Raw genomic sequence first — 72,089 nt, 5'->3', positions numbered from 1 at the left:
ACTACGCTCCGCACCGGATAGCGGAGTTATCGGCAGCTACGCGAACTCCGCGGAACGCGGAGTTGCCAAAACTCCGCAAACTCCGCAAACGGAGCGTAGTGCTTCGCCCAGGGTTAATAAATAACGGGAATATTTATGCCTTTAAAGAAATATGGTCCACCTTTTCCCAGTGGACGATTATGGAACAGACCACCTGGGCTGAATACATATGTACCCTGGTCATGCAAAGATTTGAGAATGTGCTTATGCAGATACCCACCAGATTAATGGACCTTAGGTCGCAAATAAAAAGAGGCGATGTTCAGGGAGAGGGGATGTTTGGCGCTATGTCTGCTTTAATGGCTTACCGTGATATGGCCGTTTTTCCCAACACCCCTAGAGAAACAGCTATGCCAATGAGAGAGGCGGCCCCTGTCTTTGTTAACGCACTTACAGATGCCCAATATAATGGTCCAGGGGCTGTTGAGGCACACTGGCGCAGACTTTGGGTTCATGTTCCTTGGAAAAGGTCAGAAGAAATGCAGTTAAAAGGACAATTACCAGATCCCCGGAGGAATCCAGCTGCCTTTTACAGAGAATTAGGTCAGATTATATCTGCTGGTACTCTTGTTCTTGAGGATATAGATTTACTTTTTGGTACAGTTGTCCCCACTGAGATTTGGGACAAAATTCGACATACTGACCATGAAGTGGCATTGGGAGGTAATGGGCTGACCAAGAGGCTATGGAAGAAGCAAGGGTAGGGAGGACTAGACCAGAAGCTGCCATCCTGACTTTGCCCGGTAAAATAATGACGTTTATGAAAACACTTTTACCGGAAACTGTCATTAACTGGGATAAAATAAATGCCTGTAGGCAGCGAAAAGATGAGAATGTGGCTGACTTCTTTACCCGTTTTGAGACAGAATACAAGGGACACAGTGGTTTGGATCCCCGGACCCCAGGTTCTGGCCCAGTATTTGTCGATAAGTTTGTCAGCAACTTGCTTCCTGAGATCTCCGCCAGGCTTAAGAAAGTTGAAAGTACGTGGTCTGCCCAAACTATGACTGGTATCTTGGCTATGGCACAATATCACGAGAATAGGGAGAATGAGGATAGAAACAAAGAAAATAGGAAGGTTAGGGATCTTAAGACTAAGGCACTTCTGCAGCAGGCTTACCCTCCCAGAGGTCCCGATGCCCGGGGGAATTTCAGACCTCAACCCCAACCCCCTCCAAGGGCTCGCCAGTCTACCCCCTCCAGCCCTCAACGTACGGGAGCACTCCAAACGGATCAGTGTGCTTATTGTAAGGGGTACTGCCATTGGATACATGAATGTCCTGTGTTAGCTGAAAACATCCGAACAGGGAAGACTCGGCCTCGAGCTCCCTGGGAGGGGAGGCCGGCTATGGACCATGGCCCGCCCCATCCACAGGATAAAGAGCGCAGACCCAGGGATGACGCTCCCATCTGGCAGCGCCCGGCCAATAAGTATGATGGGTACGAAGCAACACGCACTTATTACAATGATGATTATGATGAAGTTGATGAGACAGGGTCCTACCAAGCATAGGACAGCCAGGAAAGGGGTATTACCAGAGTGCAAATTCCAGTGGATCAAAGGGGCCCGTATGTTCAAATGTCAGTTATGGGGAACGATCAGAATCTTCTTTTGGATACTGGGGCCACCAGGTCTTCTATTGCCAGTCTCGGAGGCACCCCTTTCTGGAAATATGAATGTCTCCATGGGTTTTGCAGGAACACCTCTGACCAGCCCTGTCTCTGAACCCCTCTCTCTCGATATTGGCCCTGCACATGTTGACGCTCCCTTGGTCCTTACTACAAGTTGCAGTGAAAACATGTTAGGCATGGATTTACTGAAAGCTCTGTATGCGGCCATATCATGTAGTCCCCAAGGTGTATCCCTAACTATTTCCCCCCCCCCGCAGCTTCCTATATGTATCTGTCTGGTCCCCTCCCACCAGAATTGCAGTATTTACCTTCCTCCCTCTGGGCATCATCAGACACTGATTTTGGGTGTCTCAACATATCCCCTCATGTGGTACGCATCCAGCCAGGTGCACTTCTCCCCCGCCTCCGGCAGTATCGAATTCCCGCGGAAGGAGAAATGGCCCTTTTAACAATAATATCTGAATTAATGGACAAGGGCGTGGTGGAGGAGACACGTGGCAATATCTGTAAAAGTCCCATTATTCCCGTTCTTAAAAAGACCAATGGAGATGCTCTCTCCCCTAAAATATACAGATTTGCAATTGACCATAGAGCCCTTAACAAAATAACAATCTCCCAATATCCTGTTGTCCCAGACATTACAGCCCTCTTAACGATAATCCCTTCTGACGCCAGGCACTTTTCTGTGATAGACCTGAAGAATGCTTTTTTCAGCATTCCTATACATCCTGACAGCAGACTTTTTTTGGTTTCTCTCTTGGTGGGCGGAGCTTTAGATTCTGCCGCGACCCTTAAGGTTTCACCGAGAGCCCCAGTATCTATAGTCAAGCCCTAAAAAGTCAACTAGATTCCTTGGAATTCCCTGATAATGCCACACTATTACAATATGTAGATGACCTCCTCATTGCTGCAATTTCTGCCCCAGCATGTAAAGAAGCTACTCTCTGTTGCTACTCCACCTTGCCCTCCATAATCACAAAGTCTCTTTGAAAAAGCTTCAGTTTTGTCAAGAGAAGGTGACCTATTAAGGTCATCTCCTCTCGAAGGAGGGAAGGCAGCTCACCGCTGATCGTGTAGCCATTATCAATGCTATGACGGCCCCACAAACACAAAAGCAGGTGCGAGCCTTCATAGGCCTAACCTCATACTGTAGACAGTGGATTTCCAATTTTTCGGCCACGTCTTCTTGCCCTCACCACTAAAGACATATCAGACAGTTCCTTTCCTTGGACTAGAGAGCATGCGCAGACCGGCCAAGATTTAAAAAAAGGCTCGGTGTACTGCTCCAGTCCTCTGTACTCCTGATTATAACAAACATTTTTTTCTTTTTGTACATGAGACAGACGGCTGTGCATGCGCTGTCTTGACCCAGATGTTTGGAGGTCACCATCAGTCATGTGCCTATTTTTCAACCACCTTAGATCCTGTTGCAAGAGCTCTTCCAGGATGCCTACGGGCGACAGCTGCGGCCGCCCTCATGGTCCGTCAGAGCACGGGGATCGTCATGAACTCCCCCTTGACTCTGATGGTCCCCCATTCTGTAGATATCCTACTTAATAACACCAAGGCACAGTACCTCACTAGAACACGACTCACAGGATATGAGCTGACACTCTTTGCCAGCCACATTAACATCAAAAGATGCACTGTACTAAACCACGCCACATTACTCCCACTGGATACTTAGGATGCCCGCTTAGACCCACATGACTGCACATTAAGGACAGAGGAGACGAAGGGACGGGTTGACTTACAGGACACCCCGATAGCAGAACTAGAAGGTACACTGTATGCAGACCAATCATGTCTCAGAGGGCCAGATGGTAACACCTCAGCTGCCTACGCTCTCAAGCCATTAGGGCGAGTAGTAGAAACAGCTCAGATTCCACAGTGCTCTACTCAAGCAGCAGAATTAGTGACCCTCAATAGAGCTTGTGAGTTAAGCAAAGTGATGACGGTAAATATTTATACTGACAGCCAATATTCCTTTGGGGTGGCCCACAACTTCGGGAGGTTGTGGAAAGAAAGGAATTTCCTTACTTCCCATGGGACCAAAATTCAACATGGCCCCCTAACTCACCGACAGTTAGACTCCCTGACACTCCCCAGAAAGGTGGCCATTATAAAATGTAAGGCCCATATGAAAGTGACAGATGATGTTGGGAAAGGCAATGCCCTGGCTGACCAGACGGCCAGACAAACAGCTCTTAGAAAAAGGGAGGGAACGTATGTAGGAGGTCCTGCTAGGTGTTTGGCAGACGGGGGCATGGTTGAAAACACAGTACAGAGTGTGATTGATATTCAGTCCCATACTACTAATAGGTTTGTACAGCATTGGGTATAAAAACTGATTATCTGTACAGTCTAACTAATACCTTTCGTACTCTTTACAGAAGCAGTCCCAACGTTTGTCCCATTCAGCGATGCCAGACTGCATTCTACATCTACGGAAGCAGAGAGTGACAGCATACTGAAAGGAAGGGTGGAACCCTCCCTTAACTCTGCTCAACACCAAGAACAATTGTTTTGCGCCACCGAGAGAAGGCTTGCCCTTGACTACGCCAAGTACCTACAGGCTGTAAGGCTGTGATCTTCCCCGGCTGAGAGTAGCGCTGGTGTGTCAGACTGAGGTAAGCCATAAGGGCCCTTGGCACCAGCACCCAGTGAAGCAACCACCAATCACAGACAGCCGCTAGCGGTCCCTGGCTTAGCACAATGGCCCCCGTCTAAAACACCCGAATCTAGAAACAAGATGTCAGCCTTCGACATAGGAAATGCTTCATGGTCACCGTGGTGTTGCTGTTTGTCTCCCTCATCCTGTATATCCTTGGTTGGCTGTTACTAATCTACCATCCTGTTACCTCACCAACTCCTACCCCAACTCCTGCAGAACACCAGTATTACATGTTACCAGCCCACGAATGACCCAGTCGTGCAGAATTCTTCAACAACACCTTCATCCAAATGTTGCATCATCACCAGCTGATCATGAACACTTCCAACTGCTGGGTGTGTGGACTGATGCCGCATTCCATGATACACCCTGTCCCATTCTTTCTCTACCCCTTTTCCATCTCTGGGTCTTGTCTTGCATGGTGGATGTTGATGCAGGAGGCCTACACTGTCAATGGTACTGCCAATTCTACCCTTGGAATATTTTGGGATGAATTCTGGCGGAACAGATCTGGCCATGCCAATGCTCCTTTTTGCCCGACCAGCTCATCCACAGCGCTACTACCACCAGATGAACTCGGTGAGATGGTAGTATTCAACTCAACTAATCGACGAACATTTTCCAGATTCCGCACAAGAAGGATACTCCTGATGAACGAGACACTGTGAATGTCATAAATGTGCAAGGCCGTGTCTGGATCCATGGCCTAGGGACTAAGAAATTTGGTACCAGTACGTGTGATATCACAAAAACTTTAAACTCTACATCTCCTCCGAAGCTGGTGGCATCCCACAACACCTATTTCATCTGTGGCACTGCCGCCTACACTTGGCTCCCCATAACTGGTCTGGTACCTACTGGTAGACAGTCAAAATATCGAGTTGGAAATATCGACCTACCATAATATCGAGTCTGAAATATCGAAGGAGCATAATATCGAAGGCAAGAATATCGTAGGACAGAATATCGACCCAAGGTAAGTAATATCGAAATACTTAATATCGATGTAAGTAATATCGAAGTTAGTAATATCGATAGCATATATATCGATGTTAATAATTTCGATGACACTAATATCGATATTTGTATTATTTTATAGTTTTTTATTGTGTATGTGTTATATGTTTAATTTAAGTATTTAAAATAATTACTATTATATGTGTATACATTTTCTATAATAATATAGAAATTTATAAGGAAATTTGATGTTTTAGTACCGGAGCGGGTTGTGGGTTTATAGGGGAATAGGGTGGGAAGTAATTTAATTATGGTAAGTTGATTAATAATTAGTAGGATTAATTAATTAATTATAATTATTTGCTAATTAATATTGATTAATTGGGAAATAATTAATTGATTAATTGATATATATTTTCTGTAGCGGGATGTGGGTTTATAGGGGAATAGGGTGGGGAGTAATTTAATAATAATTAATTAATTAATATATGTTTTTAAATATTTATAACTAATTAATTGGCAAATAATTAATATTAATTAGTTAATTAGTTAATTAATTAATATAATTTGGTACATATTTTAAATTAGTAATTAATTGGTAATTAAATAATATTAGTTAGTTAATTACATTATTAGAGTAATTTATTTATATATAACAATTTTAGTTAATGTTAATTAATTAATTGGGGAAAATGATATTAATTATTAAATTATATTAGTTACAGCTTATGTGCTAATATATTTACTTTATTGTTATTGTTAATTAATTATTAATTGCTAATTAAATAATATTATTTAACTTTGGGTTAAGGAGTATTTTTAGGGTTCAGGGTCATTTTTGGGTTTTTGGGTAAAGGGGTATTTTGAGTGTTTAGGGGCAGTTTTCAGTTTTTGGGTAAAGGGGTATTTTTAGGGTTCAGGGTCAGTTTTCAGTTCATGGGGAAAGGGGTATTTTTAGGGTTCAGGGTCAGTTTTCAGTTCATGGGGAAAGGGGTATTTTTAGGGTTCAGGGTCAGTTTTCAGTTCATGGGTAAAGGGGTATTTTTAGGGTTCAGGGTCAGTTTTCAGTTCATGGGTAAAGGGGTATTTTTAGGGTTCAGGGTCAGTTTTCAGTTCATGGGTAAAGGGGTATTTTTAGGGTTCAGGGTCAGTTTTCAGTTCATGGGGAAAGGGGTATTTTTAGGGTTCAGGGTCAGTTTTCAGTTCATGGGTAAAGGGGTATTTTTAGGGTTCAGGGTCAGTTTTCAGTTTTTGGGTAAAGGGGTATTTTTAGGGTTCAGGGTCAGTTTTCAGTTCTTGGGTAAAGGGGTATTTTTAGGGTTCAGGGTCAGTTTTCAGTTTTTGGGTAAAGGGGTATTTTGAGGGTTCAGGGTCAGTTTTCAGTTCTTGGGTAAAGGGGTATTTTTAGGGTTCAGGGTCAATGTTCAGTTTTTGGGTAAAGGGGTATTTTTAGGGTTCAGGGTCAGTTTTCAGTTCGTGGGTAAAGGGGTGGTTTTTGGGTTCAGGGTCAGTTTTCTCGACTGTTGCACTCTCTGGAGTGGGAATAGTAATTTTATCCCTATGCTATCAAACGCTTTATATAATTAATTGTTAAAATATCACATGTTTATTTTATTTTTTATATTACTTACATTTTATGTATGTTATTGTTTTATGTTTGTACATGTATTAGTAAATTAGAATATATTTCATTAATTTAGAAATTAGTAAATTAATTATTAATACTTATTGTTCAGTACATATATATTATATCTTTACTGTATATATTTAATTAATGTATTATTAATATATATGTTTTATTTATTAATTTTAAACATTATTAGATACTTTTAAATATGTATATTTTATTTATTAGTGTTATATACTTACTTTTACATTTATATATATTTAAAAAAAAATCGATATTTTTAACATCGATATTTTTTACAACGATATTATTTTTTCGATATTTTTGTACTTACCATGTTGTAGATAGGATGTCGATATTTTTGCCCTCGATATTGTTGACTCGATATTCTTGTAGGTCGATATTTTTGTAGTCGATATTCTGTCATAGATCCGGTACCTGCTATCTAGCCTTCCTCCTTCCACCAACGTATTCTACCCATGGAGGTTACCACCTGTCAATGAAGGGCGCTCTGCGCCGCTCACGTAGGGGCGTCATATCAGCCGAGGATACCGCAGGCCAGGAAACCGGGGACTTCTTTAAAGGTTTCCTTCCTTTCTGGGGCACCATGGCCAACAGTCGGGCTGTACGAGGACTGACCAGGGTCCTTGAAGCCACCATCACAGTAACAGCTGGTGCCCTCTCCAATATCACAACACACAAGATGATGGACGGGATGTTGCACAATGGCAAAACATTCACTCCCAGTCACAGATCTGGGTTTAATCCATCGTTTTCTGCTCACCAAGCCACCCCAGTTCAGACATGTCCATATGCAAATCAGTCTTGACCCTGTGCCTCATGAGAACAGTCCAGCCCGAACTGCCAAGCCATGTCTTCCCTGGATCAGAATCAAGCATCCTAGGACCGGTTTCTGGCTATCAGCCATCTTCAGCCAGGATAGCTTGACTCCAGTGGCTTAGTGAGCACGGGACCCAGGTCTGGGCATACTCTTCCCACATAGGGTGAACAGCAAAACACACAAGATGATGGACGGAATGTTGCACAATAGCAAAACATTCACCCCCAGTCACAGATCTGGGTTTAATCCATCATTTTCTGCTCACCAAGCCACCCCAGTTCAGAAATGGCCATATGCAAATCAGTCTTGACCCTGTGCCTCATGGGAACAGTCCAGCCCGAACTGCCAAGCCATGTCTTCCCTGGATCAGAATCAAGCATCCTAGGACCGGTTTCTGGCTATCAGCCGTCTTCAGCCAGGATAGCTTGACTCCAGTGGCTTAGTGAGCACGGGACCCACGTCTGGGCATACCCTTCCCACATAGGGTGAACAGCAAAACACACAAGATGATGGACGGAATGTTGCACAATGGCAAAACATTCACCCCCAGTCATAGATCCCAGGATGCTTGTTTCCAGTCCAGGAAAGACATGGCTTGGCAGTTTGGGCTGGACTGTTCCCATGAGGCACAGGGTCAGACTGATTTGCATATGGCCATGTCTAAACTGGGGTGGCAGAGTGAGCTAAAGAATGGTGATGGATTAAACCCAGATCAGTTGACTGGGGGGGGAGTGTTTGATTTGCTCAGACGCTCCGTCCATCATCCCCTTTTGTATCGCTTTGTTCGCCATAAGTTGGGAGGGTATGCTCAGATGTGAGTGTAGGAGAGTAGCGTCTGATTCCTATGGTCACCCCCACTTTTTGCTATGATGATCTGGTTTTTCTACTTTATTGTGGCTGTGGGCCTGCTAATCAGACCCACAGCCCAGCTGTTCCCTTTCTCTAAATTGATACCATGTACTTTAGGTACATACCTAATTGGGAATTGGGTCATCTTTCTGAGCCCCTGTATAGCTTACCATAGGTACCCAGGGCACAGGTGCATCCAAGGCCTACCAGGGGCTGCAGCATGTATTATGCCACCCCTGGCTGGACATCCAAACTGACACCACAGGCTGATCAGTCAGCTTGGGCAAAGTGGTGTAATCACCCATTGCTTAGATATAATATACCTATATCTACCCTTATATATAGACACATATATACCTATAAGTCACTCCTAAGCAGGCCTTAACAATCCTGGAGGCAGAGTGATTGGTTTAATATGAGAGGGTGCTCTAGCATGAGCTGAGCCCTTCTGCAGTTTTCGGAACCATGTCCTTATAGCTGTTCAATAATATAGCCATACGATATACTCTTAAGTGCATTATGAACCTCGCGGTTAATGCTAACTTTGGTTTGGCTTTATCAAAACATGTTGTGTAAGGTGTCAAACACTTTGGAATACTACCCCCCCCACCCCCACCAGTCCTGGCAGCGGGGGTAGCATTCCACCCTTCTAGAGGGAGAAGACACATAGTTACTGCTTTACCCGGTTAAAAGCTAAACAGAGCCTCAGCATCACAAAATGGATGCTGCTGCCACAGACACGAGTCTGACCTCCTGCAGCTGGACGAAACTCCGGCAATGGAGGCCTGGACAATAGGTTTCCTGTTGAGGGAGGTGCTAGCACCTCCCCAGACAGCCTGTAGTGTATTGGGGCAGGGTGGGTTGAATGGAAAGATGCTTTTCAAGAAACTGCCTGGGCACACAAGGTGCTCCATGCATAGCCTGGTTCAAACCAGTTGCTGGGGCCCTCCAGCCCGCTCTAGCGCAAAACTGGACAAAGGGTAGGGGGTGTTACCACCCCCTTCTCAGGGTCCACCCATAGGAGGGACCTAGCAGGTAATCCAGCCCCTTAGTTTAGTATAAAGATAGGAGCTGTGTCTAGAGACATTAGATTATCCTGGACTGAAACTCTGAAATGAAACTCTTGGACCTTCGACGTTCTATTCTGACTAGAAGACTGAAGGCATCTCCCTTGTGGTCAAGGAGTGACCACCCTGGGCAAACAGGCACCAACAGTAACTTTCCGGGTTTTCTTTGTCGACGCTCATGCCGGAACCTGAAGACTCAGCGACTCAGGAACTGGACTTCCAGACTTCTCCGACTCCGATCCACATCCACAGCAGAGCTGAGACCCGTGGCGGACACAAGAGACGTGGGACCGGACATCCTGGACTACCTGCACTTTGCTAACTGTGCAATGACCGAGGCACCTTCCAAGTTGTGCATTGGGGATTGAGAAGCCCCAGACCCGAGCGCCATTTGCACCGAAACTCAGCCTTTTACACTCCACGAGTGCGGCGTGGGGCCTGCTCTTGCATTTCAGCTCGACCCGTCTTCCCGTTGCTAGCCCGTTGGCTAGTTAGCTCTCTGAAGACTTTTCTTTGAAACTAAAATGCTTGCCTGGTTGCTCCAGGCTTGCTCGGACCCGTATGCTGCTTTCGGCCTCTGCCACTCTGCTTATTGTTCCATAATTCAAGAAGGCATGAGTTGTCTCTCTCACTTTTTGATGCAGGCCGCGTCCACCACCACCACATCCACCACCACCACATCCAATACCACCACATCCACCACCACCACGTTCACCACCACCACCACGGCCACCACCACGTCCACCACGAGGCCACCTCACTCTATCGCCCTCACTATCTATCTGTCACCCTCACTATCTATCTGTCGCCCTCACTCTTATCTATCTGTCACCCTCAATCTATCTGTCGCCCTCACTCTATCTATCTATCGCCCTCACTCTGTCTATCTATCACCCTCACTCTGTCTATCTATCGCCCTCACTCTGTCTATCTATCGCCCTCACTCTGTCTATCTATCGCCCTCACTCTATCTATCTATCGCCCTCACTCTATCTATCTATCGCCCTCACTCTTATCTATCTATCGCCCTTACTCTTATCTATCTATTGCCCTCACTCTTATCTATCTATTGCCCTCACTCCTATCTATCTATCACCCTCACTCTTATCTATCTATCGCCCTCACTCTATCTATCGCCCTCTCTCTATCACCCTCACTCTATCTATCGCCCTCACTCTATCTATCTGTCGCCCTCACTCTATCACCCTATCTATCTATCGCCCTCACGCTATCTATCTGTTGCCCTCACTCTATCGCCCTCACGCTATCAATCTATTGCCCTCACTCTATCTATATATCGCCCTACCTCTATTTATCGCCCTCCCTCTATCTATATATCGCATGACCACTGCATCACTCAGCACCACCACAGCATCACTCAGGGGCACCACAACATCACTATGCGCTACCACAGCATCACTGAACACCACAGCATCACTCGTCGCCACCACATCACTCAGCGCCACCACAGCATCAATCTGTGCAACCATTCAACAACAACTGGTTCAAATATGTTCTCTGAATGTTTCAAGCTTTATTACAAATGTCACAAAAAGATGTTAATATTTCACTTCTGTACTTGGATTTTCGTCACATTATAATACACTGAACATAATCTTCACAAAAGTTATTTACAATTATAAATTACAATAGCTTTTATTTAAGTATTAATTATTTTAAAAAAATAAAAGCCATTGTTATTTGTGACATCAATACATCTTAGTTATGCAAATAAAACACATATTGCATTACAAATGCTATAGGTGTCACATTTGCGAAAGTTAAAACTATTGGCATTGTAAATGACAAAGCTATTAATTTCGCTATTTTCAAAACCAACACATAAATAAAAAAATTGTCATTTACAATACCAATAGCTCAAACTTTTCTAATGCGAGACCTATTGCATTGCAAATGCTTGTTCTTTTGGCAACCCTACTTTATATTCATTTTCATTTAATGCATTCTCACTCTACAGCAGTAATTGTAAAATTCAAATGTAAGGAACAGGCAGAGTGGGGGCACAGGGGGTACTGGACCCAGGAAAAAAACGAAGCCTCTGTAACCAGTTTACAAAGGCATGTAAATATGCAAATGGTCTTTAAAGACCTGTGAAAAACTTGGGCGGCTGGAGATGACTCTAGACACTGCCCAGCCGAGCCCACAGCTCGAGTTATACTGCAGCAGCAGCCAGGCTGAAAGACACACGAGGGAGGAGTGGGGCTGAAGCCCTTGGGCCTGGGCAGAAGTATTACTGTCAAGTCAAGTCAAGTCATAAAATTTGTATAGCGCACTACATACCCAGAGGGTTTCAAGGCGCTAAGGAGGGGAAGGAGGATTACTTGTCAAATATCCACGTTTTAAGTTGTTTTCTGAATGCTAGGTGGTTCTGGGTAAGGCGAAGGTAAGCGGGGAGTGAGTTCCATGTTTTAGCAGCCAGGTATGAAAAGGATCTGCCTCCCATGGTGGTCTTGTTGATGCGAGGTACAGTGGCGAGGGCTTGGCTGGAAGAACGTAGTTGGCGGGAGGGGGTGTAGAAGGATAGTCGTGAGTTGAGGCAATCTGGTCCGATGTTGTAGAGTGATTTGTGTGCGTGGGTGAGCAGTCGGAAAGTGATCCTCTTGTTGACGGGTAGCCAGTGGAGGTCTTTAAGGTGAGCAGAGATGTGTTCGTTGCGTGGGATGTCTAATATGATCCTGGCTGAGGCGTTTTGGATTCGTTGGAGTTTCTTCTGGAGTTTTGCGGTAGTACCTGCGTAGAGGGTGTTTCCGTAGTCCAGTCGGCTCGTGACCAGAGCGTGGGTGACTGTTTTCCTTGTTTCGGCGGGGATCCATCGAAATGTTTTTCTGAGCATGCAAAGAATGTTGAAGCAGGAAGAGGATACGGCGCTGACTTGTCTGTTCATTGAGAGTGAAGAATCCAGGATGATGCCTAGGTTCCGTGCGTGGTCTGTCGGGATGGGTGCTTTTCCGAGGGCTTCTGGCCACCAGGAGTCGTCCCATGCAGAGGGGGAAGTACCTAAGATGAGGACTTCTGTTTTGTCTGAGTTCAGTTTCAGACGGCTTTGTTTCATCCATTCGGCAACTTCTTTCATTCCTTCGTGTAGGTTAGTTTTGGCGGTGCTGGGGTCATTGGTGAGAGAAAGGATCAGTTGAGTGTCGTCCGCGTAAGAGATGATGTTGAGGTTGTGTTGGCGTGCGATGGCCGCGAGGGGGCTCATGTATACGTTGAAGAGTGTGGGACTAAGTGAGGATCCTTGAGGTACGCCGCAGATGACTTCAGAGGCCTCGGACTTGAATGGTGGAAGGCGGACTCTCTGAGTTCTTCCGGTGAGGAACGAGGTGATCCATTCAAGTGCTTTTCCTTGGATACCGATGTTATTGAGGCGTTGTAAAAGGGTGCTGTGGCAGACTGTGTCGAATGCTGCAGAGAGGTCAAGGAGGATGAGGGCGACTGTGTCTCCATTGTCCAATAGAGTTCGAATGTCGTCTGTTGCTGCGATGAGGGCGGTCTCCGTGCTGTGTTTTGCTCGGAAGCCAGATTGTGAGGGGTCGAGGGATTTGTTGGCTTCGAGGAAGGCGGCGAGCTGGTTGTTGACAGCTTTCTCGATGACTTTGGCCGGGAATGGAAGGAGCGAGTTGGGGCGGTAGTTTTTGAGTTCGGTGGGGTCAGCTGTGGGTTTTTTCAGAAGGGCGGTGAGTTCAGCGTGTTTCCAGTCTTCTGGGAAGGTGGCGGAGTTGAAGGAGCAGTTGATGACGTCTCGGAGGTGCGGTGCTATGACGGAGTCTGCTTTGTTGAAGATGTGGTGGGGACATGGGTCTGTGGGGGATCCTGAGTGGATGGAATTCATCAGGCGGATGGTGTCCTCAGTGGAGATTGGGTTCCAGTCGTTAAGGGTGTTCACGGGGGGAAGATGATCAGCAAAAGGTAGGGTGGGTTGGATTCCGGGTTGGTTGTCGAAGCTGTTGTGGATGTCTGCAATCTTGTTGTGGAAAAATGAGGCTAGGGAGTCGCAGAGGGTTTGAGAGGGGGTGATGTCGTTGGAGTTGGCTGAGGGATTGGAAAATTCCTTGACGATGTTGAAAAGTTCCTTGCTGTTGTGGGCGTTGTTGTCAAGTCGATCCTTGAATGCTGTTTTCTTGGCTTTTCGGATCAGTTGGTGGTGTATGCGGGTGGCGTTTTTGAAGGCGTCCTTGGTGCTAGTGGTTGGGTCTTTTTTCCAGGCCTTTTCAAGGGAGCGGCAGAGTTTCTTGGACTTCTTGAGATCGTCGTTGAACCATGATGCCTTCCTGCTTTGACGTTTTTTCAGTGGTGCTAAGGTGTCGGCGGTGTTTGATAACCATAGGGTGAGGTTGGCGGCGGCTTCGTTGGCGTTAGAAGAGAGGGCTGGGGAGTTTCGGAGGAGCGATGCGGAGATTTGGTCCGTGGTGATTTTGTTCCAGTTTCTTTGCAGGGTAGGTTGGAGGTGGATGTTGGGTTTTGGTTTGTTGTAGGTGAAGTGAACGCAGCTGTGGTCAGTCCAGAGGAGGTCCGTGGTGTGGCTGAAGGAGACATGATTGCTGGATGTGAAGATGGGGTCGAGTGTGTGACCTGCGATGTGGGTGGGGGAGGTGACTAGTTGTTTAAGTCCGAGGTTGGCGGGGTTGTCCACGAGGGTGGCGGTGTTGCGGCCGTTGATCTTTTCAAGGTGAAAGTTGAGGTCTCCCAAAAGGATGTAGTCTTTGGAGGGGAGCGCGTGTGGAGTGATGAAGTCCGTGATGTCTTCACTGAATTTTGATCGGGGTCCTGGTGGTCTGTAGAGGAGAGTGCCTCTTAGTGTTGTTTTGGGGTCGATGTGGATCTGGAAGTGAAGGTGTTCGGAGTTGGCGAGGTTGGCGTCAGAGCTGGTTGAGATGCGGATTGATTTCTTATGGACGATAGCGATTCCTCCTCCTGTGTGGCTGGTGCGGTCTTTGCGAGTGATCTTATAGTCTTCAGGGATGGCAATGGTGATGTCTGGGGCGGAGGAAGCGTTCATCTATGTTTCCGTTAGGAAGGCGATGTCTGGAGAGATGGTGTCTAGTAGATTCCATAGGTCAATGGCGTGCCTGTGGACCGATCGGGTGTTGAGAAGGATGCATTGTAGGTGGTTGGGGTCGGGAGTCAGTGGTGTGGTCGTAGCGGTGATGATGTCGGTGGCGCTGAATTTGCAGGAGAAGCAAGAGAAAGATCCATGGGTGTGTCCAGGAGCGGCTTGGACGCAGTTGGGGGCGCGACTGGGGTTAAGGGCTAGGAGGGTGGCGGCATCGTAGGTAACGCGGGGGGGCTGGGCAGCGCGAGGGGCAGGGGGTCTGGCGCTGGGCGCGGTCCAGGCGCGGACGGGCGTAGACGGGCTTACCTTTGGCGCACCTTCGGCGCGGGTTGGGCGCGGACGCTGCGCGTGAACGCTGCGCGCGGGAACTACTGTCATATATGGATAGTGGAGGGGCGAGGGCGTCTCAGCTGGGAGGCGGGGCGGGCACACGAGGACGACGACCACAACAAATAAACAAAATGGAGGCGGAGGGGGGAACAGAGCGGAGCACAACGCGCAAACCACGAAAACAACAGCAGAAACTATCAACACAGCGCCAATGAGTCCAATAGAGTAAAGGTGCGACCCCCTTTGCATCGCTCCACGGCCCCCCTGGGGGTTGCGCCCCACAGTTTGAAGACCCCTGCCTTAGCCCATGATATTCCCTTAGCAGGACATCTTGGCCAGAACAAGACTTGGGACAGGCTTGCCCCTCACTTTCACTGGCCCCACATGTCAGAGGAGACTAAGGAGTTTTTTCGCTCCTGTGTCACCTGCCAAGCCAGTGGCAAATCAGGTGGCACCACAAAGGCCCCCGTTATACCACTACCTGTGGTGGGGGTTCCCTTTGAAAGAGTTGGGATAGACATTGTTGGACCAATGGATCCTCAAACAGCATCTGGGCACAGGTTTATTCTGGTGGTAGTGGATCATGCCACCAGATACCCAGAAGCTATTCGCCTAAGGACCACAACAGCACCTGTTGTGGCAAGAGCCCTCCTGGGAGTTTTCTAAAGAGTGGGTGTTCCGAAGGAGGTTGTCTCAGACAGAGGTGCAAACTTTATGTCTGGATACTTGACTGCTATGTGGAAAGAGTGTGGCGTGAACTACAAGTTCACCACACCCTACCACCACAATGCAATGGTCTGGTGGGGAGATTCAACAAGACTTTTCTTTGAAACTACAATGCTTGCCTAGTTGCTCCTGGCTTGCTCCAGCTTCCCTGCAAAGGAGAAGCTGCCCAGACCTTGCTGGTCTGACCTGAAGCCAATCTTTCCTTCCTGCGTGGATTGCGTTTGCCAAGGCTTGTTGGGTCCAATCCAGATACCTACACCGCAGTCAACTAGAACCTTTGTGGGACAGCTCGAATCCAGCTCCTGGTTGTCGTCGACGCCTCCTGGTCCTCGTGGCTGCAGAGACAAGCTTCACCTCTTCACCTGATTGCATCTCAATATCACCTGGTTCCTGGACCAGAGTCTGGGTCACTGGCAAGTGACCCAGACTCTGACCCCTCTGCTTTCAGGTTCTTCACACTTTTCTCCTGGTCGCCTGCAGCACTTCTTTGCAGCTCTCTATAGGAAACAGCGACAAAACCCGAAACGAAAGAACACCTATGCACCCGGCTTCCCTGGGTGAGGTAACTCGAGTACTCCGGTGCTCCCTTGGGTGTTGACTCTCGAAGTGTCCTAGTTTAAAAGGGTTTTACCGTAGTCCACCCAGAAGTGTCCTTAATCTACTACTTTGTAACTTTGACGTTCCCATTATAACTCTATGGTAACTCGCGACTGTGTTTAGACACTGCACGCGTCTCCCGTAGGCCTCCTACTTCCAATCCCTTGGTTGTCCAGTGTAACCCCAGCGATTCTCTAGTCCCTAGGCCTATTCACCATTCCTGAAGTGGTCCTTATACCACTTATTTAGTATATGGTTCATGAGGCCCCTAGGGCAGAACTGTATTTGTGTAACTGCTTAATGAGTAACTTGTAATGTACTTCGATCTCTGACCTCATAAAGAGTGCAGAGGGGTTGTGTTAGTAATACATACATATATATATGATATATACCTTGTGTGGTGTCCTTTCATTTGGTATTCAAGGGATTATAATTGGTAAAACAGCTTGCTTCACATGCTCTCTGAGGTTTTAGCCTAAGACTGCTGGTCCATGCTAACACTAGGAGAGCTTGTCTATAAGGTTGACTTTACATACAACCACCTTCAATAAGGGTCTTTTAGACTGGTGCAAGGTGCCCACTAGAAAAGTGGACATCATATGCCAGGCTAACTTCTCACAGTGAGTTCCTTGCTCACTTTGCCACTCGATTCAAGATAGCCTGGCTGATGAGGATTATGAATCCGAAACCGGTCCCAGGATACTTGTTTCTGTTCTAGGAAAGACATGGATTGGCAGTTCGGGCTGGACTGTTCCCATGAGGCACAGGATCAGACTGATTTGCATATGGCCATGTCTGAACTGGGGTGGGAGAGTGAGCTAAAGAATGGTGATGCATTAAACCCAGATCAGTTGACTGGGGGTGAGTGTTTGATTTGCTCAGATGCTCCGTCCATCATCCCCTTTTGTATTGCTTGGTCTGCCAGCCTCAACCCTCACATTCTCTTGCGCATGCATGGTGTGCTCAGACTCAACCCTCACATTCTCTTGTGCACCCTTGGTCTGCTCAGACTCAACCCTCACATTCAACTGTGTATGCGTGGTCTGCCCAGCCTCAACCCTCACATTCTCTTGTGTATGCTTGATCTGTGCAGCCTCAACCCTCACATTCTCTTGTGCATGCTTGATCTGTGCAGCCTCAACCCTCACATTCTCTTGTGCATGCTTGATCCGTGCAGCTCAACCCTCACATTCTCCTGTGTATGCGTGGTCTACCCAGCCTCACCTCAGAGTTGAGTTCTGTGTGATTATAAGAGAAACCACGTCATCTCTAATTCTACGTGCTTGGTCATCAGCACTAATGATTGAATGTGTCTTACACCAAGCGCGTAGAATTACAGATGCCGTCGTTTATCTTATAATCACAGTGAACTTTTGCCAGCACTTATTTGGTTGGAAATGACAATGTGCCGCACATGACAATGCGGAATTAATGCTTTTTGCAACGGCAGGTAGAAAACTCAAGAAAAATGTTTAGGTTCACAGCAATGACCTAATGTTTAATTTACATACTGCATGATGATTTTAATGCAATGTCTCACGATGTATCTCCCAACATTGACTAAACAAGTCTGTTTTTCCAGTTCAGAGGACGTTCAAACACCTTGAATCTGTTGTCACTGTCTATTACGTAGAGGTGTATCACATGATATTGTATAAACACTGTGATTTGTATTGCACTCGTACTCGTGAACCAAGAGGTTGCCTCCGAAACGCGCAGAGTGACTTGGCTTAAAATAAAAACACACTGAAAAGGAATACTTGTGTCCCTGGCATCGTTTGTGGGATACCGACAAACCGATTGTTGTTGAGATTTGGGGTTTGCGACACCGCCAAGGCCCGCCACTGAAAGCGGCTCGGATTTAGCTGTAGATTACACATATATAGAAGTTGAGATGGACAAGGCGAGGGAAGAGAAATAAAGAGAAAGTTATTCGATTTTCACAAATGCGATGGCGAAAATCCTGAGATCGGTGCTTTGAATTTCTATGCTGCAGCAGGAATGCCTATTGTGAAAGGGGATATATTTGTAATTACAAACATTTATATACACTTTCGAGTGCTTTATGTATAAGTCTTTTTATTGCAATATTGTGCACTAGTCCACTAAACGTAGAACACATAACCAATAACAGGATTTCCTGCAATAGGAGTAACAAGCTGACTGGACAGCCACATAAAACCTTTTTGCAAGAAAAAATATAGACTCAATCGCAAAAAGAAATATCTTTATCAATGTCTGTTCAAGCTTCTTTGATAGTACTTGGCTGGTGGACTCTAGCCAGCTAGGGCTTTAGATGCTTTTGCCGGCCACGGGTTCTGAAGGCTTAACACGATTAAATATTTTTGGGGCATCACACGGACTTCAATGACCCTAAAAGCAGTAATACATTCAAGTGCATTCCAAATAGGGAGCCCCAAATATGTGTTGCACTGGCCCCACAAATCATTAGTATATCAACGAACTAGAAGGCAGCTTCATATGCTAGTTATGAATAAAACAACCGCCTCACTTTAGGGAACAAAGTCCGGATATCAAAGGGTTCAATGTACAGAACTGTGGGGAAAGGTGCTTAATAAAGACATGCATTCTGAGAGGAGAAACTAATATTGTTCTGTAAAAATATGCTTTTGTTTCCTCCTTGTATCAAGGAACAGGAGCATAAACCTGTCAACCGTGTTGGGATTGGGGTGAAGTGTAATAAGAACAAGGAGTATCCCAACTGGTATTATTCATAGGCAATTAATAAGGATATGCATACAACATTATCCACAAGGAGACTCTATTTGATTATAGCATGTGCTCATGGCATCATTTATATAAACAGTAAATTTGGAAAGGAAAAGTAAATTACAGTTGTAACAGCACTGTACTACATAAATAAAAAGCAATTGTGGCAACCCAAATTGCACGTGGTGCTCGTGGTTTGTGAGTGAAGACCGAAGTAGTGACTCAGGTGACAATGTGAACAGCGTGGGCGGCGCAAGGTGACTGGTGCAGAAATATATACAGTGAATAATTGGCACAGTATGGTTCCGGATGGTTAGAAGAGTTCGTTTTGACTTCAATGCAATTTTACTGTTCGTGAACCACTCTGTGTAAAGTGCCTATGGCTGCGCTGGTGTGTCGATGGCGTTTCGATCCACATGAATTGGGATCCTCATCAGGACTGGGTTGGGTTCGAAGGCAGTGCTGGATCCGTGGCCCGGGGTCATAAATCGCCATAGTCTGGGACGTCTGTGGGGTGGCGGTAGAGGCGGTATCTGCGAGCGATCAGCTGAAATCTGGCCTTGGAGTCGTCATGCGTGGATTCGGCGAGGAATGCGGAACAGGACGCTCATTCACGTGGGAAGGACGAGGTCCAAGGGGCCCAGGGGGCTCATTCCGTAGTGATCGATCTTGAGAGACTGAATCTCTGGCTGGCATGGAGTCGGCACGAAGCTCGAACAAGGCTGGCGTTTAAGAAAGTGAATTGTGATGTAGTATCATGCGATGTAATGCCTGCGTTGTAAAGGATGTTGCGATGCAATGCCTGCGTTGTAAGTGTAGTGTGATGTAATGGTTGCGTTGTAAAGGTTGTTTCCCATTCTAGATATAAAGGAGTTAAGACCACACACTGAGGCCACACTAAATCTTTGATGTATTATAACAAGGTGACAATGTCACCCCCTTGCACAGTACAACTCAAGTCCTGAATTTCAGCAAGGATACATAGCATTCTGGCACACGTAGCTTGGATCTAAACACTGTTAATATGGGTGTTTAAATATCATAATGCACTGTTCTTTAAAGAGCCATGGCTAAATGAAGGGATTCATATATTTTTTTTAGATTTAGATTTGAATATCTTTATTCGGCAAATTATCACCATAAAAGAATACATATACATATACATTTCAAAGTTACCAATAAAAGATTATAAAATACAATAAAACATGGACACCTCATTCATTAATTTGCTAACAGTAAATTCGTCCTCAGCTTGTGGAACCACCGGAGTGTAGTTTCAGTAAGCGGGAACGTGTCATCCATGCGCTTCCCAAAAATTTAGCGACCCCACAGATCATACTGGCAGATGAAGAATCTGTAGAGAGGACACGTAGTGCCTGGCTATGGCACCTCAGCCCTAGTTCCCTACAGACGGGTTTCAGCCAGAATTTCCGCGCCCCTTTGTAGGCTGGGCAGCCAAAAAACAAGTGAGCCACCGATTCCTTTGGGGCCGCACAGCCAGGGCATGCACGCAAGCGGGCATCTGTATTCGTCCATTTCACCGTAAAGTCATGAACCGGGAGCGTCCCATAACGCAATTTTAGGTACAGCGCTCGATCCAACGGTTTAGTTATTAAGTCGAGAAAGGGTTCCAATTTTCGCACACACTTAATTGACAAAAATTGGTCAGTAAGTGAGCCCACATTCGTAAGCCTCGTAGCGTTGCTCTGTACCCAGTCCCAGTATAGTTTTTTAATAACATCTTTGGGTGGTGGTGATTGCGACTCCCATGCCTCTCTTAGACCCAAGCTGAAAGCCAATTCTTTCAGTTTATTTAGCCATCCTATTTTTTTACATGTGTCCAGTAATAGTAGTTCGTCCAGCCCTTCTGCATACTGTGCGAGCTCCTCAGTTCTTCTTAGGCGGGACCAGAAGAGCAACGGGCGTAGCCTCACCAAGTCCTTTACTGTTTTTCTGCCCAGATCTAATCTTAGTGGGATCACTGGGGTGGAAGCGGGGAGAGCTACCACTTTCCTAAAAAAATTGTTTTCCGCTATCATCAAATCTGAAACCCCTTCAAACCCCCAAAGTTCGGAGCCATAAAGTGCTGCAGGAAGAATCTGTCCCTCATAGATGGTCATAGCTGGGGATACCGGTTTACTAGTTGATTCACGGAGCTCCTTCAGCGTCACCCCGGATACTCTTCGATGATTTAGTAACATTTTGGAAAGATGATCCTTCCAGGTCATGCGGCTGTTAATCCGGACACCAAGATAGTCAAAAGACTCGACCAGCTCGAGGGGAGCGTTATTGAGCAAAAAATTATTTTTAAATCTTTTTGAGGGTGCAAAAGCCATCAATTTGGTTTTCGATGTATTGATTGTTAAGCCTCGGGTGGTGCAGAAGGAGCTAAACCGATTCAAGAGTTTTTGTAAGCCCACCGGGGATTTGGAAATTAATAGGGTGTCATCAGCGAAGAGAAGTGTGGGGATTCTCTCCCCCGCCAGGGATGGGGCATCCGACTCCTCCCCCTTCAGATGGTCAACCACTCCGTTTACGAATAGGGAGAAGAGGGTCGGAGCCATGACACAGCCCTGCCGTACTCCTCTCCGCACTGGGATCCTGTCTGTTAGTTGTCCCTGGGATCCCCATCTAACCCTCGCGTAGTTCCCCTCGTGCAGCTTTACGATTAGGCTCAGAAGACCACTGGGAAAACCCATCTCTCCAAGTATTTCCCAAAGTTTTGTACGAGGGACCAGGTCGAATGCAGTTTTGAGATCTATGAAGGCCATGTACAAACTGCCTTTCATGATGGTAACCGCCTTCCAATAGATGGCAAAAAAACGAAAGGCCTGGTCCATCGTGCCTACCTTCCTTCTGAACCCCGCTTGTAAGTGGGAGAGGATACTAGCCTCCTCTATCCAGTCGCCTACTCTTGAGATGATGACCCTGCCGACCACTTTCTGGATTATGTCTATCAAACTGATGGGTCTGTAGTTCGCAGGGTCATCTCTAGCCCCCTTCTTATACACAGTAACTACCTCGGCCCCTTTCCAGGAGTCTGGTACCTGGTGTCCCCTCGTGATCAGATTCATTATTATCGCAATTAGTTTGGCCCAGGCCTCTGGCTCCGCCATCAACAGATCTCCAGGGATCCCATCCTGCCCGGCGGCTTTCTTAGGGGTTAGGTGTCTAATCGCCATCACCACTTCTGCGGTTGAAAATAAAAGGACATTATCATCTATGGGGTCCCCTTCACCCAGGCTATTCACCCCAGGACTAGTTGTTTCCTCCGAGTCTCCATATAGGGATGAAAAATGAGTAAACCATTGCTGGCAAGTTATATGATCAGCCAATGGTTGCGATTTTCTCTGCCTTGTTCTATTAACCAAATCCCAAAAAAGGTTCGGGTTCCTACTGCTCACAGCCATGGAGAGATCCTGCCAATGCTGTTCCTCCCACTCCCGTTTGGCCAATGATAATGCTTTCAGATAATCTTTCCTGGCCGCTCTAACCAGTAAAGGGTCCCCTGAAAGCAGAGCTTTTGTCAATTTTTTCCTTTTGCTCTTACAATGATCATTATACCATGGTTTACAAAGAGTAGAGGGTATAGCGGGAGCCCTATTACTTTTCCCCTTCGAGATAAAAAATTGGCCAACTTGATCTATTGTGGCTTTATAGGCAGAGTCAAGGGAGGGGTGTTGGGGATTGGCGGTCCGATTTTCACCAACCCAGACTTCTAAGTTAGAAGACAAACCCTCAACCATCGCTTTGATGATTCCTATATCGCCCTCATTAAGGTTAGCCTTATCCCATTTCAGTCTACGGTTATTGTTAAATGGGATAACTTCTTTAGTTGTTTTTACGGTGACAATCGCTCGCCTGTCATTCAGAACACCCCAATTGAACTTGCAACACAGGGGATTGTGGTCACTATCCTGGCTTGGGACGACCTCCATATCAATAAGGTCCGGCCAGAATCCAACATCCATTAGGATGTAATCGATCCGGGACGGCCCTGAGAGTCTATTAAAGGTCATTGCCCCTGTCTGATCAGATATAGTCCTGCCATTAAGGGCTCTTAATTTGTGGTCCCTTGTCAGTGCATTAATTTGTATGGCCCTAGGTGACCACTTCCTAATAGGGGGCAGGGAAAGAGTTGGGATGGACCATTTTGAATCCTCCTCTTCAATTCCTAAGGGGTCATCTCCGAGAAGGGGTTCAAATGTACAATTAAAATCACCCCCCACAAGGATTTTAGCTGAGCAGGAGCAATTGGCTAAGGCCGAGTCCAGGGCTGTTAAGGTCGAGGAGGGAGAGTCACCCTGTGTCCCTCTCGCATAAACATTAAAAAGGTCAAGCCTGACGACATCCTCCCGTCCTCTTGCCGAAAGGTGGAGTATATCATTACACTCCACATTATGGCTTGTGACCACCCAGTTCAGATCTATTTTTATCCAAACTATGAGACCACCCGATGGTCTGCCCTTTCCCTTGCTTACAGCGGGCACAGAGTGGGTAGTATACCCCGATTTATGTAGAGGAACTAGGCTCCATGTTTCCTGAAACAGGCAGACATCAAACTGCTCAATGAGTGTGTGCCACTCCGGGATTTCTAGCTTCCTCTTTAGCCCAGCAATATTCCAAGAAAGGAGGTTTATTACCCGCCGTCCTCTGGGCATAGAAGTGTAACCCACCTCGGGCATACTCTCGTTAACCACCCTGGTCATAGGGCTCCCCCCCTCCTGGGCCCCCTCATCAATGGCCCAGCTAGCCTAGAATCCTCAATAATGTCATTGGTGGTCGCCATATAGGTTGTGGATAGACTAACTTCTTCAGTATCTATGCTACCACAAGGTGGACGAGGGTCCTCATCCCCAGGAAGTTCATTATCATTATCATTTTCATTTCCCCCCCCCCCATGCCCCCAACTTCAATCGCAGTCTTCCAGCCCTGACAGCTGGGAAAACCGATTGTAAGTATCCAACGGGGTAAAGGGTCTCAGGTGGTTCATACTAGAGCCCTGGTTCAACATATGTCTATGGGGGACCATGGACCAGGCGGAGTGTAGATCAGGCACCCTGGTGAACTGATGCCCATACTGGGGATGATTATTAATATAGGGTAGTGTGAAGGGCGGCCTATAAGACTGTGGTCTGTTTGAATATTTAGATTTAGTGACTTCTGACCTGGGGTAGAAGTATGTTAAAGCCCGTGGGATAATACAGGTTTCCCCATTCCCAGGTGGCCAATTTAGGATATAGTCAACTGCCCGAGGGTCTCTAAAATTGACCACCACTAGGTCCCCCTCTATATCTTTAGTTCTACTCCCCAGCCAGTTGATCCGTCTAACATGAACTATGTCCCCATCTATGTTAGGTGCTATCGGCCTGTGCAACCGCAACCAATGGATAATTTTGTTCTTGAGATCGGCATATCCCTCCTTCTTATTTTCTGTTAACTGCGGGACCCCCGTTAAAATCACCACGTAGGGCACAGCTTCTGGAGGAATCTCTACTTGTGGGACCCTTTTATGAGGTATTCTGCTATTTCCATCATCCCCGTGTGCGTTCTGGTTATTGCTCGTCGAGGCCTTTAAAGATGATTTGGTGGGGCCCGCACCCAATTCAGTGGCTGGTGCTTTTAGTTGTTTAGGCGGCGGTGTGTTGTGAGTTGGGGGCACAGCTCCACCCGGAGGCTGGCAAGTTTGCTTAGTCAGAGCAGGGGCAGAAGACATTTTAGATTTCCTTTGTGGTGTGGTAGGAGGGGGCCCTGTCAAGGGTGTGGGATGCACCGCCACACTTCCTTTATTTTTGGTAAGGGTAGACATACTAGTTATGGCGGCTTCCAATATGGTTAATCTAATTTCCACCTTTTTAATAGACTCATTGATAGGTAGGAGGAGAGATCTCAACAAAAATTCCAAGTTCCCTGTCACTGTGGGGGGAAGTGGTGGTGTAGTAATGGTTGGGGTGGCTCTGTCGTTGTTATCAGGAGCCTCATCTTGTGTGGTTGCTAAAGATGGACAATGAACCGGTGGAACAGCTACCTGTGGTGTATGATCCTGCTCTACTACTGGAGGAATCTCAGTTGTAATCGGAGTTTTTGTCCCTTTACCGAAATCAGTGTGCGATGTTTTGGCTTTACCTGATACCACCCTTTGTTTCTTCCTTTTTTTACTAGGGGGAGGGCGGTGGGTCTGGGCTACAGGAAAAAACTTAACTTTCTGCTTCCTAGATTTAGATGTGTCAGCCACACGACTACAACTAGGAGTGGGTGAAACAATTATAATATTATCCGAGGGCAAACAAGGAGTGGCTACAAAGTCACGAAACAATAGGGGGACTCCATCTTGACTTACGTTATCCTCACTTAGGACATTCGAATCACCCTCCCGGTTCAATTCAAGTAGACTATCAGTGAGGGGTCTATGTTTCATATTCTCAACAGAGCGACGCCGCTCTGCCCTGCGCTCTGCTAGGATAGAATCCTTTTCTCCCGCACTCCTCTTGGGAAAGTAATTCTCCAGAGAACCGTTACGTAATCTGGATTTTTTACCCGGGGTTTCTTCTTCTGTTGCCATATCCATATTGTAATGAACAATGTCCTCCGGGCTACAAAAGAAAGAGGTCAGGCCCAGCCCGGCCTCCTCCGGCCCCGGATGGCCACTGACGGTCCCGCCCTTGTCCCGGGCTTCTCCCGGCGCCCTCCCGCGCGCTCCCGCGCAGCGGGAAAGCCTACTCTTTTTAAGATGTGCAAAGGTGATCTAGGGGGCGTGGCCGGCAGGGAGAGGAGCCCAGCTGACACGGGCGCGCGGGGACTCCTGGAACTTAGAGTCCACCCGCTCTACCCTCGCAGCCCTGCCGGTGTCCCAAGAAGCCCCAAGCAAATTCCCCACAGCTGCTAAGACCCCGAAGCGGGACCCGCGCAGCGGGTCCGGCGAGCAGCAGCGGCTTAGCAGGCAGGATTCAGCAGACAGAGGTCCGTGGCGTGGCGAGAGTCCAGGTCAGTTTCCCGCTGGTGTGGGGGCTGGAGATGATTAAATGCTGCTGTGTTGGGGGCGCGGCCGGCAGGGAGAGGAGCCCAGCTGACACGGGCGCGCGGGGACTCCTGGAACTTAGAGTCCACCCGCTCTACCCTCGCAGCCCTGCCGGTGTCCCAAGAAGCCCCAAGCAAATTCCCCACAGCTGCTAAGACCGCGAAGCGGGACCCGCGCAGCGGGTCCGGCGAGCAGCAGCGGCTTAGCAGGCAGGATTCAGCAGACAGAGGTCCGTGGCGTGGCGAGAGTCCAGGTCAGTTTCCCGCTGGTGTGGGGGCTGGAGATGATTAAATGCTGCTGTGTTGGGGGCGCGGCCGGCAGGGAGAGGAGCCCAGCTGACACGGGCGCGCGGGGACTCCTGGAACTTAGAGTCCACCCGCTCTACCCTCGCAGCCCTGCCGGTGTCCCAACAAGCCCCAAGCAAATTCCCCACAGCTGCTAAGACCGCGAAGCGGGACCCGCGCAGCGGGTCCGGCGAGCAGCAGCGGCTTAGCAGGCAGGATTCAGCAGACAGAGGTCCGTGGCGTGGCGAGAGTCCAGGTCAGTTTCCCGCTGGTGTGGGGGCTGGAGATGATTAAATGCTGCTGTGTTGGGGGCGCGGCCGGCAGGGAGAGGAGCCCAGCTGACACGGGCGCGCGGGGACTCCTGGAACTTAGAGTCCACCCGCTCTACCCTCGCAGCCCTGCCGGTGTCCCAACAAGCCCCAAGCAAATTCCCCACAGCTGCTAAGACCGCGAAGCGGGACCCGCGCAGCGGGTCCGGCGAGCAGCAGCGGCTTAGCAGGCAGGATTCAGCAGACAGAGATCCGTGGCGTGGCGAGAGTCCAGGTCAGTTTCCCGCTGGTGTGGGGGCTGGAGATGATTAAATGCTGCTGTGTTGGGGGCGCGGCCGGCAGGGAGAGGAGCCCAGCTGACACGGGCGCGCGGGGACTCCTGGAACTTAGAGTCCACCCGCTCTACCCTCGCAGCCCTGCCGGTGTCCCAACAAGCCCCAAGCAAATTCCCCACAGCTGCTAAGACCGCGAAGCGGGACCCGCGCAGCGGGTCCGGCGAGCAGCAGCGGCTTAGCAGGCAGGATTCAGCAGACAGAGGTCCGTGGCGTGGCGAGAGTCCAGGTCAGTTTCCCGCTGGTGTGGGGGCTGGAGATGATTAAATGCTGCTGTGTTGGGGGCGCGGCCGGCAGGGAGAGGAGCCCAGCTGACACGGGCGCGCGGGGACTCCTGGAACTTAGAGTCCACCCGCTCTACCCTCGCAGCCCTGCCGGTGTCCCAACAAGTCCCAAGCAAATTCCCCACAGCTGCTAAGACCGCGAAGCGGGACCCGCGCAGCGGGTCCGGCGAGCAGCAGCGGCTTAGCAGGCAGCAGGCTTAGCAGGCAGGATTCAGCAGACAGAGGTCCGTGGCGTGGCGAGAGTCCAGGTCATATATAACAGAGGGCCATGTCGTCTCACAATTAAACATTACACATACACCTGCAGGCTGCATCCCCTGATGATGTTGCGAGGTCAGTACACCTGCAGGCTGTGCCCCCTGATGATAATGTGAGGTCAGTACACCTGCCCCCTGCACCTCCTGATGATGGTGTGAGGTCAGTACACCTGCCCCTTGCACCCTCTGATGATGGTGTTAGGTCAGTACACCTGCCCCCTGCACCCCCTGATGATGGTGGAGGTGAGTACACCTGCCCCCTGCACTCCTGGTGGTGGTCTGAGGTCAGTACACCTGCCCCCTGCACTCCTGATGATGGTGTGAGGTCAGTACACCTGCCCCCTCCCCCCTGATGATGGCGTGAGGTCAGTACACCCCCAGGCTGAACCCCCTGATGATGGTGTGAGGCCGGTACACCTGCAGGCTGCACCCCCAATGATGGTGTGAGGTCAGTACATCTGCCCCCTGATGATGGTGTGAGGTCAGTAAACCTTCCCCCTGCACCCCCTGATAATGGTGTGAGGTCAGTACACCTGCCCCTGCATCCCCTGATGATGGTGTGAGGTCAGTACACCTGCCCCCTGCACTCCTGATGATGGTGTGAGGTCAGTACACCCCCCCCCGCCCTGATGATGGCGTGAGGTCAGTACACCCCCAGGCTGAACCCCCTGATGATGGTGTGAGGTCAGTACATCTGCCCCCTGCACTCCCCTGATGATGGTGTGAGGCCTGTACACCTGCAGGCTGCACCCCCAAATGATGGTGTGAGGTCAGTACACCTGCCCCCTGATGATGGTGTGAGGTCAGTACACCTTCCCCCTGCACCCCCTGATGATGGTGTGAGGTCAGTACACCTGTCCCCTGCACCCCCTGATAATGGCGTGAGGTCAGTACACCTGCCCCCTGCATCCCCTGATGATGGTGTGAGGTCAGTACACCTGCCCCCTGCACTCCTGATGATGGTGTGAGATCAGTACACCCCAGGCTAAACCCCTGATGATGGTGTGAGGTCAGTACACCTGCCCCCTGCACTCCTGATGATGGTGTGAGATCAGTACTCCCCAGGCTGCAACCCTGATGATGGTGTGAGGTCAGTACACCTTCCCCCTGACCTCCTGATGATGGTGTGAGGTCAGTACTCCCCAGGCTGCACCCCTGATGATGGTGTGAGGTCAGTACACCTTCCCCCTGCACCCCCTGGTGATGGTGTGAAGTCAGTACACCTGCCCCCTGCACTCCCTGATGATGGTGTGAGGTCAGTACACCTGCCCTCTGCACCCCCTGATGATGGTGTGAGGCCAGTACACCTGCAGGGTGCACCCCCAATGATGGTGTGAGATCAGTACACCTGCCCCCTGCGCCCCTGATGATGGTGTGAGGTCAGTACACCTTCCCCCTGCACCCCCTGATGATGGTGTGAGGTCAGTACACCTGCCACCTGCATCCCCTGATGATGGTGTGAGGTCAGTACACCTGCCCCCTGCACTCCTGATGATGGTGTGAGGTCAGTACTCCCAGGCAGCACCCCTGATGATGGTGTGAGGTCAGTACACCTTCCCCCTGCTGATGGTGTGAGGTCAGTACACCTGTCCCCCTCCCCCTGATGATGGTGTGAGGTCAGTACACCTGCCCCATCCCACCTGATGATGGTGTGAGGTCAGTACACCTGCCCCCTGCGCCCTCTGATAATGGTGTGAGGTCGGTACACTGGCCCCCTGCACCCCCTGATGATGGTGTGAAGCCAGTACACCTGCCCCCTGCACCTCCTGATGATGGTGTGAGGTCAGTACACCTTCCCTCTGCATACCTTGATGATGGTGTGAGGTCAGTACACCTGCCCCCTGCACCCCCTGATGATGGTGTGAGGTCAGTTCAGCTGCCCCCTGCGCCTCCGATGATGGTGTGAGGGCCGTACACCTTCCACCTGCACCCCTGATGATGGTGTGATGTCGGTACACCTTCCCCCTGTACGCCCTGATGATGGTGTGAGGTCAGTACACCTGTCCCCCTCCCCCCTGATGATGGTGTGAGGTCAGTACACCTGCCACCCTGATGATGGTGTGAGATGAATACACCTGCCTACTGCACCCCCTGATGACGGTGTGAGGTAAGTACACCCCCAGGTTGTATTCACACCTCTTAGGTTGTACGATGGTTGTGAGAGGCTCGCTTACCCCTGCAGTGTCTACAATTGAAACTGAAGGTAACTGCAGCCAGGGCTCCTCCTTCCACGGGACAGACAGACAGACCCTCAGGGCTCCTCCTTCCACTGGACAGACAGACAGAACCTCAGGGCTCCTCCTTCCTCTGGACAGAGAGACAGATCCTCAGGGCTCCTCCTTCCACTGGACAGACAGACCCTCAGGGCTCCTCCCCCCTGGACAGACAGACAGACCCTCAAGCCAAGGCCACTCTCCTCTGCAGGAGGCTGGGGCTCGCTGCTGGTGCTGATTCTACCCTTCGTGACCCAGACACTATCATACTCACAAGCCTGGGGAGAGCTCGGCAACATCCGGTACAGACGCTGGCTCTGACGACACTGACCCGGAAGCAGACATTATTGAGAGGGAGTGGGGCGGGGCTTATGGTGTCCTGAGAGGAGGCTTCATTCAGCCTCCGATGCTGGTGTTGACGCTGCACCCATTGACCCGGACACTGTTCTCCTCTCAGGCCTGAGGAGAGCTCCATCGCCTCCGTTTCTTCTACTGACTCTGCCCCGGGTGACCCGGAAGTGAAACCGTTCATTAGTTTCCAACAGCGAAGGAGAAGAGAAGAGACCCCTGAGAGAGGAGAGAGGGTGAGACTTAGAGGAGGGCAGAGGGGGGGAGAGGGAGGAGGAGAGGAGGGAGGAGGAGGGGGGAGAGGAAGGGGTGAGGGTGAGGGGGGAGAGGAGGGGGAGGGGGCAGAGGGGGGAGAAGGGGAGCAAGGGAGAGAGGAGGGGGCAAGACTGAGATGGGGGAGGGGGCGAGAGGGAACGGAGAGAGACGGTGAGACTGAGAGGAGGGGCGGAGGGGGGGTGAGGTGGGGAGAGGAGGAGGAAGAGTGGGGAGAAGGAGAGGAGGGGGGAGGCGGGAGTCGGAGGGGCAGAGAGGGGGCGAGGGGTGAAGAAAGAGTGTGAGACTGAGAGGGGGGCAGAGGGGGGGGCGAGGGGCAGAGGAACAGAGAGGGGGCACATGGGGCAGAGAGGGGGGCGAGGGGGTGAGAGGGGGAGAGGCGCAGAGAGGGGGTAAGAGGGGGCGAGGGGCAGAGAGGGGTAGAGGGGCAGCGAGGGGGAGAGGAACTTTTATGTTCATTCTTCATGTTTGCAAACATGTTAGCTGTTGCATATGTAGGAGCTACGCACCAAGGTTTGTGGGAAAGGTGATGGTGTGACCATGTATTATACGGGATAAAGTACCACCTGGTGCATATCATAAGATTATTGCAAGTCACCTCAGTGTTCCCTAACCTTATAAAGGAACTCTGCCTTCCTCGTTCCTCTTTATGGTTATGGAACACCTTGTTGACTTGCAATATCCTTAGAAGGTGCATAAGGGGGTACTTTATCCCTAATATATTTCCACTGAATGTGGTTAAAGTGAAGTTGTAGATGGCCTAGTTAAAACACCTGAATGGGTCTTTAAATAAAACATCAGAAATTCACTTAAAAACAAGGGTAAAATGCATATATGGTTAAGCCGAACAAACTCCTGAAATTTGCAAGTTATGGTTAGAACCACAATCCGTCATTCACACTACGGTTGTGCAAACCCCAACTCAGTATGTTACGTATGATGATGCGATGACATTTTACACAGTTAATGAGTTTGCTAAAGGCAGGATGCTGCTGTAGGGAGATTGTGGCTACTTTTGTCTGCCCATAAAACAATTAACTCTCTTTACTGAGCTAGTGTTGCGCTCTGCAACTCCTGGCCTGTCGTTTGGTGCCGGATTTCACCGCGCTCTCGGCTGAGACGCGAAAGTTACGTTTTTTTCCTGCTGTTGTATTCGGGCTCTTCTCAAGCCCCCCTCCCGCCCACTCCCCCCCACCCCCCCTGGATTGGAAGCGTTCGCTCGGCTGAGTGTGAACGCATGTGTTTCAAGACATTCTTTACCGGCAGTAGAGGGCAAGGGCAGTTCTTCCCGGAGGCTTGCAGGACACTGAGTTTTTACGCCCCTTCTCAGTAACTCTTTCCTCGGAGGTCCGGTAAGCTCAGTGGATTAACTGAGTTTCTTTGACTTGTTTCTTTTGGTTCTGTTCCTTGGTACTTTAAGAGCTCTCTGATTTTTCTGTGGCTCTATAACTATTCCCTTTCCGTTCCATTTGGAGGAGCTTGTGAAACATTTGGGTGCTCAGAACATGTTACAGGACATTGTTGTATATCTTGACAACCAAGGGGGATCTGTTTTCAAATCATACCGGGCTAAGGAGGGGAGCAGGCGGACACACCTTCCCTCTCCTGCTGCTGGGGCTCTGACGCTGCTCGTTCCCCCTGCCGCCGTTGTTTCCAGCTTCACGGCCGCAGTTGGGGGGAACTACAGCTCCCAGCAAGCCCTGGGACAACATCCTGCACCGCCCACGCATCCCGAGGACTAGCGCGCCCGGAGGCGCTTAAATTGAGGAAGCTCCCTCCGCGTCGCGGACGCGCACAAAGGGCGGGCCCTCTGTGGCCGGAAGAGGCAGGACAGGGCCACCTCACTTGTTCCTTGCCTGCTTACTGTTGGAAAAAAGAGGTACACCTTTCAGACCTTTTAGACCCCGAACAGTAACTGCCTCGAACACTTTGGCTAACGCTCAAAGACTACCGCGGTTACCACGTAACACGTTGGTCTAGCGCAGGAGTTTGTTCTTACCACTTAAACATTCCACATTATGACTGGTAAAGAAGTTTAAAAAAATGTTTTCTCCCAGGGGGGGCCTCGGAAGGGGACTCTGGACAACTACCTAACTAGGGTAACATCGGACATTGATTGTGAATTAGAGAGAGTTGAACAAAGTCCTTTAATAGAAGCCACACATAGTTGCCAATCCCCTATGATGGTAGCAGACCCTACTGGATGAACTTAATCTGCTATGCCAAACTGTATATGGCACTGTTGATGAGGGAAACAAACAATCAGGTGCCCCATCCGTACCTAAAGCAAGTCATCCGGGAACCCCTCTTTTTTCTCCAGCAAAAGTCAATACTCATTCGATAACAAACCCTCAGACTCCCTCTGTCAAAAGAAAGCGCAGAGGTGCCAAACAAAGGGGTAGACTAACAACAACAAAAAAATTGTACTCTAGTTCCCCCCCAGTCATTAGCAACACCCCAAAACCATCCAGGGCATGTTCAATTCCAAATCCCCCCCTTATCTACCATATCATCTGTTCTACTGGCCCAGATCGAACTTCTTGTCAAATCCTTAATATCCCCACTGGTAAACAGAATCATGGTAATAGGGGATAAGGTCACTAGTATAGAAGAGACAATGAAGGAGAACACGAAACTCTTAAAAAGATTGGTAGGATCGAAGCAGGTAGAACCTCTAGTTACAACTGATGTTCCCAAAATTTTGGCACAAAGCACTACTGCCCCATCCCAGTTAGTTGCCCCAGTTAGTTGCCCCAAAAACGCCAATAATATTAAATACTCGGTACACAACACCAAATTTGGTAGTACCGCAGAGCACAGTCAATAGTGTAGGGCCGATAAATGCTCCCACGCCCTTAGAGGGGACTTTTCCCAACCATGGCTATATGCAAAGAAAGTTTACCTATATTGACCTACCGCCGGAGGCCGCTCCATTTGTGAGCATTCTCTCAGGCGTGCCCGAACTAACTATTGGTAAGATTGAACGACAAGCGGAATTGGCAAATAAGGTATCTTTCTGGCTAACCAAGAACAGGCCCCTTCCACCAAACATCGAAGGAAAAATGTTAAACGTTAGAAGGGTGAAGTGGTTGGGACCTCTACCTAAAGATATAGTGGGTGACCTGATGTCACGGTTCGCAACATTGCCGCGGCCGGCCATTCCCCACAGACACACACAGGCGACCGGAATACTCACTTCCGGTCGGAAGTTGAGTACCCGGTCTAGTCCCGGAATACACAGCACAGAAGCGCTTCCGGGGGAAAACGCTTAAACATTGTGTTTCCCGCCGGATTGGCGCTTCGGATTACTGAACCCTCACTGCAGTCCCGTTGTCCTGAACCCTTACTGCAGTCCCGTTTTCCTGAACCTGCAAGTCCTTTTTTCGTCTCCTCAGGATACAAACCGCTCTGGAGCGCAATCCGGTATCCTGAGACAGCGCTGGCAGGAGCGCCTAGTAACTCTTCACCTGGGTTCTTCCAGGACTGGTATCAGCTTCCCATCGCGCAGGAGCGCTTTCATAGGGAAACAGCTCGACCTGCATTTTTGGGTTAAGTGACAAATGTGTACTTTGGGTGCATCGCGCAGGAGCGCTTTCATTTGTGTACTTTGAGTGCATCGCGCAGGAGCGCATTCATTTGTGTACTCTGGGAGCATCGCGCAGGAGCGCTTTTCATTTGTGTACATTGGGGTGTAACGCGCAGGAGCGCTTTTCATTTGGTTTACGCTGGGTGCAACGCGCAGGAGCGCTTTTCTTTGTTATAGCTTTTGTGATACGCGCAGGAGCGCATCATTTAGATTGAACTCTGGAACCCTCGCCTTTACTCCTCGGAGCTGAACATATCTGAGGTCCTGCCTTTCCGGAAACATTGGTGAGTCCACAGACGGTTGCTCAGTCTGTGTGTGTGCGTGGGGGGTGGTTCCTTATTGGGTCTGTCCGTAACCGTGTTCTTTCTTTCTTGGTTTCCAGTTAACTCCGGAACTCCCCGCCAGCCCCAAGCTTTTCTTACCCTACACCCTGGCTCCCATCCCTGCGTCCATCTAATCCCTGCTGGGGATCTCCTTCCACGAGGGTCAGGTGGGTACAGGGGCGGGTGCTCTTGTCGTCTCTGCGGAATCGCACCACAAGCAAAGGTAAGACTTGTGGGGCACCTGACACCTGATCATTGTAAACTTTAGGGATCCCCGCGTTGTCCCATATCTGCAAGGCTGGCAGCCACAAATAGAAGACGGCCCTATAGTTACTAGGGAACTGAGAGACTTCTATCCTAGAACCGTATACTGTAACTGTACTGTAAGTTTAAACATAGAAAAGAACCACTGTAGAGGCAATAGAGGCCATATACCCACCAACTTTAACATACCCATCAGTAATCATTTTTTCTGAACGGCCTGTTAATAATGACTTGAAGCCTGGGGTTGGTCTTTACTTGAATAAGTTTTTACGAACTTTGGACTCTATGAATTGATTGTTTTCACCAAGAGACATTGAGGGTTGCATCTTTTTTTATAACGAATGAGGTTTTTATTTATTTTTCTTCCTTTTGGTGTATTAACTTTATTATTCTTTGATACAGTATTTCCCTTTTTATTATGTATTGTAATGAATGTATTTTAAATTTTGTACTGTGCTTTTATGGTTGCTTTGTTTCAACCGAATAAAGCTTATTGACTGACTGAGCTAGAGGTTGGGAGGGTGAACTCACAAGTGACACATAACCAATCACTTTGTGTATCTGTCTACCATGAGGTGGTGTGCACTCCTGGAGAACCCTGCAGTGGCAACAACATCCCTGGTCGGCCCTACTGTTGAGGCTGAATTCAGACTAGGATTTTTCTATCAGGAACTGGAGATGACTGCATCTTACTCAATGTAACTGTGCAACTAGAAACATAGTTCCCTCTCTGGACTGCGCATGTCTGCTATTCTCAATGAACACCACGTCACTTGCATCTGACTATTAAGTGTGATTCCGGCCAGTAATTCCTCCCATGAATAGCGCTATTTCCAGTTCCTCAGCCTGGAATGGCGACGAACAAGGAAGGGCGGGAGCTACTGGCCTCCTTGTCTCATGCAGAGTCCCATAACCAGGTATGTTCCTTCACAGGAAGCATGCAATCCTGTGTGGAAACAGAGAAGAGTGCAGGGATACATCTTAAAACTATTTTTATTATTTGCCTATTTAAAGAGGTTTGCATGTGCAGTTTTGCGTTTATGTTCTGCAAGTTCAGTAAACCTGCCCCCTGCACACCCTGATGATGGTGTGAGGTCAGTACACCTGCACCCCCTGATGATGGTGAGGTCAGTACACCTGCACCCCCTGATGATGGTGTGAGTTCAGTACACCTGCATCCCCTGATGATGGTGTGAGGTCAGTACACCTTCCCCCTGCACCTCCTGATGATGGTGTGAGGTCAGTACAACCCAGGCTACATTCACACTCCTTAGGTTGCAGATGTTTATGAGAGGCTCACTTACCTCGGCTGAAAGTGAGGGTGCCTGCAGCCAGGGCTCACAGGAAGAGAGCGGGCGAGGCTGGGCTCTACTGCTGGTGATGACTTTACCCCCGCTTACCCGGACACTGTTCTACCTGCAGGCCTGAGGACCTCAGCAGGATCCGGTACTAGAGGAGACTCTGCCACCTCGGACCCGGAAGCAGACATTGTGAGAGGGAGGGGGCGGGGTAATGTTGTCCTGAGACAAATGCTCCCTCCGGCTTCCGCTGCTGGTGCTGACTCTGCCGCGATTGACCCAGAAGAAGGAATGTGTTGGTGTAATGTTACTCTCAGAAAACAAAGAGGCTTTAAACATCCTCCTCGCGGAGCTGCCTCCGGTCACCCGGAAGTGAATCTGTTCAAGAGTTACAGATAGTGTTGCCATATTGTAGAGGGGAGGTGAGTCCAGAGGTGTAGAGGGGAGGTGAGTCCAGGGGTAGAGGGGAGGTGAGTCCAGGGATGTAGAGGGGAGGTGAGTCCAGGAGGAAGTGGGTGAGTCCAGGGGGGAGTGGGGAGGTGAGTCCAGGGATGTAGAGAGGAGGTGAGTCCAGGGATGTAGAGAGGAGGTGAGTCCAGAGATGTATAGAGGAGGTGAGTCCAGGGGTGTAGAGGGGAAGTGAGTCCAGGGGGGAGACAGGAGGTGAGTCCAGGGGTGTAGAGGGGAGGTGAGTCCAGGGGTGCAGAGGGGAGGTGAGTCCAGGGGTGTAGAGGGGAGGTGAGTCCAGGGGTGTAGAGGGGAGGTGAGTCCAGGGGTGTAGAGGGGAGGTGAGTCCAGGGGTGTAGAGAGAAGGTGTGTCCTGGTGGAGGGGGGGTGAGTCCAGGCGTGTTGAGAGGAGGTGAGTCCAGGGGGTGGAGAGGGGAGGTGAGTCCAGGGTGTAGAGAGGAGGTGAGTCCAGGGGGGGAGGGGAGGTGATAAGCAGCTGTCTCCAAACGTTCATAGTGGCATAGCCTCGTCATTCTCAAGCCTTTTCATCTCTGGTTGAGGATTGTATGCAACATTTCTCTAACATGTTTACTTGTCTTCCCCTTCTTCGTGCATATATACTCCTCGATCCTGATGTTATTCCTTCAGGACCTCTTCTCTAAGGCCTCCACCTTTACTGAAATATTATATTTATTTTCCCCAACTAAGTTATGTGGCGGGGTTATTGCTCTTGATCAGAGACTCTGTTTGTTTGTCGCCTCCTACAATGACTTCATCTAGTTATCCAACTCATCCGTGTCCCTTTGTATGTCAGCTTCACAGAAACTTTCAATTTACAATTCACTCTCACACTGATGTACCAACTGTGCAACACAACAAAATTAAAACGTTAATGGAGGAGATTGATTCAAGTACCTTCCCCCGGTAGAGACCACTTCAGCACCTAGTATTATTTGACACAGGGAGCTCTCCACTTTATACCCTGAGACTTCTGCAACTTCCTTTTGGGGTGGCTATACCTGGTTAGCTGAACAACGTCAATCCTGTAACAAATTTCAAACAACGGAATCTCTAAGTTGGACCAGTACCTCTGCCATTACTCCCCACTTATTTGTGAATGGTTTGGTTCCTGCCCCTCTTAAAGACACCCCTGTGAATCCCTTTTTCTGGAAGCCAGGTGCAGATTCCTTGGTTTAAAAATAGTTATTACCAATATCGTTACTTTCTTTTGCTCTTAGCTGGTGTAAAGGTTTGTAGCAAAACCGCTTTCTCAAGGACACTAGGGTATGATTTCGGCCATCACACAAAACAAAGACAGTGCTTCCCCCGATTATGGATGAGCTGAAATGGGAACAGGAGCCAGTGCTTTGTTCTCATTAGATCTCTCTGCTGTCTTCGCACAGTTGAGTACTCCAACTTGTTGAGGCTTTGGGCATCGGGTGCTAGGCCCTAAAGAGGTTCAGATCATTCTTTACAGGCTGAACATGTATCTCCAGATTGGGCAACTTTCCGTCCAACACATTGCATGCAATTCCAGAGTGACTCGTGGGTCCTCAATCTCGCCCCATTTGTTCACTAGCTATGTAATCCCGCTTGCTGAAGCTTTACTTGAGAAAGGTGTTAGAGCATTTATGTGTTCTGACGACACCCAGATCTTGCTGTGTCTAGATAGTTAACTCTCTCCTCTCCTCACATTCCACCAAACAATGCCTGTCCTATAGCAGTGGCTGGGTTGCAATAAACTAAAGTGAAACACTGAGAAGACAGAAGTTCTGCTTATTAATTGTCATAATGACTAATGGCTTCATGTCTACTAGCCTTCGGAGATGGGCACTCTTCCACTCTTTGCTCAAAATGTGTAAAGCTTGAAAGTAAAGATCAACAGTTCTTTCTCAGTCTGGCAAAGTCTGTGAGTCGTGTCATTGTGCATGTATCACATTAAAAGACAGAAAGAGATTGCCCCTTATTTGACACTAGAAAGCAGGCACCTTGTAGCAGCTGCATAGATTGGGTCCAGTTTGGACTAATCAAACATCCTCTACTTACAGTTTCCTACACTCCACAAGAATGTTTATTTTGAGAGCCCAAAGCATGGCCAATGCCTCCTTCTTAGTAGTGGAATGTCTACATTCAGCCTCCGGCAAAGCCCTAGATACAAAGGCAATAATGACTTTCTTTCCGATCATGCCGCAATTTCAGTTCCACTCCTAGGCCCTTGTCTCTGGCGTCCGTAACCACACAATGGGGCAAAACTATGCAGACTGTGAGCATTCACAAGACTCTCCCTAATATCTGCAAATTCTTCTCGCATTCCCTACTCCACACATAGTCTGCACCCTTCCTCAGCAGGGCTCACAAGGCACAAGTAAATTAGGTACAAACTGAGAATAGAATGTTTCTCACCAAAAACGTGAATGCCTCTTCTTTCTTTATGGGTCTAGGTATTTTCTGTGTGGCTTTATTTGATTCATCTTAGGGGCAGACCCCATCAGCAGAGATTACGTGACCTAGATAGCTTCTGACAAGCAAATTTGTATTTTCATCTGGGACTTTAAATCTATTATTCCTCAATGCTCAATTTCATAGAGAACATCTATTATGGTAATGCTTGCCAAATTTTAATTAAAAAAAAATAAAGAATTACAAAAACATAATAAGTCCGTTAAATTATAGGGTTAGGTTTGATGAGGTGATACTGATACATTTTGAAACTTAACAGATCAGCTCTGGATAGGGATTACTCTCTGGCAGGGCAGAGCGGACCTGCATGAAATCACGTAAGGGCAGCACTGAGCGGGGTTTAGATGTCTAGCAGGGTAACTCCTGATGTCCTCGCGGACAGCCTGACCTTGAGCAGGGTAGATCCTCTGCATCTCTTGAGATAATGTGTTGTCTTTTCTATTTTCTTCCCTTCACAGACACTTGAGGACGTGAACATCAGAATTCCAGAATGGAGAAAAGGCAGGTTCGAAGACGAAAAGGAGAAGTGCAGTGTTCACCTGAACCCGTAAGATCCACACTCCCTTCTTCTCCTATCCATAATGTGCCTTCTTCAAGATCCCAAACTGATGCTCAGAGAGACTGTGAGATGGAACCACTATCGGGGAACATGCCTAACATGATCCATTTATCCATGCTGGAGCAGTTAGAAGCCAAACTGGACAAATTGCAGAATACCCTAGAGGACGTGCCGTCAAGAGTCGCTGGGCTTATGGAGCAAATCTGGATAGCAAAGGGTCTAGATCACCTTGAAAATGGGGGTGTGTCTTTGGAGATGGCCGGTCCCGTGGTGGTTAGAGATTGTCCTCTCAGCAGGTCCCCTCCGATCAATCTTTCAGTCAGGGCCAAGGAGGTGAACACATGCCTTCAATCGACATCTCCACCTGGTCGTGATCCACAGCCGAATCAGTGTCTTCAACCTACGTCTCCTCATGGGCATGAACCACAGCAGAGCCAGTGCCCCCAACCTCTGTCTCCGGTTTCCCCTGGACCACGGCAGGACGGTACTGTCTCCAGGTACCCTCCTCCAGATGTTCAAGTCATCCCAGGTGAGCCAAGCCTTCGTCTTTCACCAGTGTTTGATGATGGGCAGGAACCACAGCTGGACCAGTGCATACAACTAGTTTTCCCAGTTGAACAGGAACAAGAGGAGCACGTGAAGAAGGAACCATTGTATGCAGATAGTTGGGGCGCACAACAGAACGTCTGCCTGCAGCCACTGCTTCATGAGGGACTTGAGCTACAGCAAATCCACTGCACACAACCAATGCTCCCAGATGGGGAGGGAACAAGTGAACTCCTAAAGCAAGAGTTGTTGTGGTTTGATGGTGAGGGTCAACGGCACAACGTCTGCAGACAACCAGCATTTCAAGAGGACCAGAGTCTGCAGCTCAACACATGCCTGCAGGTGCTCTCAGGTGCACATGAATCGCATCAGAACTGCAAGACCGAAAGAATGCACCTTGAGGCACTCAGTCTAGATCGCGGCTATAAGCTAGAACCACTGAGCTCTGAGGACTACGATCAGAACTACAAGCAAGAACCACTGCACCCTGAAAACCGAGATGAGAACTCTGACCTACAACCAACATGTGCTGATGCGCAGGGCCCATCTGGATCCTCATCCTTCCTGCCACAGAATGCTGCTCATACTGATGGAGCTATCGCTACAGACCCACTGGAGAGAGGAAATACAGACGCAGATGGATTGCTGCTCAAAGCCATCCCAGGTATTTGGTTCGTCCTGAATGAACATCCAGAATGGCGAGTAACTTGTACAGTTCTGAGGGACTGTAACATAAAATATCTCCAAAGTGGATCCTTCCAAATTTTTAGTAAGACCTGGACGGGGCCAAATCTGAGTTGTGTGGAGTGGTATCTTTGGGGGTGGGGCCTTGAGAACACCAGAAGCGGTCATGTACCTGGTATCTCCTTTATTTTTGCAAAGGAGTTTCGCCTTCCCGTACAGTGGTAGGCTAAGAATTGGGACTCTGCACATGAAAAATGACCTGAATTCTGGTCCGTGCATGAGTCGCCCCATTCTGGGCTCAGGACCTATGAGGAATTATGTGGCAGAATCTGTGATTTCAATCCTAGCTCCGCGATACTCACCATCCCCTTAGTGTGAGATGAAAGTGAGGTGTTATTCCCCGAGAGTAACAGTGCCCTTTTTTGTTGCTAGTGCAGACTAAAGCACTTTAGAGATGGGGCTGGGTCTATGTGATGTGTGAGGGCACAGAATATAAGAGGATTTCTGGGTCAGTCTGGGTCTGCCGCTTAGGAGGCGAGGAAGGCAGTGTGAAGAGGACAAGTGATCCCTTAGTCAGGTCTGTAGTGGTGGGATGGGTGGGGTAAGGTCTGCGGCACCCCAGAACATTTAATAAGAAGTGGTCTTTTTTCTGAAGTGTGTAGGTACATGTACATAGAACTGGGGGGCCTGCAGGTCAGAGAGGGCGGGCTGTATTATAACATACTACATCATGTAGAACAACTTACAAGGACAGGGGAGTTTCAAGATTAAGTGTTGTCTGTAGGGTTAGGTGCACAGTACAAGGTGGTCTGAATATCCAGCTGGGTTAGTTGTATTATAGTATAAAGGATGGGGTGATATATTTTCTTATGTTTATTTTATCTAATATGGGCCCCATTATAAGGCCTCAGTTGTGTCTCCATAATGTCTCCTTGTACATTTCCTCAATTTTTCCTCCCTCTAAGTCAGCAATATCAGCATTTAAAGAAACTCTGCTGGAGGGTGGGTGAAGTAAATGGTGATTGCTCTGAGATACGTGGAATTAATGTGGAGATTTGGCATCTGATTCCCTCAGTAATTCCAGAGTACTATGAATGCATAAGATTATTGGCTCTGTGATCATGTCTGTGCGAACAATAGCTTTACAATATCATATGTATCTTTTGAAGCCCAATTCATCTTTCTTCCTTCTTTATATAGCTATTGTGTCTCAGCCCCTCTTTAGACATTTCACTGCACATTACTAGCACCAAATCATGCAAATTTCCGCCTCTCGGCACAAAATGGTGCCATGCAGTGTGTTGCGATAAGCTGAAAGCATAGCCCTGACAGCATCTTCCACTTTGATACCGGCCATGAAAAAACCCTGATTGACCAATCTGTTCATCCTCTCTGCTTGGCCATTACTCTGTGGGTGATGACGACTAACACATTTATCTTGAATCAAGTTCCATCCAAATACTGCTTCATCTCCCTCAAGACAAATTGTACACCATTATCCGAAACAAACCAATTCACAAAGAAAACCCTCTCTTACACGTACAAACCGTACTTGCAACCAATTTGACATGTACTCCACAAGCACAATTGCAAATTTCTGATGCACAGGAAGCATCTGAAACAGACCTAAAAATCATTACATTCATTGCCCCACAGGAAAACCCACTTCTGTCATAAGCAGAACTCTGTATATCATCCTTTTATCATTTTGCAAACAACTGGTAACTCTCTCTAATGAGTTTTTCCACATCCCTGTCCATGGCAGGCTACCAGTATTGCATTGTCAGTTGTTTGTTGCTAGATATCACACCTAAATGTCCTTCATGGCTCCCCTCTGACAGAATGAACTTGGCCATCGGTCTGTAGTTCACACAACAAATCGTTTTTCTTTTGGCCATTCTTTCCTCATGAAATGAATCACTTTCAGTAAAATAGAATCTTCATCCAATGTCTTTCTCTACTTTTGCACACACACACACACACAGACACACTCTTTACTCGGCCAACAAATACTTGCTGCCGTACATTCCACATCTTCACAGTCATTCTTTTTGTTCTTATGTTCCACATCTTACTGCCCTGAGGGCAGTCTGGGCAAGCAATCAGTATTTTTGTTCCTATCTCCTGCTGTGTGTTCGCCCTCCAAATGATGTTTCAAAAGTTTTAAACTTAACCTCACCAACCTGGCAGTAGACTGCTGGTGTTCACATTAATACCATTCAAAAGAGGTTGATCATCAGTTCATATTCTGAACTTGGTCCCACACAAGGATGACTGAAACTCAGTTGCCCACGTGCAGTCCGACATCCCACGCTCAATGGTCGAGTGTTTACGTTCATGTGGTCGCAGTGTGTGTGATGCCATTGCACATTCCTCATTTCCTTTACCTTGAGTCACTACAGCGCCATTTCCAATGCTACAAGTATCATCAGTGATAGAGCACTCATTGCCTGGCAGATATGGACTCAGAAGTGCTGCATTGAGCAGTTTTACCCTAATCTCTGCAAATGCAACGTCCTGTCTCCAACCCCAGACAAATCAAAAATTCTTTTTGAAAAGGTTGTGAAATGGTTCTGCAATCACCGCAACATTTTCAGTACATTTTGAATAAAATTCATACATTCCTGTGAGGAGGACCCCGAGATTAGGGCCCTGAACCCCTGTTACCTGTGCTGGAAACTGGAGATACCACGGAAAACCAGGAGGTGGCAAGGGTTAACCTGTTGCTCCCGACCTCCTCCTTGTAGGAAGAAGGAGGTGGCTTTACGGAGAAGGACCAATCAGGAAGGCCAACAAGAAAAGAAAAGGCGGAGACAGAAGACGCGGAGAGACCCAATCAGGAAGGCTGACAGGAAAAGAAGAGACGGAAGACGCGGAGAGACCCAATCAGGAAGGCCGACAAGAAAAGAAAAGGCGGAGACGGAAGACGCGGAGAGACCCACTCATGAAGGCTGACAGGAAAAGAAAAGGCGGAGACGGAAGACACGGAGAGACCCAATCAGGAAGGCCGACAAGAAAAGAAAAGGCGGAGACGGAAGACGCGGAGAGACCCACTCATGAAGGCTGACAGGAAAAGAAAAGGCGGAGACGGAAGACGTGGAGAGACCCAATCAGGAAGGCCGACAAGAAAAGAAAAGGTGGAGACCGAAGACGCGGAGAGACCCAATCAGGAAGGCTGACCGGAAAAGAAAAGGCGTGGACGGAAGACGCGGAGTGACCCGATGAGAAGGAGGCCGGAGTGTGCATCGAGTTGTAGCAGCAGGATGCCAGAGGAGAGAAGAGGGAAGAGACGTTGAGAAAACGGGACAACGACGGCAATGATAACCTGGACGAAGGAGAGGAGTGGAGCTAGGATTGGTGGATGCCCACCTCCCCCAGGAGGTGCACAAATGCCGGCGCAGCTCAGGAGAGCTGCAGCTAGGACGGTGAGTGAACCGGGCCAAGTGAGGGCACCAAGCTAGAAGGGGAGAGCATATTGAGGTACAGGGAGGAAGTCAAGGGGTGGTTGTACTGCCCCAAAGTAAGCCACATATTGTCTTTTCTTTCATGAGGATATTTCCTTGGTTTCTGCCTTTATTTTTCTTTCACCATTTACTGATTCTTGGGCTAATACTCCTCTCTGATGATTCTCTTCCTATGACTCCTGAGTGACTCAGCTTGAATTACCTACACTGAAAGGGGGGTAAAGGGACCGTTAAGCCCTGGGCCACATTAAATAGAGGTTAACCCCCTCTTCATGCACAACGTGGTGTGGTGACAGACACTATCCCATCTCCTGACCTAGAACTTTTCAGAGCACCCGAGTTTCACCGTCCTGTTTTGTTCTTTTCCTTTGAAGCTGTCAGGGCCTGCTCCGCAGAATCCGATTGATGAACAAAGGGGTCCACCTCCTGATGTTACCAACACCCTGAATGTGTACACAGGGGGTTCGAACCATCAGGCGAGGGATAAATAATGAAAAGAGACCGGGGACGGGAAGGGGTCAGCAGGGACAAGGGATCTGAAACGACAGAGCATACGTTTATAACACCAATCAAATATCAAGGCTACTCTCAGTAATACTCTCTCAAACTCTGAATACCTTGCAGGGCTGTGCACTTTCCTCCAACAAGTCTAAATGAGAGATCAGTTCAACTTCCTGAAAGGAAACACAATGGTTATCATAACATATAACACACAGGTGTAAGATCTAGCAGCAGTGTACCCTTTGTAATACACACCGTGTTATGCGGAGAAAGAACCTTTGTAATAGACCCCCCCCGGGTAAAAATGACTTGTTCCTCTAAATTAGTCTTTGAGATAATGCACAAGTCTATCATCCGGATTTATTCTAAAAGAGTTTGTGGTATAATCCCCCACGTTGTCACTCCATTAAGCACAGTACTGTCCCTTGAATTCGCATATGATATCTTTAAGCCCAAAAGATGCGATACGTTGGTGTACACTTATGTAGTAACAAGAGTCTTTTAAACCATATAACGGCAGTGTGTGGTTGCGACCACCACCACGCTCCGCTATTAGAATCTGATTCAGATCAAACAAAAACAACTAGCCAGCAGTAGGTAGTGGAATACCACTCTACTCCGGACATTGCAGGACAAGAAATGATCCTTCCACGGTAACTTGCAGCAGCCGCCGCCAAGCTCCGGGAACAGAAAACCCAGTAGAGCCGGGTTTGGAAATGGCACACACAAGACGGTGCTTTCCTTAGCCAAGGAAACAAAGTAGCAATTCTCACAATGCTGGCAAGCGCCCGTGAACAGGGCTCCCAGCTGATACAATGTTACAATGCCGGCAAGCGCCCGCACAGGGCTCCCAGCTGATACAATGTTACAAAGCCAGCAAGCGCCCGGACAGGGCTCCCAGCTGATACAATGTTGCAAAGCCGGCAAGCGCCCGGACAGGGCTCCCAGCTGATACAATGTTGCAATACCTCAATGCCGGGAAATCTTGATCAGCGCTCTCACTTCACAAAACTCTGAAGCAGCTCGATAGACGCTGTCTTCTCCCAGGAACTCGAAAACACAAAGAAAGGACACAAAATTACGAGCAACTCTCTTCCTGGAAACACCTCCCTTATACTTCCTCCCTACAAGGATCATGGTAGATGTAGTTCCCTAAAGATTGGGTAGGCGCGGTGCTGCAGGAACCTGACAGAAGCCATCTGGGAGTCGAACAGTCGAAGAGGATTTCAGGAATCACCAGGATACAGGAACACACACCAGAAGAGACTCTCCGACCACCCACCAGGACAGCAGCTCAAGAACATTTGATTTTGTCTACAAGCTACAAAAAAAACTGAACAATTGATAAACAACTAAAGCCTCCGAGCTTTTATTTCTGCCCATCCCTCCCACAATTCACTTAAACTCAAGTTGTTGGTCACAGTGTTTTGGAGCAGGTATTTCTGTGACTGTCAACAGGCCTGGCCATAGTAAAATCCCTTTAGTTGGAACCACATGCCCAACATTTTCAACCAATCATACATTTATCACTTTTTTTTAACTCAATCCTCTTTTCAGAATGGCTCTCTAGATATTCTAAGTGTACGCATATGCGTATCTTAATCTTTGCCGATAATCAAAGCATTGTTTTGGAAAACCAAAACTTCAGAGAGACCATTCCCCTCCTCTGCCATCCTCCTTTGGAATATGGCTGCTGCAGGGGCGAGACTAGATGGCATTGTGTGAAACTGATCTACTCCATCAGGAGCCACAAATGTCCTCATATGTCTTGACTCCTTCCTCAATAGCCCTTGATGATACCCTGAGGCCATATCCAATTTTGAGAAGAGTTTTGCTCCATCAAGTGTTGTCATTCCATCTGTTATGGGTAAAGGATAATGTGGGGAAGCTCTCTTTTTGTGTGGTGACCCGCACACTTTTCCCCCAGTGCTGATGGTTTTGACTCTGAAAGTCCACCGAGACCTGCTAACCAAACCCCAGTGCCAGTGCTCACTCCCAAAAATGGTTACATGTGAATTGGTAACCCCAGTTGCCAAGGACTTTAACCCGCTTATAAGTCACTGGTATGAGTTACCTGTGGAACACAGGGGAGTTCGATCATTAGGGCCAGAAGCTCTGTGTGTGCCACCCTGAGTGATGTTAGCCGGTCTGCCATTACAGACTGCGGAAGCAGTGCAAACCTCTCAGACTCGACTTTGTTTTCATGGCATCTTTCTTTCTCTGGCTCTGTTGGTCTTGTCTGCTGTCTGCCTCTATCATTTCCACTAACTTTTCATCTCTATCTTTCCATACTTTGTCTCTGCCTCTCTCTGTGCCCCAGAATCTCTGTCTTTTTTACTGCGCCTGTGTATGCCTCTTTTCTGCTTTTCCACTCTCTCTCTTCCACTGATGGTGTCTGCCTCTTTCAATGCCCCAGTCTTTGCCTCTCTCTCTATCTTTCATTTATGGCCGTGGCGCGGCCTGCCAGAACCAAAAACAAACCATAGAAATATTTCCTTGCAGTTAAACAGCACATTTCATTTCATAAAGTCTTTATTTCGATTTACGTATCATAAAAGACGTACATTTTAAAAAGAAAAGGGAAACATAAATATTCAAGATTTCATATCAGTAACAATAAGCTCAGGAGGAGATTTGGTCGATAAGTTAGTCCATCCAATACGAATAAGTTAATTTAAAACCCAGTTTAAAAAACATAGCTATACAGTGCATAAAACAAAGAATCCAGGGCAAGAAGACATTTAGCATCACAGAATAAGTTGATAACTGTATCAAAAATGTATAAATGTTTACTGAAAAAGACAGATTCTTATTTATGGCTTAATTTGCGTGCACGAATTACCCACATCCAATGTAAAAATTTGGCAACAGAAATAGCTATAGGTTCTGAGCAATTAGTTTTCAAGATCCTTAGTGCCTCAGAGCCTGTGGTGATGCCTAACTGCAAACAAATAGGCTTCAACAATGTATGCCTAGGATGCTTATACTCTGGGCAAACAAACAGGATATGTGCTGTGCTTTCCGGCTGGAAAGGACAGAATGGGCAACTTGGGTTGGTATTGGCATGCCATTTAGCTGTAAAGGAATTTACAGGAAGCGTACCCACCCTGAATTGGTGGTACCGTTTCCTGTCCCCAGGAAGCGTAATAAAATCCCAGTAGTCCTCATAGGCAGCCTCGTGTTTTAACTCCAAGTATTCCCTAGAGAGTGAGGGCTAGTACAAATCCTAAACCTTCTCGAAGAAACCATTGACCAGTATAACTCTCTTAAAAACCTTCCCACCCGGTTAATATACAGAGAAAAGAGTGTTGGTGCCAATACACACCCTTGGTGTACCCCCTGGAAATAGGAAACCTGTCTGTTACTTTTCCTTGCTGACCCCAACGAACTTGGGCAAAATTTGCCTCGTGCAATTTGAATAAAAAAGCCAATACAGCATGCAGCATGCCCTGTCCTGCGAAGCCACTCCACATCTTGGCGCGCAGCACTAAGTCAAAAGCCGACTTAAGGTCGACAAATGCCCGCAAAGAGGGTGCCTCCCTTAAGTTAAACCACCCGCCAATAGATTAAAACAAATCTAAAAACTTGATCTATAGTGCTCGTATGAGAGCGTAACCCCGCCTGGAGAGGCGTAGCCTGCCAGAACCAAAAACAAACCATATAAATATTTCCTTGCAGTTAAACAGCACTCCGATGCAACAACTTCACGTCGCACAAACGAAAACATGCTGGCGTTAGTTCCACCAAACGAGAAGAATATCCTCGTGTCAAAATCCTGGCCTATTTTTAATTCTTGGTCTGTCGATTTGGCACTTTATTTTGAAAAAAAATAGGAAAGTAGCAATTTAGTGCAAATGCAATAAAAGCAGGGGATGCAAAGTCTGATTTGCTGCCTGAAAAAGAATTCTTTTTAATACCCCAAACAGCTGTGTGAAAGCTTTTCCTGTTGAGCGAGGAGAAAATAAAATGTTAAGATCAATTTTTTTAAGTAGCTTTTTTAGTCTATGGTGACCAGCATTAGTAAAGCCTATTGGACCAAACAGCGAGGCCTATTGTCTGTGCCAACGCTTGTTTTAATTGGGCTCTGGACCTGCTGATCCCCACAGATTCAGGCGGGGAGTGCGCGCTGAGCGGCGTGGTGGATCCTCCTGCAGCAAAAGTACTATGTTATTGGACAATTTCTTTCCCAAGAGGGGTCCCCCACAGACCCCTTCATCAGTATCAGTCCCATGGGGTCAGGATACCTCTATCCTGACCCCTCATATCCTATTTACACTTTATTGCCCCACCTCGAAATCCATGTCCCAATTCACAAAATGGCGGCTGCAACTTTTCTCACGGTTTCCAGCCAGACAATCACAGCATTGTTGCTGGTCGCGCGTGGATCCGCTCCCAAGATATACATAAATCTTTTTTCTTAAAGAACTCCAAAACTACTGAACAGATTTTCAACAAATTACAAAGAGCTCTTTCTGGACCAAGATCTAGATTTTTGCCAAATGTGGTGTAATTCTGTTCAGCGGTTTGGGCTGTAGTCCTGTCGAAAATCCTATGGGAATTTGCATGGAGAAAATGTGTTTTGGGACTTTCCCCAACTCACCTTTTTCTTGGTCCCTGCTTGACGAATCTCCCCGAACCTATCTCTCTCTTTCTCTCTGTCTTAGTTAGGTGTTGAAATAAGGTAAAAAGGAACGGAAAACAAACCTGAAGTTCGCCAGTTATAATTTACTGAGCTAACCATGACATGTGCCCCCACCATGCACTGCTTATACCGTCACATATTACGTCAATCATGATATGTTAAATTACATCATTGTTGAGATCACTTTTGACCTCTCAAACAGCATTACTGATGACATCACTGATGACATCATAGTCATATGCAGCATAAGGTGACTAAATGTACATGTGGAAGTCAATAGCATGAAAATAGCCTAAGCCCAGGAGACACGTGTAAATGTGCATTTTAAAAACTATACTGTGCATGCTTTTCAAATCACTAAAGTTCAGATGGAAGAATTACTCCTTGTTGAAAAAGGTAACGCCCATTCAAAATAAAATCTGTGAAAAAGGCCAAAGTAGCTGTTGACAATTCATTAACAACCTGGATTTCTGGCCCAAGTTAAGTAGTTGTGATACAGTGGTCCAGAGACATTTTATAAGCTGTACATATTTATTTCCAGAACTTAACTAAAGAATTTCAGGCATTACAGATTATTGAATAATATTATAACATGTAGGGGTGTCCCACTTAGAGGTGTTTTATCTTATTCTAGTGCTGTATGCATGACTCTAGGGTTGCAGCTGTGATGCCCACCTCCAGAACGTGTGCAGTGTATTTGACTAATCTTCTTAGCGTTGAGCCCATGGAGCCCTACAGAAGCAAACGTATACTTGTCAACCTCTGGACTTAAAATTCGGATCCATCCGAAGTCTTTAAGTTGATAATAGAAAATTGTCAAGCATGTTGAATTACTTAATGTCAACACACTCAATGGTACGGTGTCATAATGTCTGTATGGTGTCATCAGTGATGTCATCAATATTTTCAGATGTGATGTAATATATGAGGTCATAAGCAGTGCATGGCGGGGGCTCAAGTTCTAGTTAGGGTTATAGTTGATAAATATTAGTGTTTGTTTTGGTTATTTAACATTAGTTTATGTAGCATTTCAACACCTAACTATAATGTTACTTTTAACCTTAAGTCAAACGGGACTTAAGTTATTAGTGATACAAAAACACTCTTCCTATGGAAACTCTGACCTAACTATAACTACTGCCACTGCGCTGTGTGTGTGCAGACTCGTAACTCGTATTTCCTCAACTCCCCACAAAAGAGGTCCAAGCCAGTACTCCTGGACGCCTAATTTGTGTTCAGCAAGTGTCGTAGTGAAGAGTTGTGGCTTAACAACAAGCTTTGTCTACCTCAAATGAACTGCCCTAATCTCCATAGATCTACATCTATTGGTCCCCGATAGACAATCAATACTCATTGCCTACTCCTTTTCACATCATCAATCACAATCATTTTTAGGATGCATTTGTTTTGTGCACCATACTGAAAACAGGTTCATTATAATCCTCTTTGTTCATTCATTGAGTGTTTAGAGCTTTACATTCATTTTCATGGTATTCGGCATCAGCTTTGGTTCTGTCATTAGTTAACATAGAAATGGGACGTAAACTCGACCTGTCACAAATGTATAATTAAATTATTGTTTCTATAGCATCCAGCAATTTGTTTCTACTATGTAAATGCATGTGGGTTCATCAGATGATGTCATTCTTTTTTGGTGGATCATAATGAGTCCAAGCAATAGCGCCTGGCCCTTAGCAGCTTAGCAAACTAGAGGGGAGCGGGTGAAATGAGAACTATGGCAGCAAGAATCACAATGTATTATCGATGCTCTGTTCCATTGCAGAAGAGTAGAACCCTATCTATGAATCTATGAATATATCGCTTGGGACTCGACAGTGAGGGTATAATTATACAATGCAAGTCATTGCGGTAATACCAGAGCGAGAACCCCAGTGCGCACATGATTTCCTACAATCACATATTGGCCACGTGTACACATCATTCATACTGGATCAGATCCTCTGATATATTCAGTTTCACCGACCCAGTGGCCTCTATTCCCAAAAGCAGGCATTGCTCAATTAATCCGGAGTTTGTACAGTGCAGCTCTTCACCCCTGAGGGTCTTAAGGCGCTGAGCGGAGTGGGGGAGGGGCTTCTGATCCCTCTGGGCATGGAGGTTCCGTTGAAAAGCCGGGTCCTGAAGTCCTTCCTGAATTGGAGCAGCGACAGGGATTGTCTGAGGTGAAGGGGCTGGATGTTCCATCTCTGGGCAGCGAGGTAGGAGACGGCTCTTCCTCTGACTTTGGTCTTGTGGGACGGTGGCCAGGGCAGGTTGGGCGGGGTGAAGTCGTCTGGCGGGTACGTGTAATGTTAGACTGTGGTTCAGGTATGCTGGTCCTATCCCTTGGAGAGCTTTGTAGGCATGTGTAAGGAGCTTGAAGGGGATTCTCTTGATGATTGGTAGCTAGTGGCGTTTTCTGAGGTGCTGTGTTATGTGGCTGCAGCAGGGGATGTCTAGGACCAGTCTGGCTGTGGCGTTTTGGACGTTCTGTAGTTTCGTGAGCTGTTTCTAGGTGACGCATACGTAGAGTGCATTACCGTAGTCAAGTCTGCTGGTGATGAGTGTGTGTGTGACCGTCTTTCTAGGTTCTATGGGGATCCAGCTGAATGTCTTTTGAAGCAGGATGAGGCTACAGCGTTGTTTTGGTGTTTCTTTGTGAGCGAGGAATCAAGTATGATGCCGAGGTTGTGTGCATAGTCTGTAGGGGTGGGAGGGGTTCCTAGTGCGACGGACCATCAAGAGTGGCCCCAGGCTGAGGGGCGGGTCACAGGATGAGTACTTCGGTCTTGTCTGAGTTGAGCTTGAGGCAGCTGTCTTTCATCCAGGTAGCAACGCCCTTCGTTCCGCTATGAAAGTTGAATCAGGTGGCTGTAGATTCGTTGGTGAGGGAGAGGATCCGCTGGATTGGTTGTTGGCTTAGAGACGATGCTGAGTCTGTGGTTTCTGACGATGGCCGTGAGGGGGGCCATGTAGACGTTGAAGAGGGTGGGGCTCAGGGAGGTGCCCTGGGCCATTCCACGGCTGATCTTTGTAGGTTCTGAGAGGAACAGGATAGTCTGACACTGCGTTCGGCCGGTCAGGAAGGAGTGGATCCAGTCCAGTGCCTTGTCGTTGATACTGGACTGTTCCCATTGGGCGCAGGGTCAAGACTAATTTGCATATGGCTGGGTCCAAACTGAAATGGCATGGTGAGCAAAAAACTGTATTTAGGCCCAGATCTCTGAACTGGGGTGAATGTATGACTTTGTTCTGGATTCTATCCATCAATTGTTCTTTTTGCATTTGTCACCCTGATTGGGATGGGTATGCCCAGACGTGGGTCCCGTGCTCTCCATGCCACAGGAGTCAAGCTATACTGGCTGATGAGGGGTGAAACCTCAAAACCAGTCCTAGGATGCTTGTTTCCAGTCCAGGGAGGACCTGGCCTGGCAGTTCGGGCTGGACTGTTCCCATTGAGCGCAGGGTCAAGGCTGATATGCATATGGCTGGGTCCAAACTGGAATCGCATGGTGAGCAAAAAAACGATGGATTTAGGCCCAGATCTCTGAACTGGAGTGAATGTATGACATTGTTCTGCATTCTGTCCATCAATTGTTCTTTCTGCATTTGTCATGGATACCAGCGTCCTGAAATCTTGTGATTAGGTGCGGTGGGAGATGTTGTCAAAGGTGGCCGAGAGGTCCAGTAGGATGAGGGTGGCGGTTTCGGCCCTGTAGAGGAGGAAGCGGATGTTGTCGATGGCGGCGAGGAGTCCGGTCTCGGTGCTATAATTGCTTTGGAAGCCGGATTGGGAGTTGTTCAGGACATAGTTCGCTTCAATGAACTTGGAGAGTTGGGCATTGATGGCCTTTTCGATGACCTTGGCAAGGGGCGGGACTAGGGAGATAGGTCTGAGGTACTCGAGGTCTGTCGGGTCGGCAGACTGCTTCTTCAGCAGGGGTTGATCTTGGCGTGTTTTCAAGCGGCAGGGAAGGTGGCAGTTTTGATGGAGCAGCTGATGATGCTGCGGCTGCTCAATGTAAGATGTGGTACGGGAAAGGATCCGGTGGTGCTCTGCAGTGGATGCTCTTTATGGTCTTGAGTGTGTCATCTGTGGTGAGTGGAGTCCAGTTGAGCATGATATGTTGGTGTAAGGCCTTGTTGTGTGCGGTGGTGGCAGGTGTTTTAGCAGGGTCTTGGGTGTCAAAGCTGTTGTAGATCTGCCTGATCTTGTGGTGGAACAATGTGCTGAGTTTGTTGCAAGGTCTTAGGGAGGGTGAGACATCTGTGGTCTCGCTGTTGGGCCTAGCAAACTCCTTGAGAATGGCAAAGACTTCTGTGCTGTTGTGTGCGTAGGTGTTGATTCTGTCTTTGATGGCCGTTTTTTTGTGGTTTTAAGGAGAAGGTGGTGTGTGTTGACAGCGGTTTTGAAGGTTGCTTGGGTTTCTGGGATTTTGTTGTTCCTCTATCTCTTCTTGAGTTGTCTGCTGGTACGTTTGGACTTGTGGAGGGCTGAAGTGAACCAGATGGCTTTCTTGAAGTTATGCCTGCCTGGTGTCTTCTTGAGGGGTGCTGGGGTGTCGGCTCAGTTGGAGATCCTTTGGTGACGGTTGTGTGCTGCAGTGTTGGCATCTGCTGGTGGTGTGATCATGCTGAGAAAGTTGACGAGAAGTTCTTCGGTGGCCTTGTTCCAGCTATAACAGATGGGGCAGAGTGGTGGAGGATGGTGGTGAACGGTGGGAATGGCTACGTGCGCACAGTGCAGGTTGGTCCAGAGGAGTTCGGTGGTGTGGCTGTAGGTGATGTTCCCGCTGACGGAGAAGACGAGGACTAGCGTGTGTCTGGTTGTATGGGTCGATGTGGTGACTAGCTGCTTGAGTCCGATGCTTTCGAGGTTCTCCAGTCAGGAGTCGGTGTTTTGGTCACTGGGGTTGTCCAAGTGGAAGTTGAGGTCTCCGAGTAGGATGTAATCGGTGGATGCTAGAGCCTGGGGTGGGATGAGGTCTTCGATGGCATCACTAAAGGGTGGGGGCTGGGGGTCTTGTAGACTAGGACGCCACAGAGTGTGGTGTTGGGGTTGCTTTGGATCTGGAAGGGGAGGTGTTCCATGCTAGTCGTTGAGTCATTCAAGTAAGTGGTCAGTTGGTGGGTGTTCTTGCAGATGATGGCTTTGCCTTCTCCTGGTTGGTCGACGCTGTATTTGCGGGTGATTTTGTAGCCGCAGGGGATCGCGGTGGTTTCACTGATTTTAAGTCTAACTTCTTGCGCCTTCTTGGTGGGCATTATCAATCTAGTATGATTGTGAGGTAGACGCCCCTTACACTGAAAAATGTAAAGAAATTCTTTATTTTTAATCTTGCAAGGAAATGGTGGCTTTTTTAGCCATCGCTGCCAGAAACCTTCATTTTCGTCGGGCAACATCGGCCTTGGCCTCTTTTTCGAGGAAATTGGGAAAACCAGCACCACCCGAACTTTTGAACATATATTACGCCAAGTGCCACAGTGTGGCTACTTACGGAGCAGGCGTATGGGGATATGGACACATAGATCAATTACAAGTAACGGAGAATGGCTTTATTAAATATGTTCTAGCCCTCCCTCAAAGTTCCCCGATACTTGCTTCGCATTGTGAGCTCGGTATGGAATATATTGCCGACACTATTCGCTCCCAACCCATCTTACTGTGGCACCGAATATGGACCAACCCTGAATGCCATCTAACTCGTTCTCTTATCACAGACTGCTTAGCTTTGTCCAACTGGCATAAAATCCCATGGTTGACCTATGTACGGAACTTTTTTAATGACCTTGACCGCAAGTCTTATTTTGAAGATCCTGCTACGATCGAAGATATCTCCAGGAAACACCTACATTCATTATGCTTGGGACACCTGAGAGAGCTTCGAAACCAAGCTGAGATCTTAAAACCCTCTAATGAAAAAATCTGTGCATTACAATCTCTCAAAGGCATGCAACCATATCTGTCTTACTTTTTATCCAACCACGAGAAATTCTTATTAACAAGATTTCGTTTTAATACTTTCTTTCGCTTAGTTTCCTTTCCGGAAACTCAAAACTGGTGCCGTAACCTGATGAGCTGTCCATGCGATGGAACTTCTTCACAGACAACGATTCACGTCATTTTATTCTGCAAATACTACAAACTTCCACGTAAAACATGGATTATTCCACTTCTTCAATCTAGTGGTCACAGACAGTGTTATTCTGCGTTTCTTTTTTTGCAGTCTTTGAGCACACCACACGCAGCTAAATTTATAGTGACTTTTCTTAAAGCAGTCATCACATTACGCCAAAAATGTTTAAATTAACCAGAAACAGTTAAATTGTAAATTTATCTTTAGTGTGTTCTTTTTAATCTTGTTTTATTTTAAACTTATGTTTGTGATGAAAAGTTTTTCTCTATGTACTTTTTATGATTGTACAATTTATAATCGAATAAAAGTTATTGAAGTGAACATGTGTTCCAGAGAGGGTCAGTAGTGGGAAAGTGTGCAGATTCGACATCAGTAAGCATCCTATGTGCCCGTCTAATTCCTCATCTTTATTCAGGCCCTTGACTTCCTCGGTACCCAACTCTGTATTATATCTTAAATCCATTCTTTTCTATTTCTTCTCTTGATCACCTCCTCTGATATAAGGCCAAAGAAACCGAGCGAGTCTACAATGATATCATGGCATTTTACAAAATCTCCAGACATTGGTGAATTTAAGTCTGCCTGCCTGTTTGATGCCTCTCATGTGCTCCATCACTTGCCAATGGGGAAAATCAAGTTGGCCACATATTTTTTTCTGTGTGTACATCCTTTCACATATATACACATAAATCTGTGCTACAGGTTATGAATTGATTGCTTTTCCTTACCTTTTAGGTTAGATGGCCCCTTTCTCTCTTTGGACTATCTATATAGCTATGGTCTTGTTTGTCCTTTAAGGATAGGGATTTACGATACTTGATGGAGGGATGTGAGGTAATATTGTGTCCAATCACCTGATCAGCTTTTAATATTTTCCAATGTTTAGAATTTTGTCATGCTGCTGTGTATCTCGTATTGTTTGTAGTGATTAACCTTACCGTAATATCAGATCTCTCCTTTGGTGTCTCTGATTTGAAAGTAGTTTATTCATGTTCTGGGTTCTCGTTTTGGCTGCTGGCCGCTTACTTTTTTCTTCCTTCTTATACACTTCTTGGCTATCACAGTTTCTACGGGTCCGTAGCATTTCACGCTAGGGGATACTTTCTATCAGTTTCTGTGGATGCACGCTATTCACAACGCCCTGCTTTTTCCTTCCGATGTAGGCCTTTGACCATATGTGCTGCTCTAGCTCAGTATGGATAGCCAGGTCATTTATAGATTTATTTCTGATCTAATGAGTGAATTTTAGGTTGAGATCAGTTTTTGTCTATCTCTGGATTAATCTTTTAGACATTTCCCTACTTCCGTCCCACAGCAGGGAAAGGTCATCTGTATCCCTGATCCAAATCAGCGTGTGGTTTGTCAAGTTTTCATTTTGTGATATCCAGACCACCTGCTATGTGCTAGTAGCGAAGTAGCTCATTTCATATATTGTCCTATTTTTTACAGTAACATTTCTGCTGTGAGCTTTTGCACATATTTGCATGCACGGCAATGTTGGATTTTTTCTCTGAGACTACTTTGTTTGCACATCTAGCTTCGCACAACATTATCACGATGCCTCGAACACTAAGTATAAGGCCTCTTGCCGCACTATGGACAAATGTCGTATCTTCATCCACAGGGTGTCAGGGCTATCTACATATCTAGAACATATACTAATCTATACGTACATCACAAAGATGGTTTCTATTATAAATAATGAGCATCCCAATAGATTAGTAGAGGTGGCGCTACAGCTGACACCCAGGGTCCGTGCAGGCTGAAACTTCACCATGCAGCGGGTTGGCATCTCCGTGAGGGGGAGTTCAGTTTGTAATCAATACGGGGCCTACATTCTTTCCTGTCAGGTAATGTGGTGGGATCGTCCCTTAGGGGGGATTCTTGACTTCACACCCACATACACTTTAGGTACACGCAGAGTAGGGAGTGCATAGTAGCATTACGCCTGATTACTGCCTTGCTTATATGCCTGCATATATATATTGTTTTAGCACCATGATAGAACTATATCCACTATTTACGTATTTGTAATCCCTTTCAGCTGCTTCAGTCTACTGATTATTGCAGCTTATGTATTCTATACAAGAATAACGTTGGTTCAATAAATCTATTGAAAACGTCCCTCTGGGTATTCTCTGTATATTTCTCTGAGAGCAAGTAAGCTTGAGTGACTGAGCGAAAGGTTCTGTTCTGTTTCCACGATCCCTGAGGGGTCAGGGTTGTCACGTTCAGAGGTTCCCAGAAACCATTCGCTTCCTGGTAAGGTTAGGGAGTCTTATGGTGGCACTGTGAGCTAGCTGGTCTCTAGGCCAACTCATCCTGCGGAGGTGCCCGGAGCCAGCGAAGGCACCTCATCCAAAGTTTATATTGACCAACAAACGCACAGGTCCTACGGATTAGTGGGAACTACACAACACACCAGTTCCTTCCACCAGACCACAAATACATTTGCAGAGCTGGGAGAACATGCGCCCATTGCTGTCCCTGAGATTTATACATTTGCATAGCTGGGAGAGTAGGTGCCCATTAATTATGAAAATATTGTTATTTAGGCAAAAGTCATGGTCCTAGGCATCCATGTATATTCATATGGAGATATTGGTCTATTGCAAAAAGCATGTTCGTAGGCTCTTAGACCTTGCGTGTGTTGTGTGCATAATTAGCAAGATCACATCCTAGGTAATTGTCAAATATGATTGTCTCCTGTGTATATCTTTTGTAGAAAATTCTCTCTATCTATACAATATGATGGGAGGCTCTCCACAAAATCAGCAATAAATGGTTTTAGTTTATTGCTGTGTTTTCCAGTGAGCTATTGTTGGAGGGCCCTATACGCCCCCCTTGTTCTTGCATACATTTGTTAGAAGGTAAAAGCTTGGTACAGTAGAGGGTAGTGTTTTACACAAATGAAAATGTTGCCATTCCCTTTTCACAACAATCCGAATTTAATAATTATTGAAAAGCCTTTTGTTCATAATTGCAAACAATCATTAAAACCACATTCTTGCCCCTTATCGGATGACATTGGTACTAATGTCGTCATTACGTAATGTGTTAATGGCCTCCCTTTGTCCGTTACTCAAATTGGATCTGATTCTTCCCTTCTTGCGTTGACTGGTGAACAATTTATTTGAACAAGTCTTTGGCGACCAAGTCACTAAAGACATCCAGATTATCATGAGGCAAGGAGGAGTTATATGTAGCTTGGTTTTTGAAGCGAGTTAGGCTTCCCTGATCTATCTGTGCCTCATTTCCAAGTAACGCTTCCCGCTATTTCGTAGCACATATATTTCCATTATCCAGACCAATCAATCAATCAATCAAAGCATTTTTATAGCGTGCTACTCACCCGGAGGGTCTCATGGCGCTTGGGGGAGGGGGGTCGCTACTGTTCAAACAGCCAGGTCTTGAGTTGCTTCCTGAAGGAGAGGTGGTCTTGGGTCAGGCGGAGGTGTATGGGTAGGGAGTTCCACGTCTTGACAGCCAGGTAGGAGAAGGATCTTCCTCCCGTTGTGGCTCTTCGGATGCGGGGAACGGGGCGGCGAGGGCGTGGTTGGTCGATCGTAGCTGGCGCGTGGGAGTGTAGAAGGTCAGATGGTCGTTGAGGTATCTGGGGCCTTGGTTGTGGAGAGCTTTGTGTGCGTGGGTGAGGAGTCGGAACGTGATTCTCTTGCTGACGGGGAGCCAGTGCAGTTCTCTCAGGTGTCTGGCGATGTGACTGTGTCGGGGGATGTCTAGGATGAGTCGTGCTGAGGCGTTCTGGATGCGTTGGAGTCTTTTCTGAAGTTTGGCTGTGGTTCCGGCGTAGAGGGAGTTGCCGTAGTCCAGTCGGCTGGTGACGAGGGCCTGGGTGACCGTCTTCCTGGTTTCGGTGGGGATCCACTGGAAGATCTTGCGCAGCATGTGTAGGATGTTGAAGCATGACGAGGAGACGGCGTTGACTTGTCTGGTCATTGAGAGGGAGGAGTCCAGGATGAAGCCAATGTCATGAAGTATCAGCGTCTCTTGAACACAAGTCATGTTTTCTCAATTGGGCTCCCCTATTCTCTAGTTCATTGGCTTGGGTCTGATTTTATGTTGATATCTTAGAAACGGAAATATGTCAATTCTACATGAACTGTAATCTAAGTCCCTTCTGGGGCAGAAATATAAGCCAAGGTTCTGGATATTTAGTTCATCCACTGTCAGTTAATGTTGTGATGAGTTATTAATGGAGAATTAATTCATTTCTCTTCCTATGGAGTGATTTATCTTTTCCATTTGCTCTTTCCTGTCTTTCTCTTCCTCTGTGCCTCTTGCTTTTGTTTTTCCTTCTTTATAATTTTCCATTGTCCGTCCTTGTCTCAGTAAACCCTACTCAGCGAAAAAAGTGGCAAGTAGGTTTTTTTCCTAGGTAGTTGCTATCAGAGTCGTATGAGTCACCTTCTGAGCTTGATTCCTCTGTCAGAAGTTCATGTCGTCTTTGTGTCAATCAAATTTTGACTGCTCTCCTTACTTATTCGTATCATCTTACAAAGTTTTAGACTCTTCCAGGACAGTAGTCTTGCTTTTCCCTTTAAAATGTCCTCTTTTGTACCCTTTACCTCTTTCTTATCTCTTGTTCATCATTCTCGTTGTCCTTAAGTTCAGCTCTTATTTTCAAGTGCAACAAATGTGAGGTTGGAGAAGTCCATCGGACTGCAGACTTAGAACTGTAACAAAAAAAACAAGTTAGCAGGCCTTCTCCATCTATGAACTCATGATCTGGAACAACATCCCTGTATCCATCAGGACCGCCCGACATTGCTCCCGTTTAAGAAAGAGTTGAGGACTTCCTTCTTTAAAAATAATATATGCTCATCTTTGGCCCTAGCTTTAGGCTAGGTTTGTATAGAAATAACATATAGATCCATACATAAAGAAGCTGGCCTAGCCTGCACTAATGTTTGAATACTTTTGAAAAAACTCTTGTGAAAATGTTCATGGGAGAGTTGAGAATGGTTATCTCACCAGAGCACCCCTGGCATCCAGTTAAGATTTTAATGTTTCTTATCAAGAGGAACAAGTCCACCTGTTAAGCCACTACATCACTGCAAGCCTTATCTACCTAGTAGCAGTCATTTCCTCAAACAGTTCGAAAACGACACGCCCCATCAGTAGATGAACAGTTCCTGCAAGTTTACAAAGACAAAGTTAAATATGCATCCAGTGTTAAACATGCACTCACGCTCTAAATTATCAGAATTGAAAAGGTATGAAAAATAAGAACGTTTTTTTGAACAGGCACAATTTGGCATATGGTTTTCTACTTGTGTGGAGACTAGGGGTGGGCGGAATTTGCGTAGTCGTGTTACGCAAAGCTCAGCGTAAAAAATTTCTGTGAGCACGTAGAATTCTGCAAACACGCGGAGTTGCTTCTTCCGCCCATTCACAATGCTTTTTTCCTGTTCGCGAACGCTGTTTGCGTGCTCGAGGGTAAATATCTCGCGAACACACATTTTGAAAGCGGGAACAAGTAGAAAATTCTACGAAGCCGCGGATCGCAGAGGTTTTGGCAATTCCACTTTCTCCGCAGAACGTGAAAATACCCAAATTCCACAAATTCCGCAAGTGGAACTGAATTTACCGCCCAGGCCTAGCGGAGACACCACATAGAAATACCACAGGCTGAGTCCACGTGTGATAAAGATGCAACCATGGCTTTTCTACCCAACATACCTCTAGTAGATATTTGTAAAGCAGAAACGTGGTTCTGTGCATCCTTTCATAAAATATTTCTCTGGTGACATCAACATATTCGGTCGTTGAGGTATGTGGGTCCGATGTTGTTGAGGGATTTGTAGGCGCGGGTGAGGAGTTTGAAGGTGATCCTCTTCTCGACGGGGAGCAAGTGGATGCTTCGTAGGTGTTGGGTCATATGTTTGTGGCGTGGTGTCCCTAGAATGAGCCTGGCTGCGGCGTTCTGGACCTTACCGATTCTTTTAAGTTATGGAACAACCTGTGATGTGCCACCGCTTGCTGCAAATGGAAAATGTTACTCACTTGCAAATACTATCAGCTTGTCATGTTGCAGGCTCACATGCATCACCCACTTGCTGTATGGCTGGAAAGTATATAGGTTGCTCAGATTAAGCAGTTTATTTTTTTTATTTTACACATATAAGCAGTTGTACTCCGATGGAGAAAACAACACAATGATTTAAGTTGGAGTCTGTGCACTGATGCATTATACCTTTCTGCTATGGGATTACGAGTCGTTCTCCAGATCAAAACTCAATCTTAAATTAATGTATTTTTAGTAGTCAGAACCCAACCCATGAGAGGTCACCACATGTGAACTGTAGAACTACAAGCAGCAAATGATTGTTTACAGGTAGTAACATTTTCCTTCCTTCCTAGATATTACTGTCCACCTTTCTCATATTATAACCGTGCATTTCTTTCAAGAAATATTTCCCATGTATAATTTTCAGTGTCCTTTTCATTCTGCAGCACAGCAGTCGACGACAGAAAGTATGAATGGGAAAGAGAAACGTAAAGCTTCTGGAGGACGGAAGAATTTTGCTTATAAAATGAATGAAGGAAAACACCAAGGAATACAGAGGACGGAGAATTTTAACAATAAAACACCACTTGCAAGGCAGAAAAGAATAAGCACCAGCCTAAGAGCTTATGCCTGTGCTGAGTGTAAGAAGACATTTACTGGAAAGACGCATCTTTTACTGCACAAACAAACACACACAGATCGGTATTCCTACACTGAGCATGAAATGAGGTTTGCTGATAAGGCAACACATGAAAAAACTCACAAAGGAGAGCGGCCCTTTCACTGCAATATCTGTGAGAAAAGTTTTACTCAGAAGGGAAATCTTCTAAAACATCAAAGCGTACACACAGGAGAGAAGCCTCATCACTGCACTGTGTGTTCCAAACCCTTTTCTCAGAAGGCAAACCTTGTACTGCATCAAAGAACTCACTCAGGAGAGAGGCCTTATCACTGCACTGTGTGTTCCAAACCCTTTTCTCAGAAGGTACACCTTGTATTGCATCAAAGAACTCACACAGGAGAGAGGCCTTATCACTGCACTGTGTGTTCCAAACCCTTTTCTCAGAAGACCAACCTTGTACTGCATCAAAGAACTCACACAGGCGAGAGGCCTTATCACTGCACTGTGTGTTCCAAACCCTTTTCTCAGAAGACCAACCTTGTACTGCATCAAAGAACTCACACAGGCGAGAGGCCTTATCACTGCACTGTGTGTTCCAAACCCTTTTCTCAGAAGACCAACCTTGTACTGCATCAAAGAACTCACACAGGCGAGAGGCCTTATCACTGCACTGTGTGTTCCAAGGGCTTTACTCTTAAGGCAGCCCTTGTACACCATCAAAGTATATACACAGGAGAGAGGCCTTATCACTGCACTGTGTGTTCCAAGAGGTTTTCTCGGAAGGCGAGCCTTGTACGGCATCAAAGCGTACACACAAGACAGGCGCTTTATCAATGCACTGTGTGTAGCAAGAGCTTTGATCTTAAGGCAAGCCTTGTACGCCATCAAAGAGCACACAGGCGACGGCCATGACGCCGTACAGATTATGGAAATTGCTGTAAACAAAAGGTGGTGCTCAGCAACCTCAAGTAACACATACAAGATGGAAGCCTTCTCGAAGCACTGCCAAAAAACCTTCATTTAAAAAAGAAATGTGATCTTTTAAATCATCTAAGAATCTACAGCTGAAGTTAGACCTCCCATGACATCAAACAATCCTTCCGGGCTGAGATCCTCCCTTTCCTCTGAAGTCAGAGGAGCTTTGAGTTAAAGGACAAACTCTAACGTTCGCAGCGTCTCCAAACAGAATGTAGGTTATTCAACGTCACTTATGTCACTTCACCAAGCAACAAACTTCACAGAGGCTGATTCACTGCGAATTAAAACTGTCCGACTCCCATGAAATGTGTGCAGTGTTGAGGACATGTTACCAAGTGTGGATCATAAACTATCCTGATAGACATAACTTCTGGGATTCAACAAAAAATGATTGAAAGACCTGAGCACATGGGAAAAAGAAACTAGGAGAAGAAATAGGAATCAATAACCACTTGAGGACAAAAAGTATAAACTCCTTTCATTACTAAAGCAGGAATTTCTACTCCCTGTCAGTATCTTCAGACCGGCTGTGTAAATATTCTGTACAACCCGTCCAGGCTGAGAGATCAAAAGCGGATTCATGGCTGTCCAGATTCGAACAACTTACAACAAAGGTGGCACCAACCATATCATTCTGCAGTTTCAACTGCCGAGACCGTTACACAATTCACAATGTTTTGAGATGGTTTATTCAAAAGAAAAAAAAAAGACAGCATACATCTTACACAGTAAAGCCAATTCCATCTCCAACAGACAGTAAAAAACCCCACTGTTAGGGTAGGACTATTTATGCAAGCCACCGAAGCTGGAAAGCAGCACCCCGTTACATGGGAGAGCCAAAGCTGGCAATTTAAAACAGTAGGTTCAGCCATTTGCTCCAAACCCTATGGCTCCTCGTGGGACAACCATGTTCCTCCTGGGCCACGCACCCATCCACTCCCTGGTGCCACTTTTGCAGGATAGGGGGGTTGGGCTGGGCCCAGGCCGCAGCAACATCTCATTTAGCCACAGCGACTGCCGTTCCCAGAAAATGTTTGTCCGCTCTAGAGCCGTCCAAACCTTCAAATACACCCAGGAGAAGACATAGGGGATCGTGTGGAACCTGGCGACCCAAGGTCTGTGTGAGCTCAGATTCCACCTCGGACAAAAAGGGGTAAAGGCCTGGGCAAATCAAAACACGTGGTAGAAGTCGGCTGGAGTTTGGTCGCTATTTAGTTGAGAATTAAATACCCAAAAACTAACGTTCACATACATTACAAAACAAAGCAGATTGTCTGATAAAGACACTGTAAGGAGTATTTCATCTCATTCTGTGATGTGTTTTGTGGAGTCAGTTGTGTCCTGTTCTAGTGTGAGGGGTGAGATTGACAACTAGACAAAGGACACTGTTGTAGTGAGCTGTTTGCCAAGAATGACTTATTTTATGCAATAAAACTTTGCTAATAAACCAATCTGCCTGCCTGTTCCATGTGGTGATGAGACGGGAGATACTTCAAACTCATCAGTGCGTTCAGAGTGTCTGTTTTCTATCTTTGTGATTATTCTGTCCCGGAAGAGGGTGGGGAGGAACTTTTGCCCCCCGCAGCCCTCCCACCACCAGCCCCTCAGATGTGAGGCATTTCAGTGTGTAGTTTGCTCTATCACTGTGTTAATTAGAGTAGTGCAAGCGTTACAAGTACAATTTGCACTGTTGATGGTGGCATGTATGTGTGTGCAATGATGAGACGCCCTGGGGGCAAAGTAAATGATGGGACTAGGAATGGGGGGCCTCAGCTAAAGCTGTGATACTGGATTATTGTCAAGAGCAAGCCAGCGGGTCACAAGATTGTTACAGCTGCATTGGCACATTTACGGCATATCAGCCAGACATAAAACTTTATTCGGCTTACACAGGCTCTAAAAGTACAAGTTACAAGCATATTAGACTCAAATTTCATTTAATAAAAGACATAAATAAACACATTCAGGATCTCAACAAATATAAACATGGAATAAAATGTTGATAACTTAAATCCCACGACCAAGACCAAACCCAACCCATTAGCAGTATCTTTTCCTAATGAAACTGATCACAGCAAAGCAAGTCTCAGGTACGTTGAGGTGTTGCAGAAATGTAAACCCTCCCTGAAAAGAATTAAAACTATGAGGAAATAAACAAACACGTTCTCACTGATTTATAAAGTGCTCAGAAAAGCAGAAAGGGCGATGTGCTTTGCCGTAACTAAGGGCAGGAGGAAGGCTCTCAAACCAAACCCCTTGATGTGGGAAAGCAAATAGAAAATGCAGGGACCACAATCAAAGCCTGCTCAAATAAAACCTATGTTGGGCCTTTCAATACAAGAGAAGTAAAATCCCATACAAAAGACAATCTGGAAAGCATTAGTGAATACAGACTTTCTTGTGCGAGCCCTTATTTATTTTAGGTTTATATGTTAGTTATGTATGTCTATTCTAGTAAGTATTTCGCTCTTATTATTATGTTGAGAGCTGTATTGAATGACACCATTCCGCGGTCCCTTTTTTATCTATCTCCTTTTCCAATTTAAGGTTCATCGCTTTAAATCTATGGACTCTTCACCTAGTCGCCCTAGAGATTTTAGAATGCAATATATGCCTTCGAATAATTTTTTAGAGCGCACGTTGATTATGTAGACTTTTTAATGTATAGTTATGGACTTTATGTACTTCTTATCTGTATCTATTTACTTATTTACGATATTTTCATTACCTAGAAAAGTACAAAAGACGTCGATTCATACAAAGCGATATCTTCACCATCAACTAAAAGTGGCGCTTTACGCATCCATTAGTGCCTAAGCTGTGTTTTTATCCACGTGTGAAAATCAACAGTTGCGTCATCGTGAGAATTAAGATATTAGGAAGAGTTTATCATAAAACGAATGCAAGTATTAACTATATCCGAGGAACAGAGTTAGTTTGGATTCACCAAGGCTAATCAAATCCATGAGGGTTTCCCTACATTAAAACATTTAAATTTCTTCCTCCACAGACGTTTGAATTAATAATCCATATGAAAAGAACTATCTTGTACCATTTTTTTCATACAGTTGAAAGTTTTCTAAGTAAGTACCATTACAAGCCTGGTTATATCTTAAATTAAACTATAAATTGACCTTAGCACTGGCATTATAGATATAAATCATGGTCTTATCTTTGGTCATTGCTATGTTTGGCTCTGATCACTTAAAATCTTAATTTTTATACCCTCTTGAATGGTTTGAAATGAGCACTGAAGAAAACTATTAATAATAAGACTTATTTTTAGTAGTCTTTCTTGTCTATCTAGATGTGAGAGGCAATGAAAATATTCCTTTATTAACTGTACAATTGTAGGTTCTGTATCCAAAATGTATTGATTTTAATGATTTTAACTGTTTTCTATACATGTAATACATTAAATATTTAATGGTCTGATTGAATGCATTGTTATACTACATTTCTTTCAGGTAATACATGGCAATTCCTGAGGAAGGCGCTGGTCGCCGAAACGCGCGTCAAATTTGAATTGATTGTTGTGCCACTAGCTGTGTTTTCTCCTATTGTATTACTTTGTGATTTGTTTTATGACTATTGTCTGATTTGATCTGTATATTTTATATGGAAACAAGTCTTTTTGTAGAACATGTGTTTTTAAATACAACTTTTTTAATAAACAATCAGAACCTTAGTTTTCCTTATGTATTATTTTAGCTGTTAGTTTGTTTGCCTCTCCTAGATGTCATTGTACAGACAAGACAATACAATTGCCTAGGTGGTTATTTTTCATATAAATCCCAGCTTGTTGTCAGATGTTAAAACAAGGTCATTTGCCAGAGAGGGAAGCTGAGCGACTTGTTGCTGGGCATACGCTGTGCCTGGTCCTAAAATGGCGGCTTTATCTGATCTCTAGCTGAGCGGGCAAATTGATTGGGGTTATTAAAAAGCTCTAAAGCTCCCAGCCTACTAAAAGAGTGCTTAAAATACCCTTGTTAAGGAATAACCAGAATTATCCAAGGTCAGGCATTCCTGAAGAATGCATTTAGAGAATCCTAGCGCCGGAGTTTGCTAAATTTTTAACCATAATAACAGTGTGGCCAGACCCAGGAGTGGGCTAAAGAACGGTGATGGATTAAACCCAGATATTTTGGGTGTGAGTGTTTGATTGGTTCAGATGCTCTGTACATCACCACCCCCTTTTGTTCCGACCCAGGATATGCCACACAAAATGTAAGCACACTCCTGAGTGACAGAATAAAATTGGTGCGCCCTGTGGCATCATCAAGAGTCTTCGGATAAAACAGTCCTCTGCTGTTTGGAGTCTAGAGCGATCACACATCCCCCAAACACCGGCCCCATACGAGGCTATCAAAAGACACTTTGCTTTATATAAAGTGATCATTTCCCTCACTGGCCTATGACCGAACTGTGCCGTCAACTCCTTCAAGAACTCCCAGTTGTCAATTGAAAGGCAACCCCAAATAACAACAAGCATTTGCAATGCAATAGGTTTCACATTCGCTAGAGTTTAAGCTATTGGCATCGTAAATTACTTTGGTGCTCTCCTGCCACATAATTCCATTGCCCCTGCATATCGGCCACGGGCTCCAATCATAGAGAGACAGATTAGTTGGGCTACACACAAAGAGCAGAGATGTTTGCCTTACCACTATGTCACAAATTCCTATCCTACTAAGATATCTCTCTCGGCAGAGACCTGACTGCAGAACAAACTGTGAAAGGTGAAAGAAAATTACTATCTTCACACATATTGTAGATGCCTTTCAACATCAACAATCTATTCTTTAGCAATCACCTAAAATATTCCCTTTGAATGTCAACAGTCTATTCTTTGGAAATCACATAACATGATCGTTAAGTGTGTAGTTGAAAGAAATATTTTAGCTCCAGTTACCTGTGGTAAATTTAAATTACCTATACTTAATTTATGCGGTAAAGTTCAATAAGAATAACTCAGTCAAAAAGAAGAGGCAGAATCCGTGGTATTTGAGGTTTTAAAAGGGGTTTTATTCCTTAAAAAGGAATTGGTTCGAACCAGGTTGCTCACCATTCCGTCACCACGAAGGTTCGGGAAGGGACAGACAGACAATACTTTATTGACAGTTAATCATATATATAGTCAATGCATTACAGTAAAGGCAGATGCAGAAGGCGTAACAGCTGAGAGGAGAGATAAGAGTACACATACGTAATGAAAAGGCGTTACAATAGGCGTGCATGAAGGCGTGTAATAGATACGTCATTAAGAGGATGTCACAAGTAGGTGGATCCATAAGAGAATCCTGCAGTGTCAGCAGAAATATAAGGCAGAGATGCGCGCGCAGGCGGCATGACGTGTAATTGACGTGTAACTGGAGGGTGAAGGGGACTTGACATTTAGCCCTACATGAGGAGACAGAAGTCTGGGATGTCAGATCAACCTAATCCCAAATCGTATCTAATATCTTGTGTTTAAGGAACTGTATTATCTGGAAGGAAAGGTCTCTCGGGCAGAGGCTATTCTATACTGACTGTTAGTGCGTGTATAAGCGTCTACGTGTCTGCATGAGATGCGAGGGGGCATGGGCCTACCATGGTAACAGGAGCTATGAATTACTTGCACGGAGACAGTGAGGCCGGGCCCTTTGCTCTGCAGCTGGAAGGATGTTTACCTAAACTTTACTAGACAGGAATGTATTTTTCGAGGAGCGGAGCAGATAACTTGAAGGCTGAATACAGTCTTGGCAGGCAACAGGCCGAGCCAAGCACCGTTAGCCGCGCAGGGAGTAAGACAAAGGTCACGGATACAGATGCAGGTCCAGGCTGAAGCATTCAGAGGCAGAAGGCAGGAAAAGGCTCGATGGCAGAATTCAGGGCCTAACTCGCCAGAGCTGAAAAACGTGTAAAGTATACCACATAAAGACGTTGGCAAGGCATACTTAGGAACGGAATATTCGACCCATTCATGGTGGATCTGAAAGAGGACATGTTAACGTTGGACGCAAATGTATTTGCGTCTTCATAGCTGGAAGTGGAGGGAACATACATGCACTTGTAGCGCGTACATGGAGCCGTTGGGGTCTAAGATAGGGGACACAATTGATCATAAAAAATTCATATTTCCTCATTCCCTCCTTGTCCCCTACGGACCCTTCATGATATATCGATCCTCATGAATCGATCAATCTGTTCACGTAACATCATTTGCTCTTCTTTCTTCATATGGCGTTTTAAATGGGAACTTGAATGAGGAATACATGATGTGGCACACAGGCCGCAAATCGCTGGCCCACATTGTAGACATAGGCAACAACTGAATACTATGAGGAGGGCAATGCCTAGGAAGGATAGGAGCTTCCATCCCCAGGCGGTCAACGTGGTCCAGAACCAACCGGACCAAGTCCAGGTGCCTGGATTCTGGTGTATCAAACTTGCAATCTTATGAAGACGAGTTATGGCTTTATATACTGATGGCGCGTTTTCTGGAATGAAAACACAGCAGCTCGATCCGATGACTCTACAGGCTCCGCCCCTATCGGCTAGGATGACGTCAAGGACAAGACGATTTTGAAGAACAACAATCCGCATAGCAGACTGCTCCTCTGTTAAGTTGCCTAGGGCAGAAGTAGTTTCATTCACTACTGCTTCGAGGGTTCTAGTTAATTTGCGTATCAGCTTACTATTAAAGACAGCACCTAAGTAGGGAAAGAAACCTTTATTGAAGTCTGTGTATTGCTCCCATGCCGTTTCAGTGTAATCGACAATCGGGAGATCTCTCCGGAGTCTATTGTTTACTAGATGGGTATTTCTATGATAATCAGGAGGGGCTAGGAAAACAGGTGGCAGAAGGAATGCAATGTAACAGATACCATCCCAATCTAGAGGTAAGCGTATATATGTGGTATGACCACAAATGAAGTAGGAATGACGGGTAGCTCTAAATGTAGACTTGCCTTGATCACTGAATTCGACCACAGTAGTACATTTGCTATGACCTAAGTGTATTGAACCATTCTTTCTAACACATAATTCACCTGTGACTGGTAATACGGACATAGCAGGCAAGACTGGTGCAGCTTCGGATTCAACATTCAGAATCATGAGGTTAATTGTAAAGTTACCTAATCCATATACTTCATTTTCTAGATCAGTTCCTGTCCTTGTTGGAAGTCCCTCCTTGTTAGGGTAGCAGGCTTTAAGCAAAACTAAGTTCAGGTTTCCCCAAACCCAATTTCCCTCGTATACCACTGTATCTGAATCTAAAGAATTAATCAAACTAAACCATGCACCACATGAACCATTGTGTGTGAACGGGTACGGAAAGAGAGGCAGAACTCCCTTGTATTTCTGGTAGGGAGGGAGTCGGCCACATATCCAACAATTTGTAGCGTTGTTGGTCTGATGGGAGTGATGTAACATACTAATGAATGTGTTGTTGCGCAGCGCAAGTCTGTAGGACAATTCATGCGGAGGTAATTCGCTAAAAGAATGTTCGGCAGTGACGTTGAAAGCAGAATGTGCACGCTTGAAAATAGGGTAATAGATATGCAATAATATACTTGCAGCAATAATCAGAAGACTTAGGAAAAACATAATCAATAATGTCACTATACAGTGACTACGAAGTGATTTACAATATGCACGTTTCTTGAGCTGTCTCTGTCTATCTCTCTCTCTATCTCGGTCTAGGGGATACATGTCAGAAACTAATTTAACCGATTCACCTAGGGGAGGACTTAAACAATTAAACTGTCTGACTTGCTAGACCGAAGTTTCAGTTTATATTCTTGGGAAGCGGTTTTCTCAACCAGGGGGAGTTTTGAGTCAGTCTGTGGAGGAGGGCAGGGCTGAGAGTTCAAATCAGAAGGAAGTCCATGAAACTTTTTAACGTGGCTCGAGTGCAGCCACCCTTTCCGGCCTTCCACTTTCACGGCGGTCCTCGTCGTCAGAAGAACCAATTTCGGTGTTTGCCAGCGGGGCTCCAACGGGCTTCTTCGGTCAAAATTACGCACAAAAACAAAGTCCCCAGGAACCACTTCATGGGGCTTCACCTCGGTGTTGTCGGGAAAGGCTGCAGCTACCTGTGAACGACAAGATTGTAGTGCAGACATCAAGGAAGCAAGGTAATCTGTCAGCATAATACAGTCAACATCCGTTATTTTACGAGGTATAGGCGTCCCCCACATATTTGGTGGCCTACCGAAGACCACCTCATACGGGGATAGCCCTGTTCGAGAATGCGCTATCATTCTCATGTAGAAGAGCGCAACTGGCAAAGCTACTATCCAGTCAACGCCTTTCTCTCTGCAGATTTTAGAAAGTCGGATTTTCAGAGTCTGATTATGGCGCTCCACGAGACCTGCTGCCTCGGGATGCCGGACACAGTGGAATTTCCACTGATAGCCTAACAGGAGTGTAATATGTTTCACAAGCTCGGATGAGAATGGCTGACCGTTATCTGAGTACACGATACGGGGCAAACCATACCGTGGGAAGAATTCGCGAACCAGCTGCTTGGCAGTGGTCGGAGCAGTGTAATCTGGGACTGGATATGCTTCAGTCCATCGGGAAAGTGCACATACGACTACGAGGACATATTTGAATCCTCGACAACGTTCCATCTGGATATAATCCATCTGGAGGACTTCAAAAGGGTGATCGGGAGGCTGAAATCCACCTTGCTCTACAGGAATGCTTTTACCTGGATTGAACTGACAACAAATCATGCAAGTACGCACTTTCTGTTTGGCTGCTGCTCATAAGTTTTTATTGAACCATATGTTTTGAATACTGTCTAGCATAGCTTTTTCTCCTAGGTGTGCTGGACTATGTATCGTGTTAATGATGACTTGAACCATAGAGTCGGGGAGAAACCATGTAGATTTTCCCTTCGTCATCCATCCCTGATCTGTTTGGATCCCTCCTAGTTCAGTCCATTTCTTGATTTCATCTAGTGTAGCATGTGTCTGTATGTCGATTACATCATGTGCGGGATCCCTGACTGTCATGCAGTGTGTCGATGTCGGAACTATTGTCTTTGTCACGTCAGTTACATGAGTTCGATTCTGGGCAGTTTGTTTAGCTGTTCGGTCTGCCAGGTCGTTACCCTGGGAGATCGTATCGGTGACTTTTGTA

At 46.7% G+C, this 72,089-nt stretch overlaps 1 protein-coding gene across 1 annotated transcript; it reads left to right on the top strand.

Annotated features, from left to right (window-relative positions):
• Positions 1 to 39,254: 39,254 nt before the first annotated feature.
• On the top strand, positions 39,255 to 63,369 carry LOC147736871 (uncharacterized). The gene is made up of 2 exons (XM_086953544.1): positions 39,255 to 40,565; positions 61,804 to 63,369. Exons 1-2 carry the CDS (start codon positions 39,287 to 39,289, stop codon positions 62,889 to 62,891), a joined length of 2,367 nt encoding a protein of 788 aa, XP_086809670.1. The 5' UTR covers positions 39,255 to 39,286; the 3' UTR covers positions 62,892 to 63,369.
• The last annotated feature ends 8,720 nt before the right edge of the window (positions 63,370 to 72,089 follow it).

Source organism: Lissotriton vulgaris, chromosome 1_2 (genome assembly GCF_964263255.1).
Source record: "Lissotriton vulgaris chromosome 1_2, aLisVul1.2, whole genome shotgun sequence".
In the NCBI taxonomy this organism is placed as follows: domain Eukaryota; kingdom Metazoa; phylum Chordata; class Amphibia; order Caudata; family Salamandridae; genus Lissotriton; species Lissotriton vulgaris.
Note: the sequence above shows the minus strand (reverse complement) of the source record. Positions and strands in the feature narration are given on the sequence as shown.

Bases quoted from the DNA above. Each gene is read 5' to 3' on its own strand.
- LOC147736871 (XM_086953544.1), top strand. From the start codon at position 39,287: ATGGAGAAAAGGCAGGTTCGAAGACGAAAAGGAGAAGTGCAGTGTTCA. The intron at 40,566-61,803 runs GTATTTGGTTCG...TTCATTCTGCAG, and splicing joins GCTGCTCAAAGCCATCCCAG to CACAGCAGTCGACGACAGAA.